Source organism: Callorhinchus milii, unplaced genomic scaffold (genome assembly GCF_018977255.1).
Source record: "Callorhinchus milii isolate IMCB2004 unplaced genomic scaffold, IMCB_Cmil_1.0 Scaffold353, whole genome shotgun sequence".
NCBI classification, from domain to species: Eukaryota; Metazoa; Chordata; class Chondrichthyes; order Chimaeriformes; family Callorhinchidae; genus Callorhinchus; species Callorhinchus milii.
In genome coordinates this window covers 11,967-75,844 of record NW_024705094.1, presented here as the reverse complement: position 1 = coordinate 75,844, position 63,878 = coordinate 11,967, and the positions used below count along the sequence as shown (strand labels likewise).

The window sequence follows — 63,878 nt, the reverse complement described above, 5'->3', positions numbered from 1 at the left end:
ACACACACACACACTGCTCTCCCACACACACACACATCACCATACTGACTGCTCTCCCACACACACACACTGACTGCTCCTACACACCACACACACACTGACTGCTCTGACCACACACACACACTGACTGCTCTCTCTCCTCATCTCTCATCACAACACACTTGACTGCTCATCGCACACACACACACACACTGACTGCTCTCTCTCACACACCTGACTGCTCTCCCACACATACACACTACACTGGACTGCTCTCCTCTCACCACCACCTGGACTGGCTCTCCCCACACACCAACTACACCACACACTGACTGCTTCTCCCACACACACGACCTCTCTCCCCACCATCACACCCCCCACACACACACTCTCCCTGCAACCCTGCTCTCCTCTCACACCACTGAACACTGCTCTCCCACACACACACACACACACACTGACTGCCTCTCTCTCACACACACTGACTGCTCTCTCACACACACACACTCCACTGACTGCTCTCCCCACACACCCACCCCACCACTGACTGCTCTCCCACACACACACACACACACTGACTGCTCTCTCTCCACACCACTGACTGCTCTCCCCCACACACACACACCACACACTGACTGCTCCTGACACACACACACACACACACTGACTGCTCTCTCTCATCACACACAACACACAACACTGGACTGCTCTCCCACACACACACACTGACTGCTCTCTCGACACACACCACACACACACACCCCACACACACCACACTGACTGCTCTCTCTCCTCACACACACCTTCGACTGCTATCTCACACCACACACCACACTGACTGCTCTCCCCACCACCACACACCACACACACTCACTGACTGCTCACTCTCTCTCTCACACACTGACTGCTCTCACACACACACACTGACTGCTCTCTCTCACACACTGACTGCTCTCCCTCTCTCACACACATCGACTGCTATCTCACACACACACTGACTGCTCTCTCACACATTGACTGCTCACACGCACACACACACACACTGACTGCTCTCTCACACACACACACACACTGCTCTCCCACACACACACACACACACACACACTGACTGCTCTGACACACACACACACACACTTACTGCTCTCTCTGTCACACACACACACACACACACTGACTGCTCTGACACACACACACACACTGACTGCTCTCCCACACACACACACTGCTCTCCCACACACACACACACTGACTGCTCTCCCACACACACACACACTGACTGCTCTGACACACACACACACACAGACTGCTCTCTCTCTCTCTCTCACACACTTCGACTGCTATCTCACACACACACACACTGACTGCTCACGCGCACACACACACACTGACTGCTCTCTCTCTCTCCCACACACACATCGACTGCTATCTCACACACACACGCACACTGACTGCTCTCTCTCACACACTGACTGCTCTCCAACACATACACACACACTGACTGCTCTCTCTCACACACACACACACACTGACTGCTCTCTCTCTCTCACACACACTTCGATTGCTATCTCACACTCACACACACACACACTGACTGCTCTCCCACACACACACACACACTGACTGCTCTCCACCACACACACACACACACCACTGACTGCTCACTCTCTCTCTCACACACCACTGACTGCTCTCACACACACACCACTGACTGCTCTCTCTCACACACTGACTGCTCTCCTCACACACACTGACTGCTCCACACACACACTGACTGCTCTCCTACACACACACTGACTGCTCTCCCTCTCTCACACACACTGACTGCTTCTCCACACACACACTGACTGCTCTCACACACTGACTGCTCACACGCACACACACACACACTGACTGCTCTCTCTCACACACTGACTGCTCTCCCCCCACACACACACACTGACTGCTCTCTCTCACACACACACACACACTGACTGCTCACACACACACACACACACACTGACTGCTCTCTCACACACACACTACACACACAGCTCTCCCCACACACACACCACACACCATACTGACTGCTCTCCCCACACACACACTGATGCTCTCACACACACACTGACTGCTCTCCCACACACACACACACACTGACTGCTCTCCCACACACACACACACACTGACTGCTCTCCCACACACACACACACACACACTGACTGCTCTGACACACACACACACACACACACTGACTGCTCTCTCTCTCACACACCACACCACACACACACTGACTGCTCTCCCACACACACACACACTGACTGCTCTCACACACACACGACACACACACACACACTGACTGCTCTTTCTCTCTCACACACTTCGACTGCTATCTCACACACACACACACACACTGACAGCTCTCCCACACACACACAAACTGACTGCTCTCCACACACACACACACTGACTGCTCTCCCACACACACACACACTCACTGACTGCTCACTCTCTCTCTCACACACTGACTGCTCTCACACACACACACTGACTGCTCTCTCTCACACACTGACTGCTCACACACACACACTGACTGCTCTCTCTCACACACTGACTGCTCTCCCTCTCTCACACACATCGACTGCTATCTCACACACACACTGACTGCTCTCTCACACACTGACTGCTCACACGCACACACACACACACTGACTGCTCTCACACACACACACATACTGACTGCTCTCTCTCACACACACTGCTCTCCCCAACACACACACACACACACACTGACTGCTCTCTCACACACACACTGACTGCTCTCCCACACACACCGACTGCTCTCTCTCTCTCTCTCACACACACACACACACCGACTGCCTCACACACGCACACACACACTCACTGACTGCTCTCTCTCACACACACACACTGACTTCTCTCACACACAGACACACACACACAGACTGACTGCTCTCTCGCCCACTATCTCATAGACACGCACTGACTGAGGCAAACACACACACACACACACAGAGAGAGAGAGACGGAGACTAAGAGAGACAACGAAAGAGAGAGCCTGAAATAGAGAGACGGAAATATATAAACTGAGAGGGACTGACACACAGAGAGAGAGAGAGAGACTGTGAGAGAAAGTGCATCAGTTGTGGTCGCTTACAGCAGTTTAGCAGTGACTGAGGGTCGGGGCTCTCCAGCCGCCCGCACGGCCGTAGGCGGTGTGTGTCAATAACGGTCCCCAGAGCAGAGATGGGAGAGGAATCAGGATCAACATCTTTAATAATCAGTCACTACAGTGTCCAGAATATATTCCATATTACACAGACTGTGTGGACAGTCACTGCCTCAGTCAGTGTCACACATCCACTGACAGCTCAGCTCTGATTCCCCGCAGTGACTGCAGCTGATTCTCTCCGTCTGAACTGAACCCATTCCCCCACAGCCTGAAACACATTAAACAGGAAATAAACCCACGGGATAATGGTACAAACTGTAAACTGTTCGTGTCGCAGTTTAATACATAAATAAATCCCTTCAAACTGTTCCCATTCTGATACACAGCCCTTTCTCTGTGTGTTTATCACATTAAACACTGACACAAACACTCACCTGATCCCTCCAGACTGGTGCAGGTCTGTATGAGGCGGCGGAGAGCGGGACAGAGCCGTCTGTGAAGGAGTTACAACCTCAGGTCCAGGAACCTCAGTGAGCGGTTTGTACTGAGAGCGGAGACCAGAGCATCAGTGCAGCCATCGGTCAGTCTGTTACTGTCCAACCTGGAGATCAGAGACACAGAGACATGACAGGGATCAGAGTAAACACAGTGGGTATAACCCACTGTCACTCACAGTTTGTTTGATGCCGGACAGGTTGTAGGAGTTCATACACACAAACACACACACACACCAACACACACAAACACAGACAAAAACATCGCCGCAGACACACACTTACTCTCACACACACAAATACACACAAACACATGACCCACAGAAATATACACACAAACACACACAAACAGAGTCACATAAACAGAGAGACGCGCACACAGACACACACATACACACATAAATACACACACTCACACACGCAGACAAACAAACACACAAACACTCTCACACAAACGCGCTCACACAGAAACATACACAATCACACCCAAAAACTCACCCACGCAAACACATACGTACGCAAACACACACACAGAAACTCACACAAGCAAACACAAACACACACACAAACAATCAATCATTCACACAAACGCACACACATATGCACACAAACACAACCACACGCAAACACACACACAGAAAAACCCCACGCACGCACAAACACGCATACACACACAAACATACATAAACATTCACACAAACACACACAAATACACACACACAGAAACACACAAACAAACGTACACGAAAACAGACTGACAAACACGCACACACAAACACCCACAAACATACAAACGCACATAAAGACACACTCAAAAACACACAATCACAAACAGAAGCACAGCACATACAAACAAACACACATATATAAATAGACATACACAGAAACACACAAACACACACAAAAACTCACACAAACACTCACAAACTTATACACACAAAATCGAACACACGCCAACACACACACTCAAACACACACACACGCAAACATAAGCACAATCACTCACACAAGCACACATACAAACATAAGCAAAATGGCACACAAACACACACATACATAAACAAACACATGACCCACAGACAAATACACTCAGTCACACACACAAACACATGACCCACAAACAAGTAGACACACAGACACAGAAACACACGCAAACACACTCATGCAAGCACACACATACACACACAAACAAACACATGTCGCACAGACAAATACACACACACAGGTACAGACACACAGACACATATACACAGAGAAACACACAGAAACAAACACACACACTCACAGAAACACAAACAAATGGACACACACAAACACACGCAAACATACACGTAAACACACACACACACGGAAAAAAGCACACAATTACACACACACACACATGCATACACAAACATACATAACCATACACGCGAAAACACACGCACAAATACACACAGAAACACACAAACAAAGACACACAAAAACAAACTCACAAATACGCACACACAAAAACACAACACACAATCACACACATACACATAGAAACATACATAAAGACAAACAGACACACACTCAAAAACACACAGACAAACAAAGAAACACAAAATCAAATACAAACACAGACATAAAACACATACATAGATTCACACAAACATACCCAAATACACACACACAAGCACACACAAACACCCACACACAAACACACACAGAAAAACACACAAACATAAATACACATACACACAACCAAACACACAAACGTGCAAGCACACAGACACAACCACGCACATACCCGCAGACACGCACACACACTCACACACACAAACACACACACACAAATACACAATAACATCAATAAAATTGGATTTACAGAGCGCCTTTCACGTCGGCAGGACGTCCCAAAGCGCTGAACAGTCAGGTGTCGGGGCCTGAGCATGGGGGAGGGGTGGGGGAGGGGTGGCGGGAGGGGTGGGGAGGGGTGGCGAGGGGTGCGGGAGGGGTGGCGAGGGGTGGGGGAGGGGTGGGGTAGGAGTGAGGGAAGGCAGAGAGGTGGGAGGGAGACCAAAGCCACGATCGAAGAGAAGGGTCTTGAGACCGACCTTGAAGGAGACAAGAGAGGAAGTGAGGGGAAGGGACCGTGGGATGGAGTCCCAGAGTGTGGGGCAGAGAGGCTGAAAGCCCGGACACCGATGGGAGGGCGGGTCGGGCGGGAGACACGGAGCAGCCCGGAGCCCACTGGACGGAGGGAGCGGGCAGGTTGGTAGGGAGTCAGCAGGTCAGAGAGGGGAGGAGGGGGCGAGGCCATGGATGGCCTTAAAGGTGAGGACGACGATCTTGAACTCGATCCTCTGGGATACACACACTCACAATCGCACAGACTCACAGGAACATACACAAACACATACACAATCGCACACACTCACAGGAACACACACAAACGCACACAACAACAACAACAAGATTACAGTTGTATATCGCCTTTCATGTCGGACGTCCCAAGGCTCTGACACACACACACACTCACAAGCACAAAGTCACACACACAGAAACACACAAACACACACACAAACAAACGTACACACAAGCAAACACAGTCGAACGAACACAAAAACACACAGAGAAACAAAAAACCCCGCAGAAACACACACACACAGACAGAGACACACACGTAAACACATCCAGACACACAATATATATATACTCAAAAACACAAACACAGAAACAAAGACAAACACACACACAAACAATCGCTCACATTGATACACACACACTTACGAAAGCACTCACAAAAGCACACAGACCCACATACACAGGCAAACGCACACATACACACAGAAACGCACACACACACAAAAGCATGTGCATTGACACACACACAAACACATGCACTGACACATACACCCACACACAGACATACATACACACAGTGTTGTCATGGATTAATTTAAAGTGTGGTTCAAGAATCTAAAATAGAAGTGCAAAGGCGGCAAAGCTCAGTAACTGAAGGCAGAACCCAAAACAATGGCAATATAAGGTCAGGACGTACAAGGACACGGAAAGTCCTTGTGGTTAAAGGGAGAATTGAAATTGAAACATATTATGGATATAACCATATAAGGAGTTGTTTTTCTTAAAAAAGACAGTTTTGTCTGGAGTTATTCAGTTGTCTTTAAACAAAGGTGTGTTAGATATCTCTCGGGAACGGTAGCGGAGCAGTGAGAGACACGACCAGTGCTGTGACAGGAATCCGCTCGGTACCGCTTTGTGTCTTGTGTATTATTTTATTGTTTCATTTATTTGTGTATTTCCTGCTGTTCTGTCCTGAATAAAGTGACTGAACTCAACCAATTGGTAAACTGGAACCGGGTCATTCTAAAGTCGTTGTAGATAGTTGCAAAGGACACACACACACATTAATACATGTTGAGAGTTTGATGTAAACGATGGTTTGTGGCCTCACACTGTCACACCGATTCCTGTCACAATATTCAGCCGCACTGATCAGACAGTCACAATAAACACATTGAGATATTGGAGTCATTCAGACTCTGGAGACACAGTGCGTTACTTACCGCAGACTCTGTATTTTACACTCCGGGTTCCTCAGAGCCTCACACAGTCGCTTCACTCCACAATCTCCCAGATTATTATTATTCAGGTTCAGCTCCGTCAGTGAGTGGTTTGTGCTGAGAGCGGAGGTCAGATCCTCGGTACAATCCGCTGTCAGATTGTTACTGTCCAACCTGGAGATCAGAGACACAGAGACACAACAGGGATCAGAGTAAACACAGTGTGTGTCACCCACTGTCACTCACAGTTTGTTTGATGCCGGACAGGTTGCAGGAGTGCACACACACACATACACACCAGCAAACATACATAGCAGACAAACACACAGACAAAGATACACACTTACTCTCACACAAACAAACACACAAACAACCAAACATGATCCACAGACAAAGAAAAAAACACAGACACACACAGAAATACACAAATACACACAGAAACACACACACAAAAATACATACACTCTCACGCACACAAACGAACACACAAACACACACACAACAACATACAGACACACACACAGAGACACACATACAAAATTACACATACGCACACAAACACGCACACAAACACACACAGACACACTCACACAAACACGCATACACAGAAAAGCAAACATTCACACTCGCACAATCTTACCCATCCAAACACATACATACGCAAACACACACAAACTAACACACAGACATAAACGCACACGATCCCACCCACGCAGAGAAACACACACAAACACACACACAAACTCACGCACAAACTCACACACTCAGAAACACACAAACACACACTCATAAACACATACACACAGAATCGCACACATGCAAACACTCACACAAGCACACACACAAAGATTAACAATATGTCACACACAAACGCACACATAAATACACTCACACGCAAAAACAAACACATGACCCACAGATAAATACACACACAGAGAAACAAACACACAGACACACATACACAGAAATACACATACATGCACACAAACAAACGCACACCCACAAATACACACACACCATCACACTCAAAAATACACGCACAAACACACAAACGCACTCACACAAGAGCACACACACCGAAACACACAATCACGCACACAAATATACCTACCCACGCAAGCATAGTTGCACACAAACACGCTCACAGAAACACACACAAGCATACACAAACACACACAAACATACAGAAACAAACACATATACACAAATGCACACAATCGCACACAGAGAGAAACACACAGAAACAAACACACAAAAACACGCATACACACACGAAAACATGCATGAACATACACACAAACACACACCCAAATACACATTCAGAAACACACAAACAAACATAAACATAAAAAAACTCACAAACACGCACACACATGCACACACAAGTAAACATAAGACACACAATCACACACACACACAAAAGCATACAAACACACATAGAAACATACATAAAGATACACAGACACATACTCAAAAACACACAAACACACATGGAAACACAAAATTTAACACAGACACAGACCCACGTAAATATACATATGCAGATACACACAAACAAACATAAAAATACACGCAAATGCAAACACACACAAACACCCACACACAAAAACACACACACAAACGCAGAAACTCACACAAACTTTCACAAATACACTCTCAAACTCACACACACAAAATCGCACACACGGAAACACACACACGCAAGAACACACATAAACATAAACAAAATCACACACAAAGACACAAACATAAATACACATACACACAAACAAACACACAAATACATACACAAACATGCACACACAAATAAACACACAAACCTACACACATAAGCGCACACACAGAAACATGCATAATCATACACACAATCATACATGCGAACGCACCCACGCAAACATATGCAAAACGACAGAAACATACACACCACAAACACACATAAACAGCCGCACACATACACACTTACAAACACACAAATACACACAAAGACACAACAACATAAACAAAATGACATTTATAGAGCGCCTTTCATGTCGGGAGGACGTCCCGAAGCGGTGAATAGTCAGGGGGTGGGGTCCCAGCATGAGGAAGGGATGGGGTAGGGGTAATGGGTGAGGGAGGGGTGATGTAGCGGGGAGGCAAGTCAGAGAGGTGGGAGGGCGACAAGAGGCACGGTCGAAGAAAAGGGTCTTGAGACCGGCCTTGAAGGAGACAAGAGAGGAAGTGAGGGGAAGGGACCGTGGGATGGAGTCCCAGAGTGTGGGGCAGAGAGGCTGAAAGCCCGGACACCGATGGGAGGGCGGGTCGGGCGGGAGACATGGAGCAGCCCGGAGCCCACTGGACGGAGGGAGCGGGCAGGTTGGTAGGGAGTCAGCAGGTCAGAGAGGGGAGGAGGGGGCGAGGCCATGGATGGCCTTAAAGGTGAGGACGACGATCTTGAACTCGATCCTCTGGTATACACACACACAATCACACACACTCACAGGAACACACACAAACACACACACAATCGCGCACACTCACAGGAACATACACAAACGCACACAACAACAACAAGATTACAGTTGTATATCACCTTTCATGTCGGACGTCCCGAGGCTCTGACACACACACACTCACAAGCACAAAGTCACACAAGCAAACACAGTCGAACACAAATACACACTGAGACACAAAAAACTCTGCAGAAACAAACACACACAGACAGAGAGACACAAAATATATATACAGATATACTCAAAAACACACACACAAACACAGAAACAAGGACAAACACACACACAAACAATCACTCACACAGACAAACACACACACACTTACGAAAGCACTCAAAAGCACACAGACCCACATACACAGGCAAACGCACACACACACAGAGACACGTAAACAGACACACACACATATGCATTGACACACACACACAGACATACATACACAATCACACACATGCACAGACACATGCACTGACACACACACACACACACACAGAGACATACATACAAACTGTTGTCTTGGGTTAATGTTAAAGTGTGGTTCAAGAATCTAAAATAGAAGTGCAAAGGCGGCAAAGCTCAGTGACTGAAGGCAGAACCCAAAACAATGGCAATATAAGGTCAGGACTTACAGGGACACGGAAAGTCCTTGTGGTTAAAGGGAGAATTGAAATTGAAACATATTATGGATATAACCATATAAGGAGTTGTTTTTCTTAAAAAAGACAGCTTTGTCTGGAGTTATTCAGTTGTCTTTAAACAAAGGTGTGTTAGATATCTCTCGGGAACGGTAGCGGAGCAGTGCGGGACACGACCAGTGCTGTGACAGGAATCCGCTCGGTACCGCTTTGTGTATTGTGTACTATTTTATTGTTTCATTTATTTGTGTATTTCCTGCTGTTCTGTCCTGAATAAAGTGACTAAACTGAACCAATTGGTAAACTGGAACCGGATCATTCTAAAGTCGTTGTAGATAGTTGCAAAGGACACACCCACACACACACATTAATACATGTTGAGAGTTTGATGTAAACGATGGTTTGTGGCCTCACACTGTCACACCGATTCCTGTCACAATATTCAGCCGCACTGATCAGACAGTCACAATAAACACATTGAGATATTGGAGTCATTCAGACTCTGGAGACACAGTGCGTTACTTACTGCAGACTCTGTATTTTACACTCCGGGTTCCTCAGAGCCTCACACAGTCGCTTCACTCCACAATCTCCCAGATTATTATTATTCAGGTACAGCTCCGTCAGTGAGTGGTTTGTGCTGAGAGCGGAGGTCAGATCCTCGGTACAATCCGCTGTCAGATTGTTACTGTTCAACCTGGAGATCAGAGACACAGAGACATAACAGGGAACAGAGTAAACACAGTGTGTGTAACCCACTGTCACTCACAGTTTGTTTGATGCCGGACAGGTTGTAGGAGTTCATATACACAAACACACACACACACAAAAGACAGACAAAAACATCACCGCAGACACACACTTACACTCACACACACAAATACACACAAACACAGACACATGACCCACAGAAAAATACACACAAACGCACACAAACAGAGTCACATAAACAGAGAGACGCACACACAGAAACACACAGACACACATAAATACACACACTCACGCAGACAAACAAACACACAAACACTCTCACACAAACGCGCTCACACAGAAACATACACAATCACACCCAAAAACTCACCCACGCAAACACATACGCAAACACACACACAGAAACTCACACAAGCAAACACAAACACACACAAACAATCAATCATTCACACAAACACACACACACATGCACACAAACACAACCACACGCAAACACACACACAGAGAAAAACACACGCACGCACAAACACGCATACACACACAAACATACATAAACATTCACACAAACACACACAAGTACACACACACAGAACCACACAAACAAACGTACACGAAAACAGATTGACAAACACGCACACACAAACACCCGCAAACATACAAACGCACATAAAGACACACTCAAAAACACACAATCACAAACAGAAGCACAGCACATACAAACAAACACACATATATAAATAGACATACATAGATACACACAGACACACAAATATACACACACACAAACTCACACGCACACACAGAAATACACAAACACACACAGAAACTCACACAAACACTCACAAACTCACACACACAAAATCGAACACACGCCAACACACACAAACACACACACGCAAAATAAGCACAATCACTCACACAAGCACACATACAAACATAAACAAAATGGCACACAAACACACACACATACATGCACATACACACATAAACAAACACATGACCCACAGACAAATACAATCAGTCACACACACACGACCCACAAACAAGTAAACACACACACACAGAAACACACGCAAACACACTCATGCAGGCACACACATACACACACAAACAAACACATGTCACACAGACAAATACACACACACAGATACAGACACACAGACACATATACACAGAGAAACACACAGAAACAAACACACACACTCAAAGAAACACAAACAAACGGACACACAGAAACACACGCAAACAGACACGTAAACACACACACACACGGAGAAAAAAGCACACAATTACACACACACACATACAGGTATACACAAACATACATAACCATACACGCGAAAACACACGCACAAATATACACAGAAACACACAAAAAAAGACACACAAAAACAAACTCACAAATACGCACACACAAAAACACAACACACAATCACACACATACACATAGAAACATACATAAAGACAAACAGACACACACTCAAAAACACACAAACAAACAAAGAAACACAAAATCAAATACAAACACAGACATAAACATACATAGATTCACACAGACAAACATACGCAAACACACACACACAAAACACCCACACACAGAAAAACACACAAACATAAATACACATACACACAACCAAACACACAAACGTGCAAGCACACAGACACAACCACGCACATACCCGCAGACACGCACACACACTCACACACACACACACACACAAATACACAATAACATCAATAAAATTGCATTTACAGAGCGCCTTTCACGTCGGCAGGACGTCCCAAAGCGCTGAACAGTCAGGTGTCGGGGCCTGAGCATGGGGGAGGGTGGGAGGGTGGGGAGGGGTGGGGAGGGGTGGCGGGAGGGGTGAGGGAGGGGTGGCGAGGGGTGGGGAGGAAGGGGTGGCGAGGGGTGGGGGAGGGGTGGGGTAGGAGTGAGGGAAGGCAGAGAGGTGGGAGGGAGACCAAAGGCACGATCGAAGAGAAGGGTCTTGAGACCGACCTTGAAGGAGACAAGAGAGGAAGTGAGGGGAAGGGACCGTGGGATGGAGTCCCAGAGTGTGGGGCAGAGAGGCTGAAAGCCCGGACACCGATGGGAGGGCGGGTCGGGCGGGAGACACGGAGCAGCCCGGAGCCCACTGGACGGAGGGAGCGGGCAGGTTGGTAGGGAGTCAGCAGGTCAGAGAGGGGAGGAGGGGGCGAGTCCATGGATGGCCTTAAAGGTGAGGACGAGGATCTTGAACTCGATCCTCTGGGAATACACACACACAATCGCACACACTCACAGGAACATACACAAACGCACACAACAACAAGATTACCATTGTATATCGCCTTTCATGTCGTCCCAAGGCTCTGACACACACACTCTCGCAAGCACAAATTCACACAAATACACACACCAAACACACAAACAAACACACAAACACACATACAAACACACATACACACAAGCAAACACAGTCGAACACAAATACACACAGAGAAAGAAAAAAACCCGCAGAAACACACACACATAGACAGAGATACACACATGAACACATCCAGACACACAATATACATAGATATACTCAAAAACACACACACAAACCCAAACACAGAAACAAAGACAAACACACACACAAACAATCGCTCACACAGACACACACTTACGAAAGCACTCACAAAAGCACACAGACCCACATACACAGGCAAACGCACACATACACACAGACACGCAAACAGACACACACACTCACACACACAAAAGCATATGCATTGACACACACACATACGTACACACACACACACACACTGACACACACACACACAGACATACACACACGCAGTTTTGTCATCGATTAATGTTAAAGTGTGGTTTAAGAATCGAAAATAGAAGTGCAAAGGCGGAACAGCTCAGTGACTGAAGGCAGAACCCAAAACAATGGCAATATAAGGGTTAAAGTCCTTGTGGTTAAAGGGAGAATTGAAATTGAAACATATTATGGATATAACCATATAAGGAGTTGTTTTTCTTAAAAAATGACAGCTTTGTCTGGAGTTATTTAGGTGCCTTTGAACAAAGGTGTGTTAGATATCTCTCGGGAACGGTAGCGGAGCAGTGCGAGACACGACCAGTGCTGTGACAGGAATCCGCTCGGTACCACTTTGTGTCTTGTGTATTATTTTATTGTTTCATTTATTTGTGTATTTCCTGCTGTTCTGTCCTGAATAAAGTGACTGAACTCAACCAATTGGTAAACTGGAACCGGGTCATTCTAAAGTCGTTGTAGATAGTTGCAAAGGACACACCCACACACACACATTAACACACGTTGAGAGTTTGATGTAAACGATGGTTTGTGGCCTCACACTGTCACACCGATTCCTGTCACAGTATTCAGCCGCACTGATCAGACAGTCACAATAAACACATTGAGATATTGGAGTCATTCAGACTCTGGAGACACAGTGCGTTACTTACCACAGACTCTGTATTTTACACTCCGGGTTCCTCAGAGCCTCACACAGTCGCTTCACTCCACAATCTCCCAGATTATTATTATTCAGGTTCAGCTCCGTCAGTGAGTGGTTTGTGCTGAGAGCGGAGGTCAGATCCTCGGTACAATCCGCTGTCAGATTGTTACTGTCCAACCTGGAGATCAGAGACACAGAGACATAACAGGGATCAGAGTAAACACAGTGTGTGTAACCCACTGTCACTCACAGTTTGTTTGATGCCGGACAGGTTGTAGGGGAGTGCATATACAGACACACACACAAACACACACATACACACCAGGATACACACGAACACAGACACGCAGCCACAGATACACTCTTACCCACACACTTATATAAACGCTATGTGACCCACATACAAATACACACATACAGAAACACACACTCAAACACACACAAACGCGCACACATAGACACACACGCAGACACACTGAAATACACACATACATATAGAAACACACATGCACACAAATGCACATAAATAAACGCACACACAAACACACTCACGCAAAAACATATGTACGAAAACACACACAGAAACACACAAAGAAGCACACAGACACACAAACGCACACAATCCCCCGCAGTCAGAGAAACATACACAAACAAATACTCACACAGACACGACACACAAACACATGCAAACGCACATACGTAAACACAGAAATAAACACAAGCAAACATACAAACACAAACATACACGCAAACACACACAAATACACACACACAGAAACACACAAACAAAGAAGCACACACAAAAGCAAACTTACAAACACGCACGCACATATACACACAAACAAACACAACACACAAACATACAAACACACATAAAACCGAAATAAATACAGACACACAAAATCACATGCAAACACGCACACATAAATACACATACACAAACAAACACACATCAAATATGCACACACTCAAACACAGAAACCCACAAACACGCCCAAACTCTCACAAACTCATGCACACAAAATCGCACACACGCATAAACACACGCGCGCAAACAATCACACGCACACATACAAACATAAACAAAATCCCACACAACCACACACATAAATGCACGTACACGCACAGAACACATGTCCCAAAGCCAAATACACACACACAGACATGCACAAACACACATAGACATACACAGATAGACACACACACGCGGAAACACGCACACACATAAATACATACACACACAAACAACACATGACCCACAGACAAATACCCACACACTGACACACACACAAAAACACACTCAGGCAACCACACACCCGCAAAAGCTCACACAAACACACACGCACAAATACATGACCCACAGAAGAAAAGCACCCACGCAGAGACAGATACATACAGACACACAAACACGCACACACACACATACAGAGACACATATAAACACAGAAAGGCACACACAAAGAGACATACGCACACATTCACACAAACACACACACACAAACACACTCATGCAACCACACACACGCAAAAACTCACACAAACACACATAAATTCAACAAAATCACACACAAACACACACACATAAACACAAATACACACACACAATTACATGACCCAGAGAACAAATGCACCCACACAGAGACAGAAACACACAGACACACACACAGAGACACATATACACATAGAAATACACATACACACACATGCACACAAACACACACACAAAATTACACGCACAAACACACACTCCCATAAATGCACTCACACAATCGCACACACAGAAAAACGCAATCACAGATACACAAACATACCCATACAAACACATACAAAAAAACACACCGATACACAAACGCACACAATCGCGCACACACAGAAACAAACACACAAACACTCACATATCAACACACATACACAGAAAAANGCATGCAAGCACAAATTCAGACACATACACAAACATGCATAAACATACACACAAACACTTGCACAAATATGCACTCAGAAACACACAAATACACACAAAAGCAAACTCACAAACACGCACACACATGCACGCTCAAACAAACATAACACACACAAGCAAATACACACACACACGCAAACACAGAAAAACACACACAAATACACACAGAAACACACATAAACACTCATAAAACACTCACAAACTCATACACACAAAATCGCGCACGTGCAAGCACCTACACGCAAGCACACACAAATACAAAAACACACAAAAACACACACACACACACATCAATACACGTACACACATACACACACTCACGCAAACAAATGCAAAAACACACATAAATACACATACAAACTCTCAAACACACAGATACACTCAAAAACACACATACACACTTACACGCACACAAACACGAACACAAACACACAACATCAACAAAATGACAATTACAGAACTCCCTTCACGTCCGGAGGACTTCCGAAAGCGCTGAACTGTCGGGGGTCGGGGACCGAGCATGGGGCAGAGGTAGGGAAGGGGTGAGTGGTGGGATCGGTGTGGGAGGGTTGGGGGAAGGCAGAAAAGTGGGAGGGAGATCAAAGGCACGGTAGTAGAGAAGGGTCTGAAGACCGGCCTTGAAGGAGACAAGGGAGGAAGCGAGGCGAAGGGACCGTGGGATGGAGTCCCAGAGTGTGGGGCAGAGAGGCTGAAAGCCCGGACACCGATGGGAGGGCGGGTCGGGGGAGAGACATGGAGCAGCCCCGAGCCCACTGGACGGAGGGAGTAGGCAGGTTGTTAGGGAGTCAGCAGGTCAGAGAGGGGAGGAGGGGGCGAGGCCATGGATGGCCTTAAAGGTGAGGACAAGGATCTTGAACTTGATGTTCTGGACAACGGAGAGACATGGGCGAGCGTGATGGGGTCGGGCGAGGGTGGGAGTGATGGGGTCGGGCGAGGGTGGGAGTGATGGGGTCGGGCGAGGGTGGGAGTGATGGGGTCGGGCGAGGGTGGGAGTGATGGGGTCGGGCGAGGGTGGGAGTGATGGGGTCGGGCGAGGGTGGGAGTGATGGGGTCGGGCGAGGGTGGGAGTGATGGGGTCGGGCGGGGTTGGGAGTGATGGGGTCGGGGAGCCTGGTGTGTGGGAGTACAGGAGCTGCAGATTTTGGATGATCTGCAGTTTGTGAAGGGAAGAGTTGGGAACACACACACAAACACACACACACAATCGCACACACTCACAGGAACATACACAAACACACATAACAACAACAACAATATTTGTATAGCGCCTTTCACGTCGGAAGGACGTCCCAAGGTGCTGACACATACATAAAAACACTCACAAATGCACACACACATACACAAACATACACAGAAACAAACGCGCACAAATACACACACAGAAACACAGAAACAAACACACACAATCGCACATACACCATAAAAACACAGCTCACTCAAAAACACACAAAAACACACTCACAACAACATTCATAGACACACATACACAGAAAGACACACACACACACACACACAGATACGCAACCAGACACACACAAGACACACACACAGGTACAATCACATGCACTGACACACACCCACACACACAGAGACATACACACAGTGTTGTAATGGGTTAATGTTAAAGTGTGGTTGAAGAATATAAAATAGAAGTGCAAAGGCGGCAAATCTCAGTGACTGAAGGCAGAGCCCAAAACAATGGCAACACACGGTCAGGACTTACAGGGACACAGAATGTCTGTTCAAACTTACACACTGGACTGAGGGACTGATCAGGAGAGAATAATGTGGTTAAACGGAGAATTGAAACATTTTGTAGACAGAACCATATAAGGAGTTGTTTTTCTTAAAAAANGACAGCTTTGTCTGGAGATATTAAGGTGTCTTTAAACAAAGGTGTGTTAGATATCTCTCGGGATCGGTAGCGGAGCAGTGCGGGACACGACCAGTGCTGTGACAGGAATCCGCTCGGTACCGCTTTGTGCCTTGTGTATTACTTTATTGTTTCATTTATTTGTGTATTACCTGCTGTTTTGATATGAAAATAGTGACTGAACTCAACCAATTGGTAAACTGGAACCGGATCATTATAACGTTGTTGGAGATAGTTGCAAATGTTTCTAACAACAGTCACACACACAAATATACATACACACACAGACACAGACTCGCAGACAGAGACACACACACCGAGACACACAGACACATTACCACATGTTGAGAGTTTGATGTAAACGATGGCTTGTGGCCTCACACTGTCACACCGATTCCTGTCACAATATTCAGCCGCACTGATCAGACAGTCACAATAAACACATTGAGATATTGGAGCCATTCAGACTCTGGAGACACAGTGCGTTACTTACCACAGACTCTGTATTTTACACTCCGGATTCCTCAGAGTCTCACACAATCGCTTCACTCCACAATCTCCCAGATTATTGCCCTCCAGCCTGGACACAGAGACACAAACACAGGGAATATAGAGTAACAACACAATACACATTGACATGTATATACAGGAGCCTTTCACGTTTGGAGCAAGTCCCAAGGCGCTGGGACCAGTGTCACACACACACGTGTGCCCACACATCACAGTCTGTCTCTCTCTCTCGCTAATTCTCTCTCTGTCTCTCCCTCAAAACAGTCACTACGTTTTATAATATATTCTCTTTCACCGTCTCTCTCTGTCTCCTTGTTTGTCTTTCACTTTTTGTCTCTCTTTCAGTTTCTTCTCTGCCTCTCCCACAAATCACAGTTGTTGCACGTTATAACATACTCTCTCTCACTGTCTCTCTCTTTCTCTCAGTCTCTCTCTCTCTCTCTCTCTCACTGTCTCAGTCTCTGTCTCTCAGGCTCTCTGAGGCTGTCCCTGATTCTCTCTCTCACTCTGTATCTCTGAATCATTTTCTCTCTCAGTCTCTCTCTCAGTCTCTTTCTCTATCTCTCCCGCAATTCCTCCCAATCACTCCCTCTCAATCTCTCATTCACTGTTATCTGTTTCCCCCCAAAACGCACATTCGCTGCACCTTAAAATATATTTTCTCTCAGTCTCTCTCTCCCTCTCTCTTTCTCGATCTCTCTCTCTCTCAGCCAATCTCATTCAGTCACTATCTCTGTCTCTCTGTCTGTCTCACCGACAAAACATGCACTCACTGCACATTATAATATGATCTCTCTCCATTTATGTCTCAATGAGTCTTTCTCTCTCTGTCTCTCTCTCTCTCTCTCTCTCTCAGTATCTCTCTCAGTCGCTCTCTAAGACTATGTCGCTCTCTCTCCCCCTCTCTTTCTCGGTCTCTCTTTGACAGTCACTCTCACAGTCTCTCCCTCTGCCTCTCTCTCAGTCGCTCATTCTCGCCCTAAAGCCTCTCTCTCTCTCAATCTCGATCTCTCACTCTCTCTCTCTCTCCCCCCTTTCTCTCATTCTCTAAGCCTCTGTCTTTCAGTCTATCTCGCTTAGTCTCTCTAACTCTCTCCCTCTCAGCCTCTCTCTTTCTCGGCCTCTCTCTCTCTCTGTGTGTCTCTCGGACTATCTCTCTCTCTCTATCTCTGTCTCTCAGTCTCTATTCCTCTCAGACTCTCAGACTATATTTTTGTATCGGTGTCTCTCAGTATCTCTTTCTGTCTCACTCTCACAGTCTCTCTCACTCCGTGTCTCTGAGTCACTTTGTCTCTCAGAGTCTATCTCTGTTTGTTACTCTCCCTCTGTCGCAGTCACTCTCTATCTCTCATTCTCTCACTCAGTTTGTCTCTCTCAGTCTCCCTTTCCCAGTCTCTCACTCTCTCTCAGTCTCTCTCTCTCAGCCATTGGATCTCTCAGTCTGAGCCATTCAGACTCTCTGTCTCTCTCCCAGTATCTCAGTCTTTCTCAGTGCCTCTCTGATTCTCTCTCCTCCTTTCTTTCTGCTCTCTTTCTCTCTCTCGCTGTCTCTTTCCCTCTCTTTGTCAGTCTCTCTCACTGACTCTCTGTTTTTCTCTCTCTCGCTCACTCTCTATCTCGCTCTCGCAATAACTCTCTGTCACCCACAAAACACAGTGTCGCTCTACTTTATAATATCTCTCTCACAGTCTCGCTCTTTCTACGCTTTTCTCTGTCATTCTCTTTCTGGGTCTCTCGCTCTTTTTTTTCTCTCATTCAGTCTCTCACTCTGTCTGTCTTTCTCTCAGTATTTCTCTCTCTCAGTCTCCCTCTTAGTTTCTTTCTCACAGTCTCTATCCGATTCTCTTTCTCTCCCTCTTTCTCTTCTCTCAGTCTGTCCCTCAGTCTCACTCTTTACATTTCACTCTATATCAGTCTCTGTCTTTGTCTCTCGCTCGATTTTTTTCTACTCAGTCTCCATTCATTATCTGCCTCTCTCATTCTCTCTTTCTGTCTCTGTCTCTTAGTCCCTCTCACAAAAAAGTCACTACGCATTATATTTCTTCTCCCCTAGTCTCTTTCTTTCACATTCTCTCTCTCTCTCAGTCTTTCTCTCAGTCTCTGTATCCCCTGTCCGTTTCTCTCTCTCAGTCCCTCTCTATCTCTCAGTCTCTCTCACAATCTCTCATGAAATATTTTTTGAGTGGATTATTAACCCTGGAAACGCGATCTGCAAACTGTCTAACAATCGGATTGTGACTGACTGTGAGGCAAACAGACACGAGTGGAGTAAGGAAACAGCCGTAAAGTTTTGATCTGTCAGGAATCACCCCCAGGCCCTCTCGCTAGCGAGGGGAGGGCTCTAACCACTGAGCTACAGGGCTCAGACTGCAGTGTGTGAGCAGACACAGGCTAACTCAGGGCTGAAGCTGTGTAGACTTTATTCTGGGGGAGGATTTTGCACAGACGTTTTGGGCTGTAAAGTTACCAACTAAACACTGCCTCAGGACATGATTTCTCCACAAATGTATTTGGGTCCGGGAGCGAAAGCCGTTTGGGAATACACATGGAATCATTGACCTGAGTGAGTTAAATGTCTCAGGATTAGGGAGGAAGCCCCAACATCATACATGTCTGAGCCGGACACACACACACACACACATGGAACCCGCAAACAGACACGAATGTACACACAGATACAAAAACAAACATACACTGTGGGACAAGAGTCAGAAACACCCGCACACGTGCACACACGCAAACTGTTTCTGTCCCTCACAGTCTCTCTCGCTCTCCGTCTCTCTCTCTCGGAATCTCAATCACCGTCTCTGAATCTCTCTCAGTCTCTCTCTTTCAATCTCCCGATCGCTCTCTCTCTCTCTTTCTGTCTCTCAGTCTCTCACTCAATCCACAGTTAGCATACTTGGTAGTATATTCTCTCTCACTCTCTCTCTGACAGAGTCTCACTCTTTGTCTCTCTCAGTCACTCTCTCTGTTTTTCAATCGCGCTCTCTCTCAAACTCGTTTTCTCTTTCTCTCTCTCTCTCCCTCAATGTTTCTCTTTTCTCTCTCTGTCTCTCCCACAAATCACAAAGTAAGTTCACTTGAAAATATAGTTTCACTCCCAGTCTCTTATCAGTCCCTTTCTATAAGTATATATTTATGGCTCTCTCGCAGTCTCTCTTTCCTACTGTCTGTCTCTCTCTCTCTCGCACTCAGTCACTTTCTCTCCTCGTCTCTCTCTCTCTTATTCTCTCTCTATCTGTCACAGTCTCTCTCTCGTGTCTCTCCAAAGCATAGTCACTGCATTTTGTAATTTATTTTCTGACAGTCTCTCTCTCTCTCTCTCTCTCTCAATCTTTCTTTCTGTTTCTGTCTCTCTCCCTCTCTCTCTCTCTCTGTCTCCCTCTCTGTCAGTTTCTCTCTCGGTCTCTCTATCTCTCTGAAAACACATTCACTACACTATACAGTATATTTTCTCTGAATGTTTCTCAGTCTCTATCTTCCTCACATTCTCTCTACCCACCTCAGTCTCTCTCTCTCTCTCATTACAGTTACTCACTGTCTTTCCAACATAATTCAAAGTCACTGCACTTCATAATATATGTTCTACACAGTCTGTTTCTCTCCCTCTAAGTCTCTCTTTCTCTCATTCTCTCTCCCTCTCACAGCGAGACTCTCCCTCGCCCTCTCTTTCTCTCGGGCTCTCGGGCTCTCGCTCAGTCTCTCTCTCACTCTGTCTATCGGTTTCTCAGTCTCTCTCAGAATCTCTTTCTCCGTCTGTCCCGCGGTTTCTCCCTTTCTCTCCCTCTCTCTGGCTCGCTCTCTCTCGCTCCCAGTCTCTCTCCGTTACTCCAATAAAACACACAGTCAATGCACTTTAAAATATTTTCTCTCACTGTCTCTCTCTCTCAGATTTTCTCTCTGTCGGTGTCTCAGTTTTGCTTTCTGTTGTGCTCTCTCTTTCTCTCTCTCTCTCGTAGTCACTCTCTCTTTTATAGTCTATTCCATTCCCTCTCACAGTCGCTCACTGACTCTCTCTCTCGTTCGGTATCTCTCATTGTCTCACTCTCTGTATCTCACCCTCCACAAAACAGTCACTAAACTTTGTAATATATTTCTCTCATAATCTCTCCCAATCTCTCTCTCTCTCTCAGTCACTCTTTATCGATCTTTCTCTGTAATAATAATAATCCTTGCATTTGATACAGCGCTTTTCATGTCGGGAGGACGTCACAAAGCGCTTCACAGAATATACTCTAAAGTGAATTGACTGTATATTTGTGGGCGAACGCGGCAGCCAATTGCACACAGCAGTGTCCCACATACAGTCGTAGATTGAAAATGACCAATTTATTGTTGAGTTTTTTTTTGGGACGTCTTCCCGATGTGAAACTCAGGCGCTGTAGAAAATGTTTGTTGTTGTTGCGTTTTCTGAGCGAAACGTGGCAGCCGATGGCGCCCAGCGACGCCCCCACAAACAGCCGGGGGTTGAAGTGACCAAATTATTATTATTATTATTATTTTTCCGAAGGGATTATTACCCCCGGAAAGTGATCTGATGATTCCATTTTGAAGATGGAGAAAGATGCTAAGATCCGGGTGATGTTGAGCTGAGCTCCGACCCCTCCACCCGCGCACCCCGAGGGCTCAGCAGGTTAAATAAACCTTTATAATAATAATAATAATCCTTGCATTTGAGATAGGGCTTTTCACGTCGGGAGGACGTCCCAAAGTGCTTCACAGAACACACTGGAAAGAGAAGTGATTGTATATTTGGGGGCGAACGCGGCAGCCAATTGCGTACAGCGATGTCCCACAAACAGTCGTGGATTGAAAATAACCGATTTGTTATTGTTTTTTGGTTTTTTCGGAGGGATTATTATTAGGCTCTGTGTGGAGTAAGGAAACTTGCCCAAGGTTTCGCTCTGTGCCTGGAATTGAACTCAGGTCTCTTACTTGTAAAGCGAGCGCTATAATCACTGAGCTGCAGGACTCCACGACTGTAAGTCAGTCTCTCTATCTCTCCCATGAAACACAGGCACTGCACTTTATAATATATTTTCAGTCTTTCTCAGTCTCTCTTCCTCTCAGTCTCTCGCTCTGAGTCTCTCTCTCTCTATCTCTCTCTCTCTTTCAGTCTCCCTTTATCTCTAACTCAGTCTCTCTCTATCTAACTTAGAGTCTCTCTCTCTGCCTCTCAGTCTCTCTCTCTCTCTAACTCAGTCTCCCTCTCAGATTCTTTCTCTCTGTCTCTCCCACAAAACACAGTAACTACACTTAATAACATATTTTATTTTACAGTTGCTTTCATACTGTCTCTCACTCTCCATTTGAGTCTCTCTCTCTCAGTCTCTCTTTCTCTAACGCATTCTCTTTATCTCTCTCTTTTTNCTCTCAGTCTCTCTCTGTGTCTCACAAGAAGAAAGTCACTACACTTTATAATATGTTCACACTCACCCTCTCTCTCAGTCTATCTCTTGCTCTCCGTTTCTCTCCCAGTTTCTCACTCCGTTTCTCTCTGAGCCTCTCTCGCTATCTCTGACTCTGTTTTTCTCTCACTTAATCTCTCTCTGTCTCTCCCTCTGTCACTCTCATTCTCTCTTTCTGAATCTGTCTCTCTCTTTGTCAGTCTCTTACACTCTCAGTCTCTGTCTGTCTGACAGTCACTTTCACATAATAATAATAATAATAATAATCCTTGCATTTGATATAGCGCTTTTCACGTCGGGAGGATGTCCCAAAGCGCTTCACAGAACACACTGTAAAGTGAATTGACTGTATATTTGTGGGCGAACGCGCAGCCAATTGCGCACAGCAATGTCCCACAAACAGTGGTAGATTGAAAATGACCAATTTAACATGTTCTCATTGTCTCTCCCACAAAATAGTCACTGCGCCTTATAATATATTGTTGTCTCAGTCTCTCTCACTGTATCTCTCTCTGTGTCTCTCACAAAACACACAGTACTCTATGTTATATTTCCTCTCTCATTCTATCTCTCTCTTTCTCTCAGCCTCTTTCTCTCTCTCTTAATCTCTCTGTCTCTTAGTCCCTCTCTCAGTCTTGTCCACAAAACAAACAGACACTACACTTTATGATACATTTCCTCCCCAGTCTCTGTCTCACGGTCATTGTGTCTACCTCAGTCAAATCCTCTCTTTCTTTTTTGGCTTTCACTTTCTCTCCCTCTCTCTCACACAGTCACTCTGCCTCTCACTCTCTCTTTCTCTCATGAAGTCGCTCTCTCTCAGTCCCTCTCAATCTCTCTTTCTGACTCTCTCTCCATCTCTCTCCCTCTCTCTCTCTCTCTGGAATCTGTCATTCTCTCTCTCTCAGTCACTCTCTCTCATTCTCACTGTCTCAGTCTCTGTCTCACCCCCATAACATACTGTCTCTACAATACACAATATATTCTCTGTCACAGTGTCTTTCCCTCTCTCCAACTCAATCTGTCTCCGCCTTTCGCTGTGTCTTTCTCTCATTCAGTCTCTACCTCAGTCTCTTTCAGACACTCTGTGAATCTCTCTCTTTCCGTCCGTCTTTCTGTCCGTCTCTCACTCTTCCTGCCTGTCTGTCTGCCTGCCTGCCTGCCTGCCTGTCTGTCTGTCTGTCTGTCCTGCCTGCCTGCCTGCCTGCCTGTCTGTCTGTCTGTTTGTCGGTGTGTGACTGTCTGTCTGTATGTCACTCTGATACTCTATCTCTGTCTGTCAGTCTGTCTCTCTGTCTGTCTGTCTGCCTGTATCTCTCTCTGTGTGTCTGCCTCTCTCTCTCTCTCTCTATTTGTCTGTATCTCTCCCTCTTTTTGTCAGTCTCTCTGTCTGTGTCTCTCTCTGTCTGTCTATCACCCACCCCCCTCCCGCACCCATCACTCTCTCAGTCTCAGTCTATCGCTCTGTCTTTCTCTCATTCTGTCTCCCCTTCAGTTTCTCCCACAGTCTCTCGCTATGTCTCTCCCAGAAAACACATTCACTATATGTTATATATCCTCTCATAGTCTCTCTCTCTCTCTCTCTCTCTTACTCTCTCTCTGTCTCTCATTGTGTCTCTCTCTCAGTCTCTCTATCAGTCTCTTTCTTAGGCTCTCCAAAAATCTTTCTATCTCAGTCGCTCTATCTCTCTGTCTCTCTCTGACAGTGTCTCTCAGCCTCTTTCTCTCTCCGTCTCTCATTCTATCTTTTACGCAAAACACACAGTCACCACAGCTTTTAATATATTTTCTCCACAGTCGCTCTCAGTCTCTCTCTCTGTTTATCTCTCCCAATTTTGTTCTCTCTCATAGTCCATCTGTCTCAGTCTTTCTTTCTCTGTGCCGCGTTCTCTTTCTGCTTCAGTTTCTTTCCCATTCTCTCTCTACCAGGCTCTCACTCACACTATCTCTCAATCTGTCCATTGCTCTATCTTTCTCTCACTCAGTCTCTCTCGCATTCTCTCTCTAAGTCTCTCGCTCTGTGTCTCTTATTCTCCCTCTCTCACTGCTACGCTGTTTATCTCTCATTAGCTCTTTCTACCTCTCTCTCTCTGGCTGTCAGTCTATCGCTCTCTCATTTTCTATCTCTCTCTCTTTCTTTCAGTTTCTCTCCCAGTCTGTCTGTCTCTCTTTCTCTCGCTCCCTGAGTCAGTGTCTCTTTCTCCAACTCTCAGTCTCGCTCTCCATCTGTCGCTCTCCTTCTCTCATGCAGCCTCTCGCTCAATCTCTATCAGCATCTCTCACAGTCTCTCGCTGAATCTCTCCCACAAACACAGTCACCACAAATTATATTTCCTCTCACAGTCTCTACTCCTTTCTCTCAGTGTTTATCTCTTTGTTTCTCTATCAGTCTCTTTCTCTCTCAGTCTTCCTCTCTCGGTCTTTCTCTCCCAGTCTCTGTCCCATTGTCTTTCCCACAAAACACACAGTCACTACGGTTTGTAATATATTTTGTCCACAGTCTCTCTCAGTTTCTCTCTCTCTCTCTTTGTATCTCTCCCAGGCTCTTTCTCTCTTTCGTAGTCACTCCCTCTCAGTCTATCTCTCTTTATCTGTCCTTCGCTTATCTTTCTCTCTCACAGTTTCTCTCTCTCTCTCAGTATCCGTTTCTATCTCAGTCTCTCTCTCCCAGTCTCTCTCTCACAGTGCCTCTCCCTCTGACTCAGTCTCTCTCCCGGTATATCGCTATAACTTTCTGTCACACTCGCGCTCTTATTATCTTTCCCTTTCTGTGTCTCTCACTCACTCTCTCTCAGTGCTTCTCTGCCTCCCCAACCCCCTCTCTGGGTGTCTCTTGCTACCCACCTCCCTCTCTCTGTCAGTCTATCTCTCTCAATCTCTACCTCTCTCTCTCAGTCTCTTTCTCTCTCGCAGTTACTCTCTCTCTCAGTCTCTCGTGCTTTCAGAGAATGAGCGAGAGGGAAGCAAATGCGAAGTGACTGTGTGTTTTTCTTTGAGAGACAGAGAGAGCGAGAAGGAAACTGAGAGAGAGAGAGAGACTGAGTGACAAAGAGAGAGAATATGAGTGAGAAAAAAAACTGCAAAAGAAATAGAAAATGAGACAGAGTTAGTGAAGAGAGGGAGACTGAGAGGGAGACTACATTATTAAGTGTATGGTAGGAGGCTTTTTCTCTCTCTCTTAGAGAGGAGGAGACAAAGAGACTGACAGAGAAAGAGGCAGAGAGAGGGAGAAGCAAAGAGACTGTGTGTGTGCGTGAGAGAGCAAGAGAGACACATACACAGAGCGAATTTATTAAAAAGTGTAGTGACTGTGTTTTGTGGGGAAGAGTGAGAGAGAGACTCAACGGAAGAAGCAGCGAGTGACTGAGATTGAGAGAGAGACTGAGAGTGAAAGCAAGAGACAGAAAGTGAGAATGAGGGAGAACGAGAGAGAGACGAGGAGAAAGACTGACAGCGATAGGAAGAAAAAGGCAGTGAGAGATATATATCCAGTGTATTTTGTGGGAGAGACAGAGAGAGAGAGAAAGAAAGATGGGGAGAGACTGAGCAAGAATATATATGTGTGTGTAGTGAATCTGTGTTTAGCGGGAGTGACAGAGAGACTGAAACTCTGAGAGGGAAAGAGACTGAGAGAGAGACTGAAAGAGAGAGTGAGAGACATAGAGAAAGACTGAGAGAGAGACTGATAGAGAGAGACTTAGAGAAAAGAACAGATACAGACGGACTTAGAGAGAGAGAGAGGAGAGAGAGAGAGAGAGAGAGAAAGAGACAAAAAGTAAACGAGACTGAGAAATAATATATTATAAAGCGTAGTGACTGTGTGTTTTGTGGGAGAGACAGAGAAACACAACTGTTTATGGAGACAAAGTGTAGCTGGTGTAAGAGACAGCATCAGATAACAATAATCGTAATAATAAGCCTTGCATTTGTTACAGCACCTTATCTGGACAGACGTCTTAACATTCTGGGCTGCTGGGACTACATGCAGTGGGATCTCCCCAGTGCCTGGTCCTGGCAGCAGCACAGTTCACTTTGGGTCTATTCCAGCAGCACTGTAACCCTCAGTCAGTGTGTGAGTTAGGCTAATGTCTTGGCTTCTGGAAGCCCGGCCTGCAATCTCCAGGTTCTGGGCAGCGTAGCTCTCTATTCTCTCCTTATCCAAACACTGTGAGCCCCAAACCTGGGAAAGAAAATCTCTGTGGCTGTGAGATCTCAGGAGATGGAAATGGAGACTCTTCACCAGGGCCCACACCTGTCAGACTGATGTCAGGCTGAGCGAGAAATGTTTGGGGTAAATTATATAGTATCAGTGTTATAGCATTGTACTGGAGAGAGTGTGTGTCTGCCCCTGGATAAATGGGATGGCCAAGCCATCGGGAGGTCTTTTTACCCTGGAATACAGCACTGAGGGAGGAGCTGCCGCCAGGAGGAGAGGACACAGGAATCCTCCGGCCGAACCACACGGTTCAGGAGAGTGAGCCCTGGGGTCCTGAGCTGGTGCGAAGCTCAGAGGCTTAGAGGTTAGAAGGGTGACTGTGTGTCAGAGACTCTGTGGTCAGGAGAACCATCTCCTGTATGAATAACCATGAAAAACCGAATGGTGTCTCTGAATAAGCTCTGGTCTGACTGACCTGGGATCAAGTTACAATTTATTCAATAAAGTGAGCATCACCGTCAGGAGTCAGGAACTAATCCCAATAACATCAGCAACCTGGAAATGCCATCGACGAGCTCAGAGTGTGGAGCAGTCAGGTGTGCAGTGGAATGTCAGCCATTCACATCCCAATCCCCCAGGACAGGCCTGTGGTGTGTGACGGCCATCACAGTGTGACCCACTGTTCCCTCCAGTTGTGTGATACCAATCTCCCATTGATCAGCTGGTGTTTAATGTCATTGAATTCCTGGAGAATGGCTTTGAAATAAGAATAATAGGATTAAGATTTACAAACAGAGTAACTTACAGCAACTCTTGACACTTGTGCAGAGCAGGAACCAGACGCTGGAGACCCTCCTCCTGAATGTAGCAGTTCATCAGATTCAGTTGTTTTATTGTGTCACACAGTCCAATGGCCTGAGACACCACAACACAGTCTATCGGTGTCAGTCTCAATGCTTTCTCTGAAGAGAAGTCACCAAATGTCACTGTGTGTACAGAGCCCAGTGTGAGCTGTGCCAGGGCTTGATTCTGAGACTCAAACAGGTAATGGAGTGTGTTCAGCAGTTTCCTTTTCCCAGTGACGGTGTCTGTGTCTCTGATCTGAGTTTAACCTTCTCCTTCAGCCAATCGATCACCGCAAGCGTTGTCTGATGGACAAATGGCCCCAGAAACTCCTTCAGTGGCTGAGCTGCCCGTGAGGAGGAGAGACCAGCAACAAAGCGCAGAAATATCTCAAACCGGCCGTCCTCCTCCCTGTGAGCTTTATTCAGGTGTTTCTGCAGATTTCCTGGATTTGGAGACAGGAACTGAGCGAGTGCGGCTACAAACTCCTGGATGGTGAGGTGCGGGAATGTGTAGACCACGCTGTGCTCTGAAGACTCTCTCTCCACAAGTTCCATGAGAAAACCAGAGAGGAACTGCGAAGGCTGGAGGTTATATTTGAACAGATCTTCATCATTAAAGACAATATTTCTCTGGGAGACTCCAGTGAAGGCCATCTCACCAATCTTCAGCATCACATCACGGGGGCTTTCCATCTTGACACTGTGATGTGATAGTATGTTATAAATATAATAGGAGAAGAGTTGTGTGACTGTCTTGGGAACTCGCTGTTTGTTGCTGTGTTTCCGTGTGAAGAAGGGTCCCAGTGACAGAGCGAGGATCCAGCAGTAGGACGGGTTGAAGCACATGGTGAACAGGAGCTCATTTTCCTCCACGTGGCTGTAAACAGCAGCCGCCACCTCCTGATCCTCAAAGAACTTGTGAAAATATTCCCTTTTCTCTTCACCCACAAATCCCAGGATTTCAGCCCAGACACTGACCTGAGCCTTTGCCAGTAACTGTAATGCAGTGGGGCGGCTGGTCACCAGCACTGAGCAGCCTGGCAGCAGCTTGTTCTGTATTAAACTGTACACAATGTCAGAAAGTTTACAACGGAATTCAGGGTCTGTGCACCTGCGCTGAGGCTCTGTGTCTCTCCGACTGTCAGCGAAATCAATACTGCCCCTAAATTCATCCAAACCATCGAATATAAAGAGCAATATCTCTGGGTGTTTCCACAGCTCCTCCAGAACACCACTGAGGTACGGATACTGTTCCACAATCAGGCGGCTCAGTGTTATTCTGCAGTTAAGGCTGTTTAAGTCTCGGAATTTAAAAATAAAAACAAATTGAAAGTGAGGATAGATTTTGTCTGTGGCCCAGTCATGGACAATCTTTTGCACCATGGTTGTTTTTCCAATCCCCGCCACTCCACTTACTACTGCGGAAGTCCCTGTGAAATTGCCAGATCCGCTTCTCTTGTAGACTTTTTTCATCCAGGAAAATAAACCTCCTCCAGAGAAGCTGCTGTGGAACAGTTTATCAATTCGGATTTTTTCCAGCTCTCCCCGGAGCTGCTTCTGTCTCCACTCCTCGTGGTCTCTGCCTCTCGCCAGCAGCTCATGTTCTACCAGTTCCCGGTCACGTACATCAGAAATAATAGTTAATTGCGTGTAGCGATCAACCAACTGAAACTCCTTCACCTTCTCCTTTATTAGGATGGTCTTCACTACCAGTTTCTCACATTGTTTGTGTAACGTCTCCTTGTGCAGTCGCTGAATGGCTTCATGTAGAACATTAAATAATCATAAATTAATCAGCCTTATTGAACAATAATACTTAGATTCAGTGTAATGCCTTTCAAGGCAGGAGTACTGCCCAAATCGCTGCACACGATTTGTTGTTAAGTGTAGTAACTGTGTTTTCTTGGCAAACAGAGCAGCCAATTTGTGCACAGCGATGTCTGACAAACAGCTGTGAAATGAGAGACTACTGTTTTTCGAGGCATTATTGGCCTGGAAACTGGGAGCGATAAACTCCCTTCTCTTTTAAATGGTGCCGTGGGATCTTAAAATCCGCCTGAACAGACAGAGAGGACCTCGGTTTAATATCCAAATAATGACATCTCCGACAATGCAGCCCATCCCAGAACTGCACTGGATGGTCAAGACAGTCTTGTTGTTGTGAGCTTAAACCCACAACCTCTGACTCCGAAACAACAAAAGCACCATCTGAGCCAGGCAAACAAGTGTTGAACCATTTGAATTTCCATGGTAGATTTTCGGCCATTGTATGCTGACTTGTGAGAAGTCATCTCTGACTTATTGTGGAAAGATCATTCCAAATTAATATTTGCTGAAATAATTTAAGAATCCAATAAGGAACATCCCACCCCGACCCCCTCCCCACCGATCCTCATCTCCCTCCTCTCCGCTACACTACCCTGCCTCCTACCCCCCTCTCCCCTTCGTACTCCCCTCTCCTCTCCCCTCCAAACTATCCTCTCCTCTCCCTTACATAATCCCCGTTGCCCTCTGTAATCCCCTCTCCCATCCATAATCCCTTTTCCTCTCCCCTGCATATTCTGCTCTCCTCTCCCCTCTAAACCCCCCTCTTACCCCGTACTCCACTCCGTACTCCCCTCTCCCCCCATACGCCCCTCTCCCCTCCATACGCGCCTCTCCCCTCGATACTTCGCTCCCTTCTCCCCTCTCTTCGTTTATGTTTTCTGAATATCACCAGTGAATGGTAAACTGAAAAACTGTATTTCAGAAGTCTCGAAACGTGACCCTGTCACATACCTCTCAGATCACTGGGGACGTCGGGTACACTACGATTAATCGTCACTTCATCCACGAGACTGGCACCTGTTTGAATAGAGTTAATGACATTAGTTTGAAAGAACGGTGACTCAGTAAAATGTGAAAGGAGGCATAGGGTAACATCAAACCTTACCTTGCTGCTGTATTTCAGTCATAATTTTGTTCAGTTTGGGCAAAGTTAGCCTCATTTTCACAAAGGATTCCCACATCACTTTCCGGGCCTGGGAACCTTTCCCCATCACCAGGTTCAGAAGGAGTTTGGAGCTTTCTCTCCTCTGCCCACTATTTGTGAGCTCAGTGAGTTTCTGCAGAGAGTGAGCAATAATATATTGAAGGTGGAGAGATCAGCAGCTCCATTGATGATTTTGCTGGACTTGCTAAGTCTCCCTCCACAAACTGCTTTCGGCTGTGATGATTCATTTAATCATTTTCCATCCCGTTCCCTTCTCAAATCCAGCTTGGGTTCTAACTTTCAACTCTCTAGTGCCTTGAGACTTTCTCACCATGTGAACGGCGCGATACAAACACGACATGTGTTCTCTCTTTTGCGGTTCTACAAACACTTCTTACACCACGCTGTACTGCTCCAACAGAATCATGTAGTGCATGACTTGCTCTATAACATACCTGGTATATTACCAGGTTATTTACTGTTCTATTGATTTCCTGGTAATGCAGTACATCGGCCATGCAGTCAGGCATGGTCTTTGTGAGACCTGAACAAATGAAAGGGAAATGTTACAATCTGAGTGAAACCTACTTTGTGCTCCTGGGGGCTGAAACATTCCTTCTGTGTCAGCCTTGAGCTGATGTCCTCGACGCCTTCCTCAATGGCCTGTCCCAATCTGTCCCGGTAGAATTTTGTCAGTCTGTGCAGCTGGTATTCGTCGTAGAGTGCCAGAGTCTCAGTGAATAAAGTATTTGTACCTGTGAGCGACCAATAAAAACGTTAGTCAGACAATATTTTCTTATTATTCCCTGAAACATGTTTCAGGATGTATAACCAAGTTGATTGTTACAAAAGCCCAGAATAAATAAACCTCAGTTGGCCTAAAACATTGTTTAGAAGCTGAAGTCAGACAGCAATCAGCCTGGCACAGTTGGTATCATTCAAGCTCCACATCAGGGCTTTGGCTTCATAGTCCAGCCTAACAATCCACTGCAGGACTCGCCTCCAGATCTTTAGCAAATTATCTTCCGTATATTTCCCTGTTTACTGACCCACCCGCCAGTGGAAACAGATTCTACCTCTCAGTGGCATAACGGGATTTGAAAACGAGAGAGAGGATCTTCACGTCGATCAGTTTGGAAATTGGGAGCAAGAGAAGCAAAGCAATGTCTGGTGGGATGGGGAGCAGAGTTTTGTGTGGGTCAGTATCCGGATGGCGGAGTGAATTGAATATTATGTATGGTGGAACTGTGGAGACCAGCAGGGAGGGCATTGGAAATCTGCAGAAGGGAAGTGCCAAAGTCGTGGATGAAGGTTTTGGCTGCTTTAGATGTGAGGTATGGAGAGAGGTAGCCAATGTGGTAGAGGGTTGATAAAAAAAAGGGTCTGTTAAGGGAACGAATGTGGGGGAGAAAGGATCGGACCTAACACCCAGTATGCGCACGGATTTGATGAGTTTGAGGGAGAAGCCGGAGAGGTGAAGGAGTTCAGACCCTCAGGAAGAAGATGTTGAGACTGAAATGTGTGGGTTCAGCAAGTCCCCGATCTTCCATTCCACAAATTGGGAATTTGCTCAACCCCATCAGAGAATAACTGGCCTTCCAATTCCAAAGTATGTGCGATAAATGTGCACGTTTGTGTTTAAAGTTACTTAATAAACACTTTAGTTTTGTTCAATATCATCTCTTTATGACATTCCTCAAAAACAGTTAAAGTGAAGTCATTACCTGTTGGTGTGTTGCGTGGTGTCTGGTCCCCACCACGGGTCATAGCAATGCCCTGTGTTCTTGCACTTTGTTCAGGCTCCGTAGAGGCCATCTCACTTGAATCTCCCAAAGTGGTGAAAACGTATCACAATGTTGTTGAGGAACACCAGATGTGGTCGCTGTTTCAGTCACCCCAGATGTGGATGTGTTTATTAATGGTAACGGAGACCATTTAATTGAATCATTGGTTTTCTCGTGGCTCTGTATTTTAGAGATATGTTTCTTTACCAGCAACTTCCAACAAGTCGCTCAATTGCTCAATTGCTGCTAAGTGCAGCCCAGTTGGTCAGGTTCGCAACAGGTGTTGAGCCTTATTTACGTTTTTTCTATAGCGTCTGTCACAAGGCTAAAAGGAAATCCAGATGTGGTGGCTCTGGCAATATCACCAGGTTCGCGTTTCCAATGGACTGTCCGTCTTCCTCACATTTGACATGTATCCTGCAATGAAGTAAATCACAAGATTGACGTTATGATAAATTCAGCAAATTAATTAGATATGCTCAGATTTCTCACTAAAACGCAATTACACATAAATGTACAAACGATTCTTGCAATTGTTTTGTTTCAAGTCAGGAGGATGTCTAAAAGCATTTCGCCACTTACTGTGAATTATAGTGAATCAGTATTTTGTACACGAATGCAGCAGCCAATTTCACAGAGGGTGCGGGATAGGGAAGGGTGCGAGACAGGGAGAGCGGTATAAGCAGAGCATACAGTGTGGGTCACGCCCTCACTGCACACACGCACAGTCTGGGGCAGAGCACAAAGTGTCTGCTCCACAGTTGGCCACAGTGAGAAGTCAAAGAGTTTTTGGTCAATGGCTAAAGCCGCGGCTTCTTGTTCTGCATTTGTCTCAGAATTTGTACAGAAAGACAGGAAACCAGGCGCTGGGGATGTGCAGAGCTGAACTCACAGCCTCTGTCACTCTCTGCTGCTGACAGTCACAGCACGACAGCAAAGGGCAAAAACAACTCGGAAATCAAACACAGCTCAAATATAACATCAACACACAGCGAAAGCTCAAACTGGGGCTGTTTGTTTCACTGACAATCGGACAGTTGTGAATCGAGATTTGGCGTATGTCCTCTGATAATTTGAGCTGAAAAACCATGGTGTGTTGAGTTCGCTCATGTCACCACAATGAGGGCATTACCCACACAGCCCAGAGCTGCAGCTTATATCGTTATTAACAGAGAAGCAGACCCTCAAAATGGCTGTCACAGGCCGGGATACAACAAAATGTCTGCTCTCAGCCACTGAGGCCTGGTAAAGCCTGGTGTGTGCCACCACCTCCATATCTACACACACAGACACACAGACGGAATGAGAGTGATACATATAGTCCGAGAGAGACACACAGAGAGAGATACATGCCGGCATCCAACGAGAGAGAGAGAGATTCACACTGTTAGATGAAGGGCTATTGCCAAAGAGAGAGAGCGAGAAGGGGGCGATACGGAGAGATCCATAAAGATACAAACATGCAGGTACAGAGAAGAGAGAAAAAGTTACACACATGCATAGAGAGAGAGACACACACATTCACATGCAGTGAGATACACACACACACAAATGAGATACATGAATACGCTCACACCCAAGTCCAGAGAAACAGAGGCAAAGAGAGATGCAATCACACAGAGAGAAAGCAAGAGAGACACCACAGAGAAAGAGATATTCACACACACACACACCAGCACAGAAAGGGAGATAGAGACACACAGAGAGAATGTTTATGAACGTGATGTGATGTGTGTATCTCTCTCTAAATCTTATCATAGCTGTCAAAGGCCTGGACAACACACACAATGACTACTCTAGACCACAGAGACCGGGTAAAGCCAGGTGTGTGCCACCAACGCCGCACGCATATACATACACACATAAACACAGAGACACACGCACACAGACACATATACACACAGACACGTACACAGACACATACACATGCACACACAAAGCGCCGCATAATCATACACATAAACATAAAGCACATGCACTAATGCGCATACACATACACACTCACACACGTAGATACAGAGAGAGAGATACAGAACCAGAGAGAGAGATACATATGGAAAGATATACAACCAAACAGAGACATACAGAGACACACAGAGTGAGATTCACACAGATTCACAGCACGCACTAACACATACACACATACAAGCACACTTTAATGCTACAGGTGTCACACACAGGCCGGGACAGGTAAGGGATACAGTGTGGGCACTGCCCTCCATGCTCCACAGTTGGCCACAGTGAGAAGTCAGAGCAATTTCAGTCAATAACTAAATCCCCGGCTTCTTGTTCTGCATCTGTCTCATTGCTTATACAGAAAAAACAGGAAACCTGGTGCTGAGTGTACTGACCACAGGGAATGTGCAGAGCTGAACTCACAGCCACTTGTTCCTCTGCTGCTGATAGTCACAGCACGAGAGCAAAGGGCATAAACAACATGTATATCAAACACAGCTTAAATAAACCATAAACTTATACCAACAGCTCAAAATGGAACTGTTTTCACTGACAATCGGACGGTTGAGAATGTAGATTGCGTATAAATCCTCTTAATTTAAGCTGTAAAGCCATGTTGTATTATGTTCAGTTGTGTCACCATAAATAGGGAGTTACCCACACTGCCAGAACTGCAGTTTATATCTTTATTAACAGACGAACAACAGCGTTTCCATAAATGAACCATTTCCTTTATGGGCCTCAGTGAGATTCAGCAACAAGAAACTGACTGTAATACAAATACACACACAGTCACAGAGAGAGAGAGAGAGAGAGAGAGAGATACATACAGCCAAAGAGAGTTTGATATAGAAAGATACTTTTGCACACATAGGGACAGATAGGGATACACAGAGAGAGAAACATACAAAGTCAGACAGAGAGTTAAATAAAGACAGAGATAGATACAAATACAGACTGGACAGAAACAGAAATACGGATACACACACAGACAGACAGTACGGACACACACAAACAGAGTTATCCACACAGATAGATACAGAGCGAGGGAGAGAGATACAGATACTCACAAATACACACAAAGTCAGACGGAGATACAGACAGACAGAAGATAGACAGAATGGATTATTACACACAGAAAGCCATCCACCAATTAACTAACAAGTGAATTCCTAATGACAGCTCGGTAAACAGGGGTGAGTTGTGTGTGGGGTAAAGAAACTTGCTTGAAGTTTTGCCCGGACCGGGAATCGAACCCACGTCATATTATTTGGGAGGCGAGTACTATTTTGCCTGTGCTCCAACCACCAAGAAATCAACTTCAATTTCAAGATCCTCTCAATCACTTCCAAATCATTTTATACCCTCGCATTACCCTCACTGTACGATCTGCTTAACTTCCCCCACACCTCCCCCACTCTCCTTTGCCAACCACTGTCTCCACATGGCTGGCTTTGGCCTCCTAGTTTCCCGCCTGCCTCACACCCAACCACCCCCCAGGGCCTGCGTTAAACTTTCGGTGCTAACTCCCTCCTCACCTTCAAGTCGTGCCTAATCGCCTTCCATTGTGTTCGTGCTAACTGTCACCTATTCCTCCCTCTCCCCTTAAATTGGGTGCAGACTCCTCCACTGTCAAGCGCTCCAGGACGCTACCCCCGCGTGTAGGGCGCCATGTAAATTTATGTTCGTGTTATCAGCTACAGGACTCCAAAAATCTGCAGATCAAAAGTGACCTGGTGCTGAGGTTAAACATTAATGTAAATGACGTTGAGATAATTAATGCCCTGAGCCTACCTCGGTGCTGCTCTTAGTGCCCAGTTGTTGACGGGAGTGAATTCCCTCCTCCTGGCCTCTCGCTCTCTGAGCTGCCGATCTCCTGTTCAGAGAAAAGGATGTGTTCACTTGATGGTTCTGCCTCAGACACAGTAATCTACAAATGTGCTGCTGTCTGTCTGTCTGCCCAACTTCTGGTGACCGATCTCCTCTCTGAACCATGGTTGGCTGCAGTTCCTATCAGTGTGCTGGAAGCATCTGATTGGTTTGAATAAAAAGGATCCTACACCCCAATTGCCAATCTTTATAAAAATAGCATTCTGCCATCAAATTATACAATCCATGTTTGTTTCAGACTTCTGGCACATCAACCTCTATGGCACACTATCTCTGATATTCCAGAGCCTCACAGTAAAGAATCCCGCCCTGTATCTGTGTCAGCGCATTGGGACATCCTCCCGACGTGAAAGGTGCTACACAAATGTAATCTTGTTGTTGCTGTTGTTATTATTCTTGTTCTTGTTGTAGAAGAGTCTCGTTGGTGCTGAACTGGCTTCAGTGTAACATGCCTGGCAATGGGATGTGGGAATCAAACCAGTTCATGAGTCAGGGGGATCCGCAGTATTGTAGGGCACCACTGCTGTCAATGCAATCCAGCCTGGCCAAGGGCAGACTGGGGGCAGACAGTCACAGGGGGCAGGGAATCCTGAAATGGGCATGGCGGAGGGGATTGCAAAGGAGGAGGATCTGTAGGTGGAGAAGGGTGGGCTTGGGGAAGTGAGGGGGGTCTGTGAGGGGAAAGAGGTGCGAGGTTGGGGATGGAGCGCGGGCGAGTTGGTTGGGGGTAGTACAGGTGGGAGTGGAAGTGGTGGACAGGGTGTGGGTATTGGCGAACCAAAGTTGAAATGTTTCTTGAGTGGGATTAGTGTGTGGGCCGCCAGTTGGATCCCCTGATGTAAACTAACAGCTGATTGTCAGGAGCGGCTGCTTCATTGCTGCGGGTATCAAACTCAGCACAGGACAGGCAGAGCACACACTGTAGGTACTGCCCTCTACACACACACTCACAGTCCGGTATGGGCAGAGCAAACAGTGTGGGCAGAGAGACAAACACACACCCAAACAGATACATACACAGACACATACACACAGATAAAGAGCGAGATTCAATGCTGGTGTGAAATGCAGCCCTGGAAGCTGAGCACAGTGTGGGTATTGCAGTTTATTTCTTGATTAATGGAGAAACAACAGCATTTCCATAAAAACACCATTACCTCCCCAGGCCACAATGTGATACAATAACCAGTAACTGACTGCAATACAGAGACGGAGAGAGAGATTCACACACACACACAGACATAGAGCGAGAAATATAGAAAGATACAAATATGGCCTGAGCGGTGAGGCGGGGGCAAAGGTGGGTAATGTTGCGGAGGTGGCGGAAGGTAGACATGGAACTGATGTATGGCAGAAAGTTGAGTTGTGTGACAAACAAGATGCACACACGCTTTCAGTGAGACTGTGACACAAACAAACAGTTACAGAGAGGCAGACAGAGATGCATACAGAAAGAGAGAAATACACAGAAAAACACAGATCGAGAAGCACACACATACACTAACTGCTGCTGGTGTCACACACAGCCCAAGACAGGCAAAACACACAGCGTGGGTGGGCACTGCACTCACTACACACAGACACACACATCCCGAGACAGGCAGAACACACAGTGGGGGCACTGCCCTCCCTGCTCCAGAGTTGGCCACAGTGAGATGTCAGAGTGTTTTCAGTCAACATGTAAAATACCGGCTTCTTGTTCTGCATTTGTCTCTAATAATTGTGCAAAAAAACAGGAAACCAGTTACTCGGAAATGTAACCACAGAGGGATGTGCAGAGCTGAACTCACAGCCTCTCGTTCCTCTCTGCTGCTGACAGTCACAGCACGAGATCAAAGGGCAAAAATAACAAGTAAATGAAACACAGCCCAAATATGCCACAAACATACAGCAACAGCTCAAACTGGAACTGTTTGTTTCACTGACCATCGGACGGTTGAGAATGTGGATTTGGTGCAAATACTGTTAATTCGAGTTGTAAAACCATGTTTTGTTGAGTTCACTTGTGGGCACTCAATTAGTGCGTTACCCACACAGCCCAGACCTGCAGTTTATATTTTTATTAACAGACAAACAGCAGTGTTTCCACAAACGCACCATTTCCTCTCTGGGCCTCAGAGAGGCTCTAACCAGTAACTGAGTGGAAGGAACGCTGGGGCTGGGGGGCATGTGGAGGGAGTAGACTGGGGCTTGGGGGCAGGAGGAGGGAGTGGGCAGTGGGCAAGTGGAGCGAGTGGGCTGGGGGCAGGAGGAGGCTGTGGCTGCCGGCAAGAGGAGGGAGTGTGCTGGGGCTGGGGGAAGAAGGAGGGAGTGGGCTGGGGCTGGGGGGCAGGAGGAGGGAGTGGGCTGGGGCTGGAGGAGGGAGTGGGCTCGGGCTGGGGGGCAGAAGGAGGGAGTGAGCTTGGGGCACGAGGAGGGAGAGGGGAGGGGGCAGGAGGAGGGAGAGGGGAGGGGCAGGAGGAGGCAGAGGGCTGGAGGAAGGAGGAGGGAGTGAGCTGGTGTCAGGAGAAGTGAGTGGGCTGGGGTCAGGAGTAGGGAAAGGGCTGGGGAAGGAGGAGGGAGCTGGATGGAGGTAGGAGGAGGGAGAGGGCTAGTGGCAGTAGGAGGGATTGGGGCTAAGGTCAGGAAGACGGAGTGGGCTGGGGCAGGAGGAGGGTGTGGGCTGGGGGCAGGATTGGGAGGTTGGGGTAGGAGGGGGCGGTTGGGGCCTGGAGGGGGCGGCTGGGGGCCGGAGGGGGCGGGTGGGGGCCGGAGGTGCGGCTGGGGCCTGGAGGGGGCGGATGCGGGCTGGAGGGGGCGGATGGGGGCTGCAAGGGGCGGCTGGGGGCTGAAGGGGAGCGACTGGGGGCTGGAGGGGTTTGGTGGCGAGGGGGCTGTGGGCTTGAGGGGGCTGGGGGCAGGAGGAGGCTGGGGGCAGGAGGGGGCTGGGGGCAGGAGGGGCTGGGGGCAGGAGGGGGCTGGGGGCAGGAGGCGGCTGGGGGCAGGAGGGGGCTGGGGGCAGGAGGCGGCTGGGGGCAGGAGGAGGCTGGGGGCAGGAGGGGGCTGGGGGCAGGAGGGGGCTGGGGGCAGGAGGGGGCTGGGGGCAGGAGGGGGCTGGGGGCAGGAGGAGGCTGGGGGCAGGAGGGGGCTGGGGGGCAGGAGGGGGCTGGGGGCAGGAGGGGCTGGGGGCAGGAGGGGGCTGGGGGAGGAGGGGGCTGGGGGCAGGAGGGGGGGGGGGGGGGGGGGCAGGAGGGGGCTGGGGGCAGGAGGGGGGCTGGGGGCAGGATGGGGCTGGGGGCAGGTGGGGGCTGGGGGCAGGAGGGGTCAGGATAGCACACAATGTCTGCTCTGCATGACTGAAGCCTGGTAAAGCCTGACGTGTGCCACCAACGCTGCGCGCACACTCACACGCATAGACACTCGTACAGACACATATGCACAGATACATGCACACACATATACATATGCACACACACAGGCACATACGCACACAAAGGGCCAAATACACCTACAGGCACCCACCCACCCATATACATACACACATATACTCTTCTTGCCCCCAGCCCCCTCCCTCCTCTTGCCCCCAGCCCCCTCACTGCTCTTGCCCCCAGCCCCCTTCCTCCTCTTGTCCCCGAGCCCACTCCCTCTTCCCACCGCCCAGCCCACTCCCTCCTCCTAACCCCAGCCGCAACCCACTCCCACCTCCTGTCCCCCAGCCCCAGCACATTCCCTCCTCCTGACACGCAGCCCCAGCAAACTCCCTCCTCCTGACCCTCAGCCACAGCGCACTCCCTCCTCCTGCCCCCCAGCCCCATCACACTACCTCCTCCTGCCCCCACCGACCCACACAGCACACTCCCTCCTCCTGCCCCCCGGACCCAGCATCATCCCTACTCCTGCCACCCCCAACCCTAGCATAATCCCTCCTCTTGCCCCCAACCCCAGCACACTCCCTCCTCCTGACCCCAGCCCCAGTACATTCCCTCCCCTGACGCCCAGCCCCAGCACATTCCCTCCCCTGACCCCCAGCCCCAGCACACTCCCTCATCCTGCCTCCCAAGCCCAGCACACTCCCTCCTCATGCCCTCAAACGACCAGCACTCTCCCTGCTCCTGCCCCAAGCCCCAGCCCACTCCCTGCTCCTGCCCCAAGTCCCAGCCACCTCCCTGCCCTGCCCCAGGACCCTCCCTGCTCCTGCCACAAGCCCCAGCACTCTCCCTGCTCCTGCCACAAGCCCCAGCACTCTCCAGCTCCTGCCACAAGCCCCAGCCCACTCCCTGCTCCTGCCCCAAGCTCCCTCCCTGCTCCTGCCCCAAGCCGCCTCCCTGCTGCTGCCCCAAGCTCCCTCCCTGCTCCTGCCCCAAGCCCCCTCCCTGCTTCTGCTCCAAGCCCCAGCCCACTCCCTGTTCCTTGCCCCCCCCCCCCCCAGCCCCATCAATACATAGCAACAGCTCAAACTGGGGCTGTTTATTTCACTGACAGTCGGACGGTTGAGAATATAGTATTCGTGTCAATCCAGTTAGTTTGAGCTGTAAAACCATGTTGTAATGAATTTTCCTCGTGTCATCACAATCAGGGTGTTACCCACACAGCCCAGAACTGCAATTTATTTGTTTATTAACAGAGGAAACTGCCACAGAAAATGGCTGTCACAGGCCCGGCCGGGAACAACAAAATGTCTGCTCCAGGCCACTGAGGTCTGGTAAAGCCTCGTGAGTGCCAACACCGCCACAACTATACACATAGACATATAGACACACACATTTACACACACACATCTTCCCATACACACACAGACATAGACATATACACATAGACATACACTCAGTCAGATACAGAGAAACCCAGACTGAGATAAATACAGAGGGAGGGAGATACATACACACACAGAAATACAGAGAAAGAGAGAGACACAGAGACAAAGAAATACAGATAGAGATACTGAGAGAGGGACACGCACACATACATACAATCAGAGAGATATAGAGTGATACACGTGAAGACAAACACAGAAAGAGAGGGAGACACACACACAGACAAAGAGAGATAGACGGACAAACAGCACATTCCTTCCTCCTGCCCCCCAACCGCATCACACTCCCTCCTCCTGCCCCCCAACCGCATCACACTCCCTCCTCCTGCCCCCCAACCGCATCACACTCCCTCCTCCTGCCCCCCAGCCCACTCCCTCCTCCTGAGTGTCATCTTGGTTCAGTGTGTGTGTGAAAGCAGAGAGAGAGTGTGAGAGCGAGTGTGAGTGAGTGTGTGTCTGTCTGTGTGTGTGTCTGCATTTTTGTGTGGGTGTCTATTTTTGTGTGTGAGTTTGTGTGTTAGCCTGACTCGGTGTGTGTGTGTGTGTTTGTATGTCTGTGTGTGTGTGTCTGTGTGTGTGTATGTCTGTGTGTGTGTATGTCTGTGTGTGTCAGCGTGGCTCAGTGTGCGTGTATGTGTCTTCGCATCAGCCTGGTTCAGTGTGTGTGAGAGGAGAGAGTGAGCGAGAGAGTGACAGACACTGAGTGAGAGTGTGTGTCTGTGTGTGTGTCGGTGTGTGTGTCTGTGTTTGTGTGTATGTACTCGGTTACAAACACAAGGATTGTTACTGCTATCACTCAAATGCCGAGTGACTGCACTCACTACGACACCACAGGACTCCACAGATTAAACCGCTCCGCACAGATCACATCCCCGCAAACCGCGAGAAAAATAATACCCCGAATTAGAAATGGATGAATAAATGTGGAAGAATGTTGTTGGAGCTTCAGTCCCTCTCTCCCCTCGGCCTGGAATGAAGGTCCCGTCTGATCCCACAGTGTACAACAGGCAAATGAGACGGGAATATCATCCGCCCCGAAACCGCTCAATGTTCCTCAATACATCATCACAGAAGTCACATCAGTTCGGACCATAAAACGTAATAATATTATACACAGAAACACACACTTCCGCTCTCTCTCTCACAGTCTCTCTCTATCTCTCACACACTCTCTCACATTCTCTCTCTCTCACTCTCACACTCTCTCTCTCACACTCAATCTCTCACACACTCCCACTCTCTCTCACTCTCTTTCACAAACACTCTCTCTCACACACTCTCTCACAGTCACACTCACTCTCACTCTCTCACACAGTGTCTCACAATCTCTCTGTCTCTCACACACTCTCTCTTTCTCAGTCTCTCTCTCACACTCTCACTCTCTCACACACTCTCTCTCACACAGTCTCTCTCTCACACTCTCACACATTCTCTCCTTCCAACACACTCTGTCTCTCTCACACTCTCTCTCACACACTCTCACTCTCTCACACTCTCTCACACACTTTCTCTCTCACTCACACTCACACTCTCTCACTCTCTCTCACTCTCACACAGTCTCACTCTCTCACAGTCACTCTCTCACACACTCGCACACACTCTCACTCTCTTACACATTCTCACAGTCTCTCTCTCACTCTCTCACACACTGTCACTCTCTCACACATTCTCACACTCTCTCATACTCTCTCACATTCTTTCTCTCTCTCATAACTCTCTCTCTCTCTGTCACCGACACTGACCGTCGTCTCCGCCGCCATCACCACCTCCCGCGGTCCCGCCTCGCGCTCAGACAGACAGGCGCCGCGCCCCGAAACACCGTCAGCCCCGCGCGCGGAGACGGCACTGCGCAGGCGCCGAGTTCAAAAAAAAACCGTCGGCGCCTCGCGCTCAGGGACACCACTGCGCAGGCGCCGAGTCACAGGGAAACAGAGGCGCCAAAGTCAGGCGACGAGAGACACAGAGAGAGAGAGAGAGACAACCGACCGACAGAGGCGACTGAACCCATCGACCGTTTAAACCTCACACTGAGGCCTCCCGACGCCAATGAATAACCCACACAAACAATTCTGGAATTTTTTACCCAAAGGACAAAGGCGGATCCCGTCACCACAGTCATCCACGCACTTGATCCACAGAGAGCCCAGACATTGGGGCCTCACCCAAATATATTGCCCACAATACACACAGTGAGTTCACTTTACACTATATCCTGTGTTGCGCTTTAAGATGTGATGCGGCGCCACAACAAATGCAAATATTATTAGTGTTATCTCTGAAATTACTAGTGTTTGCACTAACTGCTTCCGCTACAGGACTCCACCGATTATATCGCCGCCTTCAAATAACACTCCCGGAAACCATAAGGGCACTAATGTTCAGCATTGGATATAAGTGAATAGATGTGGACGCTTTGGATTAGAAAAGATTTCATCGTGATCCAACAGACATCAAATAGCCATCCAGCAACACCTCAACATTATACTGTTAAAACACGACAGAAGTTGTATCTATCCAGATCATAGCATTTTAGTTGACTTATTTAATACAATAATAATACTAATTCTTGCATTTGGTACAGCGCCTTATCGCGTCTTCACAGAATATCCTTCAATGAATTGTCGATGTTCTCTGACACTGAGAGCCAAGCGCTGGAATGGCATTGAATCGCGGGTTTACTGTGGCTTTTAGGTTTCACATCAACGTCAATGTGAAGGACAAATACCTCGAGGAGACAGTTCATGACCATCTCGTTTGTTTTGTCAGCTTCTGAGGAAGAAGGCAACCGGTGAAAACCTAAACATCTCAAGGATAGAACAAGAATAACATCACATTTGTACAGCAGCTTTCACATCGGGAGGATGTCCCAAGGCACTGGACAGTCAGACCTGAGCTGTGGGTTGGGATTGGGGAGGGGGGAAAGGAGGGCGATCAAAACCATGGTCGAAGTGGAGGGTCTTGAGATGGGTCTTCAAGAAGCCAATGAAGAGGGCGAGGCAGAGGGACTGTGGGATGGAGTACCAGCGAGTGGGGCAGAATGGCTGAAGGCCGCCCGCTGGGTACTTGCGGAAACTTTGCTCTATTAACTAGTACCGCCTTATTCTCTGTTGTACCTTTTCAATGTGATGCAGATAACATGCAGGTTATTAAGAAACACATAACTTGACCTTGATATAGCACTTTGCTGTTACCAAACTCCTCCTCCAAATACCCACCCGCAATCCCTCTAACCTTTCATACAACCACCCAATTTACAGCCCCCCTTTCCTTGCCCCTTGGGGTTAAGCAGAGCTTTGCTGGGCTGATCGAGGTCAGCTTCCTAATACATTCCATATTTTGCTGAAAAGAAGTTCACACCTCTGAGATAAAGAGCAATTAGATCCTTCAGCACAGATGTAGGATCACTGGACCACAGCAATTAAAGGCTGTAGCTTCAGACATCTGCCGAACTTAAGTCTGAGAAACAAGCAGATCGAGGAAAAGGCTGCTCAGAAGTTGTCCATCTCTATCTCTCTCTCTGTGTGTGTGTAAAGCAGCCCATGAAGGGTGCGGCCTTCCTCTGTGATAACGGGAGGTGGAGGTAGATACACACACAAAAAAAGTAATTTTGGAAGAGTTGGATTTGTTTTGAGGGTCTGCACATTTCCCAGTGGAATCGATATTTATTCTCCCAAATCTAAGATATCAGTTATATGTGAGTCAAAGATCACAAAAACTCGGACCGCAAAGGAGAACCGTAGATATACATGGGGTTGAGGGGATTTACCTCCTGTAAGAAAGTGACCCTTACAAGAGAAAGAGAAGGGGCAGTGAAGTCCTTGAGGAAGGAGGGCTTCCTCTATTCGGAGTGTGATGTTATCGCGGGTAAAATATATTTTGATTGTTATGCTGTATAAATCTGTATGTTGATGTGGTAACATAATGTCACGGTTAATGCAGAGACTGTTGCTCTTCTATGTGAATAAAGATAATTTCTTTGAATCTTTGTGCCAACTCATATTGAGTAAACTGAGGCTCCAGTAAATCCTACAATTTGAATGTCTCGCATACCAAACAGGTCCATCTTTCACCCCATTTACCCTCAATGTTCTTTACTCAGTTTAGTTTTGCTCTCTTGTCATCCGGCCTCTGCATCATTCTGTGAATGAATAGTAACTCTGTCAGTGCAGAAATGTCTGGTAACAGTTACCTTGATTATCCCGCTAAGATAAAAGCACAATCCTTGATCCATGGTGTAAGATTGTATTTGTATTCCTTAACGTCTTTAAGGCTTTTAAATTAACCTCTCACCTGTAACCCTTTAATAAGTTGCGTTTGATTTAATGACGACCTTAAATGTAGCTTTGCTGGACCGGTTGACGTAAGATTCTTATGACATTTCTTATCTGTCTGGGGAGAAGTTCACTCCTCTGAGATAATGAGCAATCAGGTCCTTGAGCACAGATGTAAGAATACAGGACCACAGAAAGTAATGGCTGCAGTCTCACACACCTGCGGAGCTCAAGGCGGAGAACCTCTCAGGCTGGAGAAGATCGCCAGAACAAAAGTTGCCAATCTGTCTTTCTCCCGATCAGTGTATTTTTCTATGGGAAATTTCCCTGCTCAGAGTCACCAGCAGTTTGCGAATGGTGGGGGCTATCTCTGTGACCAGCGGAGGCAGAGTTAGGATCTCTTAAAGGAAAGACGTTAATATGAAATCTGTGGAGTTGACATGAGAGTCGAAATAAGGGGTTGAACACATCTTCCCAGTTGGACCGGATAAGATGGATTTTACTGTAACCATTGTCTCAGTTGGAGCTTTTGTGACTCACTTAATAAACTTTCGATTATTAAACAACGGTATTGGTCGTATCCACCAATTCTATTATAATGAGATGAAGGAAGGACAACGCTGCCTGTGATGAGAGACCAAGGGTTAGATTGGCATTAACGAGAGAAGGTTAGTCTGGTTGTGAGGAGGGAAAGAGAGAGTGTCAGACTGGCTTTGATGAGAGAGAGGGTTAGACTGGCTGTGATGAGAAAGACAGAGTGTTTGGATGACTTTGAGGAGGGAGAGAGAGAGGGTAAGACTGTCTTTTATAAGAGAGGGTTAGACTGAGAGAGAGGGTTAGATCAGCTGTGATGGTAAACGGAGGGTTGGACTGACTGGGATGAGAGAGAGGAGACACTTTAGGGGGTATAACATTCTGACTGGGATTGAAAAATTAAAGAGTGTACAGTAAGTTTGTGTTCCACTGTTTGTGGGACATTGCTGTGCGCAATTGGCTGCCGCGTTCGCCCACAATTATACGGTCAATTCACTTTACAGTATACTCTGTGAAGCGCTTTGAGACGTCAAGAAGACATGAAAAGCTCTATGTCAAATGCAAGGCTTATTATTATTATTAAGTTACGATGCACTAAGCAAACAGAACAAGACGATATAAGTTTTGCGTTGCACAGGCAATTTCTAGACCCATCGTTATGCTAAGGTTTATTTGCCAGACAGCAAAAAAGGTAAATTTCGAGAAAAACAGATAAGCTGTATGTATGGTCATTGTATTTGTTGTTTCAGTTTTGCTTCAACCATTTCTAATGAATCAATCATTGGTTTGTGTGGAAACCTCCTCGGGAACAGGGCCTGGCTATGATTTACATTATAATAAAGTCACACTGTTATCCCAGTTTGTAAGCGCACACAGAGAACAGCCCATATAAATGTAAGCTGTTGCTGTTCGTGCAACATTTATTGTAATTAAAGAAACCAGGAGTAACTGAATGAGCAATAGTTACACTATGATTTGGTTCATTAACGGAAGAACTCGCCCTTCCACCCTCCTCACGGTCACCTCTTCCCTCCCTCATACTCAGTGTCCTCCACCACTCCAAAATTCCCCGACACACTGTCCCGCGTGAAGGCCGCTATATGAATGCAAGTTGTTGCTGTTACTTGAATTAAATCATCGTAGATTGGTTTAAAAAATAAATGGTCTCCGAAATCCATTGTGGAACTTGATTGACCTGAACCATCAGCATCCGAGGCCGCGCTCTCCACCTCTGTCCTTTCTCCGTCATATCCGCGCCACAACGGGCACCGCCTTCCATCACCTCCGAAACATCGTCAGACTACGGCACTACCTCACCCCTCACGCGGCTGAAACTCTGGTCCACGCCTTCGTCACCTCAAGGCTGGACTATGGGACCTCTCTCCTCGCGGACTTCCCGCCACCTCCCTCCACACTGCAGGTCATTCAGAACTCTGCAGCTCGTGTACTGTCCCGCACCAGACACCGCGACCACATCACTCCCACCCTCGCTGCCCTCCACTGGCTCCCCATCCCCCAGAGGATCGAATTCAAGATCCTCATCCCCACCTACAAGGCCATTTCCGGCCTCGCTCCCTCCTACCTCTCCGACCTACTATCCCCCTACTTACCTGCCCGTACCCTCCGTTCCTCTGGCTCCGGTCTGCTCCACGTCCCCCGCCCCAACCGCACTACCATCGGTGGTCGGTCCTCTCAGCCCCGAGGCTCTGGAACTCCATCCCCAGTGGCTTCGCCGCCTCCTCCCTCTCCTCCTTCAAGGACGGTCTCAAAACCTTTCTCTTTGACCGAGCCTTCAGCTCCACTCTCGACTCTCTACCCCCTCCTCGCTCCCTCCCTTCCCTCCCCTCAACCTGACCATCTCCCCCCTCCTCGCTCCCTCCCTTCCCTCCCCTCAACCTGACCATCTCCCCCCCAATGCTCGGGTCATGACCCAACTGTACAGCGCCTTGGGACGTCCTCCCGACGTGAAAGGCGCTCTATAAATGGAATCTGTTGTTGTTGTTGTATTATGTGAAGCACTTTGATGCGTCGGGAAGATGTGACGAGGCGCTATGTCGAATGCAATGTTTGTTATTATTATTTAAGGTCATTGTCAAAAGAACCGGAGTGGAGACAAGTAGAACTTTTATTTTGTACACAGAGAGTTGATCCGATGTGGAACGAACTGCGGGAAAGCGTCGTGGAAGCAGATTGTACAATAATATAATAATAATAATCGTTGCATTTGACATAGCGCTTTTCATGTCTTGTTCACTTCTCAAAGCGTTTGACAGAATATACTGTAACACGAATTGATTCCATTTGTGGGCGAAATGCGGCAGCCAATTGCGAACAGCAATCCCGCATACGGCCGTGGATTGAAATGACTGATTTATTGTTGTGTTTTTATATTTGGAGGAGTTATTATAAAGCGTTTGGAGCAAATAAACTCGCCCAAGATTTCACACCGCCGGGAATCGAGCCCAAGCCTCTCGCTCGCAAAGCGTGTGCGCCAACAACTGAGCTCCAGGACTCCTCGATTTTATAGTACTTTTCAGAAGGGAATTCGATAGGGACTTGAAAAGAACAGCTGTGCATTGCTCTGGTTTAAGTGCGGGAGAGTGGGACTCGTTGGGAACAGAGCGCAAGAGTGTAGGTAGTTAGTTGGGGTGAGAACTGGTTCGGGTAAAAGCGAAGGTGTGTGTTCTGGTTGTGTTAAGAGCGGTGGAGTGGGACTATTTGGGGTGAAAGGTGAATGATTATATTCCTCAAATACATAACAGCCGTCAGGAGAGATGAAGTGAAGTGCACTCCTGTGCCTCACCTCCCTCCAGCATCAGGTGTTGCAAATCCGACCGAGAGGGAATGAGGAGTGAAACCAATGTCATGGGGTTCAGTGGGAAACACTTTATTCACATAAACCCATGAACAAGAATGCAAATGCGTTCGTCAGTTGCAACACAACACTGAGGAACATCTCCGAGCCGTGAGCCCGCGTGAAAGAGGCGAAACAAATGCAGGTTAATCGTTGCAGAAAAGCAAATTTTTTTTAAGTGAATTTTCTTGAACCTTTAATGATTCGGGAAGCGGTGGTGTGGTACTGTGAACACAGGGGAGTGATTGCAGTGCAGCACCGCCTCCTGCTGGACATGTGTTTGCACTGCAGCGTTACAGCCATTCCCATCGGCCCGGACTTGGCGGCAATTTCAAATCCCCCCATTCAGTGTGTGATCACTGTCAGTGGTGCGGAGGCGGTGAAATGTGTGTGTGGCCGTGTACTGCGCAGAGAGAAGGTCGATGTGTAACCCAACGAGAGTCCAGAAAATGTATGTCAGTCTCAGGCCATGATGGGGGGAGCGGCAGAGAGTGGAGTAAGTGCTCAACAACAACAACAACATTACATTGGTACGGAGTCGGGACCAGTCCCACCCGTGTCACTGCTCCCTGTAGTGTAGATAAATGTCGGGACTGGTTGTGTGTTGAGTGGATGTGTGCGGTTTGTGTGGCCGTGTCTCCGGGTGTTTTAACGCGTGAACATGTGTGTGTGCGCGGTGCGCATCGGGGTACCGGCCATGATCGGCCGGTGTGCTTTAGTGGCGGTGTGTGTGTGTGAGTCGGTGGCACATGTATGTAGTGAACATAGCGACATGTTAAAAGGGAACGTCCACAAAAAAATGTGTGCACATCCTCTCTGTTGTTAACCTGTCCAGACTCCCCATAATGAGTAACTACTTCACCTCTTTCCTGCTCATCCCCTCCACTTCGGGCATTTCGCCAAATGTCCATTCAACGACAGAAACAACTTGCACTTATATGGCGCCCTCCTCCCAGAGTGTTTTGGGACATTGCTGTGCGCAATTGGCTGCCGCGTTTCGCACAGAAAACGCAACAACAACAACAAACATTTTCTACTGCGCCTGAGTTTCACATCAGGAGGACGTCCCAAGGCACTGTACAGTTAGGGATTTGGTCTCGAGGGATGGAGGCAGATAGAGAGAGACTGAGAGAGACACAGAGAGAGAGAGAGACCGAGAGAGTCGGGGATTTGGACCCGAGCTGGGCGTTGGGATCACGAAGGAGTGGAGGGTTGAGAGGTGGGGGTAGGAGGGCGACCAAAAGCGCCGTCGGTCGGAGAGCAGTGCCTTGAGATGTACCTTGAAGGCGGTGAGGAGAGGACGATTGAGGCGGAGGTACCGTAGGATGGAGCTGCAGGACCAACCGCCATTGACGGGGCGGGCGAGGCGGGGCACGTGAAGCAGGTTGGAGCCTACTGAGCGGAGGGAGTTTACAGGTTGGTAGGGGGTTAGGAGGTCACAGAGGTGGGGGGGGGAGCAAACCATGGAGGGCTTTGAAGGTGAGGACCAGGATATTGAACCGTACCCTCTATTTAATGGGATGCCGGTGGAGTTGGGCGAGGATGGTGGTGATGGAGTTGGAGTAAGTGTGCGCGAGGGGGAAATATTGGTAGGTAAGAGCTGTGTGAGTGGGATTGGTTGAGGTTGGAGCAGGTGAGTGGAAATATTTGGGGTAACAGCAGGGAGACTACTTGGGGTAAGAATGCGAAAGTGGAATTAGTTGGGGTAAGAGTGGGGGAGTGAGACTAGTTGTGGTAAGAGCGGGCAAGTGGAACTAGTGTGTAGCTCTGGGAAAGAACTGGCACAGACCCGAAAAGCCAAATTGACTCCTCGTGTGCTGTACGATGCTATGATTCTATGAAAGAGCCATAAAATGAGCGACTTATTCTAATTTGGAGTAACTGTCGGCCAGGACCCCGGGGAAACAGCACCGCACCTCGATCCAAGGTTGTTTTGCGCAATGGGTCAATGCAAAATGTTTATTTTGTCCCCTTCCCGGCAACTCCCTCCACACTGCAGGTCATTCAGAACTCTGCAGCTCGTGTACTGTCCCGCACCAGACACCGCGACCACATCACTCCCACCCTCGCCCTCGCTCGCCCCCACTGGCTCCCCATCCCCCAGAGGATCGAATTCAAGATCCTCATCCTCACCTACAAGGCCATTCACGGCCTCGCTCCCTCCTACCTCTCTGACCTACTATTCCGCTACCTACCTGCCCGTACCGTCCGTTCCTCTGGCTCCGGTCTGCTCCACGTCCCCCGCCCCAACCGCCCTACCATCGGTGGCCTTCAGCCTCTCAGCCCCGAGGCTCTGGAACTCTATCCCCAGTGCCTTCGCCGCTTCCTCCCTTTCCTCCTTCAAGGCCGATCTCAAGATCTTTCTCTTTGACCGTGTCTTCAGCTCCCCTCTCGACTCTCTTCCTCCTCCTCGCTCCCTCCCTTCCCTCCCCTCACACAGACCATCTCCATGCCCAATGCTTGGATCCTGACCCAACTGTACAGCGCACTGGGACGTCCTCCCGACGTGAAGGGTGCTCTATAAATGGAAACTTGTTGTTGCTCTCACACACATACGACTGCTCTCTCACACGCACATACGACTGCTCTCTCTCTCTCACACACACACACACATACGACTGCTCTCACACACACACACTAACTGTTCTCCCCCACACACACACATACGACTGCTCTCCCACACACACACTGACTTCTCTCTCATACACACATACTGACTGCTCTCCCCCACACACACAAACACACTGACTGCTCTCTCTCTCACACACACACACATACACACACACACATACTGACTGCTCTCTAACACACACAAACACTCACACACACTGACTGCTCTCCCACACACACACACACTGACTGCTCTCTCACACGCAAACACACACTGACTGCTCTCTCTCACACACACACTGACTACTCACACAAACACACACACACACACACACACACTGACTGCTCTCCCACACACACTCTGACTGCTCACACACACACACACTGACTGCTCTCTCTCACACACACACACTGACTGCTCTCTCACACACACTGACTGCTTCCACACACACGTACACACACACAGTTAGTGACTGCTCTGCTCCACACACACACATACTGACTGCTCCCCCCCCCACACACACACACAATATCTGCTCTCCTACACACACACATACTCACTGACTGGTGTCTCACACACAGACACACACACACTGACTGCTCTCTCTCACACACACACACACTGACTGCTCTCTCTCTCACACACACACACACTGAGTGCTCTCTCACACACACATACTGACTGCATCACACACTCACACACTCACTGACTGCTCTCCCCCACACACCCACACTGACACACTGACTGCTCTCCACCCCCCACACACACATACACACTGACTGCTCTCCCCCCCCACACACACACTGACTGCTCTCCCCCACCCCCCACACACTGATTGCTCTCCCCCCCCCACACACCCACTGACTGCTCTCACACACACACACACTGACTGCTCTCTCTCACACACACACACTGAGTGCTCTCTCTCACACACATACTGATTGCATCACGCACTCAAACACACTCACTGACTGGTCTCTCACACACACTGACTGGTCTCTCTCACACACACACACACACTGACTGGTCTCTCTCACACACACACACACTGACTCTCATTCTCTCTCACGCACCATAACTGTTCTCTCTGACACACGCACACATTTTGACAGCTCACTCCATCTCCCGCAAACCCACTGACTGTTCTCTCTCGTTCTCACTCACACACACGGTCTGCAAACTCTCTCTCACACACACGAACACTCGGACTGATCTCTCTCTCAGTATCTCACACACAAACACTGACGGCTGATGCACAGAGAGAGAGACAGAGAGAGAGAGACGGAGACTAAGTGAGACAACGAAAGAGAGAGCCTGAAATAGGGAGACGGAAATATATAAACTGAGAGGGACTGACAGAGAGAGAGAGAGAGACTGTGAGAGAAAGTGCATCAGTTGTGGTCGCTTACAGCAGTTTAGCAGTGACTGAGGGTCGGGGCTCTCCAGCCGCCCGCACGCCCGTAGGCGGTGTGTGTCAATAACGGTCCCCAGAGCAGAGATGGGAGAGGAATCAGGATCAACATCTTTAATAATCAGTCACTACAGTGTCCAGAATATATTCCATATTACACAGACTGTGTGGACAGTCACTGCCTCAGTCAGTGTCACACTGCTACTGACAGTCCAGGTCTGATTTCCTGCAGTGACTCCAACTGATTCCGTCCGTCTGAACTGAACCCATTCCCCCACAGCCTGAAACAATTAAACAGGAAATAAACCCACGGGATAATGGTACAAACTGTAAACTGTTTAATAACATAAATAAATCCCCTCAAACTGTTCCCATTCAGATACGCAGCCCTTTCTCTGTGTGTTTATCACATTAAACACTGACACAAACACTCACCAGATGTACCCCAGACTGGTGCAGGTCTGTATGAGGCGGCGGAGAGCGCGGACAGAGCCGTCTGTGAAGGAGTTAGACCTCAGGTCCAGGAACCTCAGTGAGCGGTTTGTACTGAGAGCGGAGACCAGATCATCAGTGCAGCCATCGGTCAGTCTGTTACTGTACAGCCTTGAGATCAGAGACACAGAGACATGACAGGGATCAGAGTAAACACAGTGTATAACCCACTGTCACTCACAGTTTGTTTGATGCCGGACAGGTTGTAGGAGCTCATACACACAAACACACACACACACAAACACACACACACACCAACACACACAAACACAGACAAAAACATCGCCGCAGATACACACTTACTCTCACACACACAAATACACACAAACACATGACCACAAAAATACACAAAAACAAACACAAACAGAATCACATAAACAGAGAGACGCGCACACAGACACACACATACACACATAAACACATACACTCACACACGCAGACAAACAAACACACAAACACTCTCACACAAACGCGCTCACACAGAAACATACACAATCACACCCAGAAACTCACCCACGCAAACACATACGTACGCAAACACACACAGGAACTCACACAAGCAAACACACACACACACACAAACAATCAATCATTCACACAAACACACACACAAACAATCAATCATTCACACAAACGCACACACAAACAATCAATCATTCACACAAACGAACACACATATGCACACAACCACAACCACACGCAAACACACATACAGAAAAAAACCCACGCACGCATAAACACGCATATACACACACACATACATAAACATTCACACAAACACACACAAATACACACAAACAAACGTACACGAAAACAGATTGACAAACACGCACAGACTAACACCCACAAAAATAAAAACGCAGAAACACAGACAAACGGACACATACACAAACACACGCAAACATACACATAAACACACACAGGCACACAGAAAAAAGCACGCAAGTACACACACAAACACACATACACAGACATACACAAACATACATAATCATACACGCGAAAATACACGCACAAATACACACAGAAAAAGACGCACAAAAACAAACTCACAAATACGCACACACAAAAACACAACACACAATCACACACACACACATAGAAACATACATAAAGACAAACAGACACACACTTAAAAACACACAAACAAACAAAGAAACACAAAATCAAATACTAACACAGACATAAGTACACATACATAGATTCACACAAAGAAACATACACAAACACCCACACACAAACACACACAGAAAAACACACAAACATAAATACACATACACGCAACCAAACACACAAACGTGCAAGCACACAGACACAACCACGCACATACCAGCAGACACGCACACACTCACACACACACAAACACACACACGCAAATACACAATAACATCAATAAAATTGGATTTACAGAGCGCCTTTCACGTCGGCAGGACGTCCCAAAGCGCTGAACAGTCAGGTGTCGGGGCCTGAGCATGGGGGAGGGGTGGGGGGGGGGGGGGGGGGGGGGAGGGGTGGGGGATGGGTGGGGGATGGGTGTGGGAGGGGTGGCGGAGGGGTGGGGTAGGAGTGAGGGAAGGCAGAGAGGTGGGAGGGAGACCAAAGGCTCGATCGAAGAGAAGGGTCTTGAGACCGACCTTGAAGGAGACAAGAGAGGAAGTGAGGGGAAGGGACCGTGGGATGGAGTCCCGGAGTGTGGGGCAGAGAGGCTGAAAGCCCGGACACCGATGGGAGGGCGGGTCGGGCGGGAGACACGGAGCAGCCCGGAGCCCACTGGCCGGAGCGAGTGGGCAGGTTGGTAGGGAGTCAGCAGGTCAGAGAGGGGAGGAGGGGGCGAGGCCATGGATGGCCTTAAAGTTGAGGACGAGGATCTTGAACTCGATCCTCTGGGATACACAGACACAATCGCACACACTCACAGGAACACACACAAACACACACACAATCGCACACACTCACAGGAACACACACAAACACACACAATCGCACACACTCACAGGTACATACAAAAACGCACACAACAGCAACAAGATTACAGTTGTATATCGCCTTTCATGTCGGACGTCCCAAGGCTCTGACACACACACACACTCACAAGCAAAGTCACACAAAATACACACACAGAAACACACAAACAAACACACAAACACACACACAAACACACACACAAACACACACACAAACAAGCAAAAACAGTCGAACGAACACAAATACACACAGAGAAACAAAAAACCCCGTAGAAACACACACACACAGACAGAGACACACACATAAACACATCCAGACACACAATATATGTATACTCAAAAACACACACAAACACAAACACAGAAACAAAGACAAACACACACACAAATAATCGCTCACATTGATACACACACACTTACCAAAGCACTCACGAAAGCGCATAGACCCACATACACAGGCAAACGCACACAAACACACAGACGCACACATACACACAAAAGCATGTGCATTGACACACACACACACACAGACATACATACACACAGTGTTGTCATGGATTAATATTAAAGTGTGGTTTAAGAATCTAAAATAGAAGTGCAAAGGCGGCAAAGCTCAGTAACTGAAGGCAGAACCCAAAACAATGGCAACATAAGGTCAGGACTTACAAGGACACAGAAAGTCCTTCTGGTTAAAGGGAGAAACATATTATGGATATAACCATATAAGGAGTTGTTTTTCTTAAAAAAGACACCTTTGTCTGGAGTTATTCAGTTGTCTTTAAACAAAGGTGTGTTAGATATCTCTCGGGAACGGTAGCGGAGCAGTGCGGGACACGACCAGTGCTGTGACAGGAATCCGCTCGGTACCGTTTTGTGTATTGTGTATTATTTTATTGTTTCATTTATTTGTGTATTTCCTGCTGTTCTGTCCTGAATAAAGTGACTAAACTGAATCAATTGGTTAACTGGAATCGGATCATTCTAAAGTCGTTGTAGATAGTTGCAAAGGACACACCCACACACACACATTAACACATGTTGAGAGTTTGATGTAAACGATGGTTTGTGGCCTCACACTCTCACACCGATTCCTGTCACAGTATTCAGCCGCACTGATCAGACAGTCACAATAAACACATTGAGATATTGGAGTCATTCAGAGTCTGGAGACACAGTGCGTTACTTACCACAGTTTCTGTATTTTACACTCCGGGTTCCTCAGAGCCTCACACAGTCGCTTCACTCCACAATCTCCCAGACTATTATTATTCAGGAGCAGCTCCGTCAGTGAGTGGTTTGTGCTGAGAGCGGAGGTCAGATCCTCGGTACAATCCGCTGTCAGATTGTTACTGTCCAACCTGGAGATCAGAGACACAGAGACATAACAGGGATCAGAGTAAACACAGTGTGTGTAACCCACTGTCACTCACAGTTTGTTTGATGCCGGACAGGTTGTAGGAGTTCATACACACAAACACACACACACACCAACACACACAAACACAGACAAAAACATCGCCGCAGATACACACTTACTCTCACACACACAAATACACACAAACACATGACCCACAGAAAAATACACACAAACACACACAAACAGAGTCACATAAACAGAGAGACGCGCACACAGACACACACATACACACATAAATACACACACTCACACACGCAGACAAACAAACACACAAACACTCTCACACAAACGCGCTCACACAGAAACATACACAATCACACCCAGAAACTCACACACGCAAACACATACGTACGCAAACACACACACAGAAACTCACACAAGCGAACACAAACACACACAAACAATCAATCATTCACACAAACACACACACAAACAATCAATCATTCACACAAACACACACACAAACAATCAATCATTCACACCAACGGCCACACAAATGCACACAAACACAACCACACGCAAACACACACACAGAAAAANCACACGCACGCACAAACACGCATACACACACAAACATACATAAACATTCACATAAACACACACAAGTACACACACACAGAACCACACAAACAAACGTACACGAAAACAGATTGACAAACACGCACACACAAACACCCGCAAACATACAAACGCACATAAAGACACACTCAAAAACACACAATCACAAACAGAAGCACAGCACATACAAACAAACACACAGATATAAATAGACATACATAGATACACACAGACACACAAATATACACACACACAAACTCACACGCACACACAGCAATACACAAACACATACAAAAACTCACACAAACACTCACAAACTCACACACACAAAATCGAACACACGACAACACACACAAACACACACACGCAAAACAAGCACAATCACACACACAAGCACACATACAAACATAAACAAAATGGCACACAAACACACACACATACATGCACATACACACACACACAAACACATGACCCACAAACAAGTAAACACACAGACACAGAAACACACGCAAACACACTCATGCAAGCACACACATGCACACACAAACAAACACATGTCGCACAGACAAATTCACACACACAGATACAGACACACAGACACACATACACAGAGCAACACACAGAAACAAACACACACACTCACAGAAACACAAACAAAGGGACACACACAAACAAACGCAAACATACATGTAAACACACACACACGCGCAAAAAAAGTACGCAATTACACACACACAGACACAGGCATACACAAACATACATAACCATACACGCGAAAACACACGCACAAATACACACAAACACACAAAGACACACAAAAACACAAATACGCACACACAAAAACACAACACACAATCACACACATACACAAAAATATACATAAAGACAAACAGACACACACTGAAAAACACACAGACAAACAAAGAAACACAAAATCAAATACAAACACAGACATAAATACACATACATAGATTCACACAAAGAAACATAAGCGAATACACACACACAAGTACACACAAAACACCCACACACAAACACACACAGAAAAACACAAACATAAATACACATACACACAACCAAACACACAAACGTGCAAGCACACAGACACAACCACGCACATACCAGCAGACACGCGCACACACTCACACACACACACAAACACACACACGCAAATACACAATAACATCAATAAAATTGCATTGACAGAGCGCCTTTCAGGTCGGCAGGACGTCCCAAAGCGCTGACCAGTCAGGTGTCGGGGCCTGAGCATAGGGGAGGGGTGGGGGAGGGGGGGGGAGGGGTGGCGAGGGGTGGGGGAGGGGTGGCGAGGGGTGGCGGAGGAGTGGCGAGGGGTGGGGAGGGGTGGCGATGGGTGGGGGATGGGTGTGGGAGTGGTGGCGGAGGGGTGGGGTAGGGGTGAGGGAAGGCAGAGAGGTGGGAGGGAGACCAAAGGCACGATCGAAGAGAAGGGTCTTGAGACCGACCTTGAAGGAGACAAGAGAGGAAGTGAGGGGAAGGGACCGTGGGATGGAGTCCCAGAGTGTGGGGCAGAGAGGCTGAAAGCCCGGACACCGATGGGAGGGCGGGTCGGGCGGGAGACATGGAGCAGCCCGGAGCCCACTGGCCGGAGGGAGTGGGCAGGTTGGTAGGGAGTCAGCAGGTCAGAGAGGGGAGGAGGGGGCGAGGCCATGGATGGCCTTAAAGGTGAGGACGACGAACTTGAACTCGATCCTCTGGGATACACACACACAGAATCGCACACACTCACAGGAACACACACAAACACACACACAGAATCGCACACACTCACAGGAACATACCAAAACGCACACAACAACAACAACAACAAGATTACAGTTGTATATCGCCTTTCATGTCGGACATCCCAAGGCTCTGACACACACACACTCACAAGCACAAAGTCACACAAATACCCGCACAGAAACACACAAACAAACACACAAACACACACACAAACAAGCAAAAACAGTCGAACGAACACAAATACACACAGAGAAACAAAAAACCCCGTAGAAACACACACACACACAGACAGAGACACACACATAAACACATCCAGACACACAATATATGTATACTCAAAAACACACACAAACACAAACACAGAAACAAAGACAAACACACACACAAATAATCGCTCACATTGATACACACACACTTACGAAAGCACTCACGAAAGCGCATAGACCCACATACACAGGCAAACGCACCCATACACACAGACACGCACACATACACACAAAAGCATGTGCATTGACACACACACACACACAGACATACATACACACAGTGTTGTCATGGATTAATATTAAAGTGTGGTTTAAGAATCTAAAATAGAAGTGCAAAGGCGGCAAAGCTCAGTAACTGAAGGCAGAACCCAAAACAATGGCAACATAAGGTCAGGACTTACAAGGACACAGAAAGTCCTTCTGGTTAAAGGGAGAAACATATTATGGATATAACCATATAAGGAGTTGTTTTTCTTAAAAAAGACAGCTTTGTCTGGAGTTATTCAGTTGTCTTTAAACAAAGTAGTGTTAGATATCTCTCGGGAACGGTAGCAGAGCAGTGCGGGACACGACCAGTGCTGTGACAGGAATCCGCTCAGTACCGTTTTGTGTATTGTGTATTATTTTATTGTTTCATTTATTTATGTATTACCTGCTGTTCTGTCCTGAATAAAGTGACTAAACTGAAACAATTGTTTAACTGGAACCGGATCATTCTAAGGTCGTTGTAGATAGTTGCAAAGGACACACCCACACACACACATTAATACATGTTGAGAGTTTGATGTAAACGATGGTTTGTGGCCTCACACTGTCACACCGATTCCTGTCACAATATTCAGCCGCACTGATCAGACAGTCACAATAAACACATTGAGATATTGGAGTCATTCAGACTCTGGAGACACAGTGCGTTACTTACCCGAGAATCTGTATTTTACACTCCGGGTTCCTCAGAGCCTCACACAGTCGCTTCACTCCACAATCTCCCAGATTATTATTATTCAGGAGCAGCTCCGTCAGTGAGTGCTTTGTGCTGAGAGCAGAGGTCAGATCCTCGGTACAATCCGCCGTCAGATTGTTACTGTCCAACCTGGAGATCAGAGACACAGAGACATAACAGGGATCAGTGTAAACATAGTGTGTGTCACCCACTGTCACTCACAGTTTGTTTGTTGCCGGACAGGTTGTAGGAGTTCATACACACAAACACACACACACACAGAAACACACAAACAGAAACACATACACACAAACACAGACAAACACATACACGCACACACACCAGGATACACACCAACACAGACACGCAGCCACCGATAAACTCTTACTCACGCACATATATAAACACATGACCCACATACAGATACACACAAACAGATACAGACACCCAAATACACACAGACGCGCACACATAGACACGCACACAGACACACTGAAATACACACATACATATGGAAACACACAAACACACATAAATAAAGGGAAGCACACACACTCACACATAAACGCACCCACGAAAACACACACAGAAACACACAAAGAAGCATATAGACACACAAACCCACACAATCCCCCACACTCAGAGAAACATACACAAACAAATACTCACACAGACTCGCACGCAAACGCAAAAACCCATGCAAGCGCACATACTTAAACACACATAGACACAGAAATAAACACAAGCAAACATCCATACACAAACACACACACACACAAGTACACACACACAAAAACACACAAACCAACAAGCATACACAAAAACAAACTCACAAACACGCACGCACATGTACACACAAACACAACACACAAACACAAATATACAAACACACATAAAGACAGAATAAATACACAGACACACAAAACCACATACAAACACGCACACATAAATACACATACACAGATACACAAACAAACAAACATGCAAATTTGCACACACTCAAACACAGAAACCCACAAACACTCACAAACTCATGCACACAAAGTCGCACATACGCATACACATGCGCGCACAAAGAATCACACGCACACATGCAAACATAAAGAAAATCACACACAAACACACACATAAATACACATACACGCACACAAACACATGTCTCACAGCCAAATATACACACACAGACATGCACACAAACACACATAGACATGCACAGATAGACACACACACAGAGAAATACAGAAACACACACACATAAAAACACACACAAACAAACACATGACCCACAGACAAATACCCACACACAGACACACACACAAAAACACTCACACAACCACACACGCGCAAAACCTCACACAAGCACACAAACAAAAATGAACAAAATCACACACAAACACACTCATATAAATACACACACACACACAAACACATGACCCACAGAAAAAATGCACCGACATCGAGAGAGAAACAGACAGACACATACAAAGACACACACACAGAGACACATATACACACATAAACGCTCACACAAAGACACACACACACACACATGCACACAAACACACACACACACACATACACACAAAAAATTACGCGCACAAACACAAACCCAGACAAATGACTCACACAAACGCACACACAGAAACACACAATCACAGACACAGAAACTTACCCACACAAACACATACAAACAAACACACCAATACACAAACGCACACAATCGCACACACACAGAAACACACAGAAACAAACACACAAACACTCACACAAACATACACACATAAACGCACATACACAGAAAAAGCACACAAGCACAAATTCACACACATGCACAAACATGCATAAACATACACACAAACACTCGTACAAATATACAGTCAGAAACACACAAATACACACGAAAACAAGCTCACAAACACGCACACACATGCACACTCAAACAAACATAACACACACAATCACACACAGACATGGAAACACACGTAAATACACATTCAAAAGCACACAAACACAAACAGAAGCACAAAATCGAATACAAACACACACATAAATACACATACACAGACACACACAAACAAACACACAAACACAAGCAAATATACATATACACAAAAACACACACACGCAAACACACACAGAA

At 47.2% G+C, this 63,878-nt stretch overlaps 1 protein-coding gene and 1 long non-coding RNA gene across 4 annotated transcripts; both read right to left on the bottom strand.

The window, feature by feature from the left end:
* Positions 1-3,667: 3,667 nt before the first annotated feature.
* On the bottom strand, positions 3,668-14,522 carry LOC121852054. 3 transcript variants are annotated; one of them, XR_006086046.1, is made up of 2 exons: positions 14,492-14,522; positions 3,668-3,749 (listed from the first exon to the last, which is right to left on the bottom strand). It is a non-coding gene; the product is annotated as an uncharacterized LOC121852054 (long non-coding RNA). The 3 variants fall into 3 exon arrangements; XR_006086048.1 differs by lacking the exon at positions 14,492-14,522 and adding an exon at positions 10,844-10,876; XR_006086047.1 differs by lacking the exon at positions 14,492-14,522 and adding an exon at positions 7,194-7,221.
* A 109-nt stretch (positions 14,523-14,631) lies between these two features.
* Positions 14,632-44,480, bottom strand: LOC103173183 (NACHT, LRR and PYD domains-containing protein 3-like). The gene is made up of 9 exons (XM_042346161.1): positions 44,396-44,480; positions 37,766-37,847; positions 33,956-34,432; positions 32,820-32,986; positions 32,193-32,364; positions 32,039-32,104; positions 29,221-31,020; positions 18,832-18,918; positions 14,632-14,662 (listed from the first exon to the last, which is right to left on the bottom strand). The coding sequence occupies exons 3-7, from the start codon at positions 34,044-34,046 to the stop codon at positions 29,474-29,476; spliced, it is 2,043 nt and encodes a 680-aa protein (XP_042202095.1). The 5' UTR covers positions 34,047-34,432; positions 37,766-37,847; positions 44,396-44,480; the 3' UTR covers positions 14,632-14,662; positions 18,832-18,918; positions 29,221-29,473.
* Positions 44,481-63,878: the final 19,398 nt, after the last annotated feature.

What these genes read in the sequence shown, in the direction of transcription:
- LOC103173183 (XM_042346161.1), bottom strand. Translation starts at nt 34,046, where the DNA reads ATGGCCTCTACGGAGCCTGAACAAAGTGCAAGAACACAGGGCATTGCT. An exon ending in ACCACGCAACACACCAACAG is followed by an intron (nt 32,987 to 33,955) that starts GTAATGACTTCA and finishes GGTCGCTCACAG; the next exon opens with GTACAAATACTTTATTCACT. An exon ending in CGTCCCCAGTGATCTGAGAG is followed by an intron (nt 31,021 to 32,038) that starts GTATGTGACAGG and finishes TTCTACATGAAG; the next exon opens with CCATTCAGCGACTGCACAAG.